Source organism: Gorilla gorilla, chromosome 1 (genome assembly GCF_029281585.2).
Source record: "Gorilla gorilla gorilla isolate KB3781 chromosome 1, NHGRI_mGorGor1-v2.1_pri, whole genome shotgun sequence".
Classification (NCBI taxonomy): Eukaryota; Metazoa; Chordata; class Mammalia; order Primates; family Hominidae; genus Gorilla; species Gorilla gorilla.
In genome coordinates this window covers 57,709,543-57,781,631 of record NC_073224.2, presented here as the reverse complement: position 1 = coordinate 57,781,631, position 72,089 = coordinate 57,709,543, and the positions used below count along the sequence as shown (strand labels likewise).

Below are 72,089 nucleotides of genomic sequence, written 5' to 3'. Positions count from 1 at the left end.
ATTTGCTGAAAAGTTGTAAACCCTGCTAAAATCTGTGGTCTGGAGAAGAAAAAATATACTAATTATTTTCACTTTAATATAAATTTTGTTTAAAATCACAAATCATCATGACTTTTGCACATGCCAAGATAGGTCTGATATATAACAGGGACCTAGACAACATTAAATAATGAAAAAGAGTCATATCATGTTAAAATTCTAACAGTAATCCAAGTAGCCCTCATTGTACACAGTTTTATATGTACTGATTTTCGTTACCACACTTTAAGTCTATAATATCAGTACTTAAACAACATTGTTCAAATTTTAGTTACCACGGCATATTAACCATGAATAATCACACAAGATATAAAATTTGCTGCTAGCTCTTCAGGCCACAGATTACTATGTAAATAACAGATGCAACTCATGTTCAACGGCCAATCACGTCATTTCTTTCAGAAAGGTGGGTGTTTTGTCACAATGCATCTGTTGCTCCGTTCACACAGAGATAGCTAAGCAAGTCATTGTGTTGTCTTCTTGTCTTCTAGTCACAAATTCATGCAACATTTTATAAAACAAATAATCAAAAGGAGGAACTGGATAAGGAAGATGAAATTTCAGCAAAGAAATGAAAAGTGATGATACGGGAAGTGAAATTTGAATAGATGGGGGTATAGAAGGCATGGTTGACTAAGAGAAGGAATGTTGACTACTGCATGTATGTAGTCAAGAGGAACTTAATGACGGTGAGCTTATCAATATAATGAAAAGGATAAGGATAAAATGATGATGATGTCCCAGAGGAAATGATGCCAGCCAAAAAAAAAATTATATTAAGGGGATTCTCAACAATACTTCATGCCTTCAAAAATTCAAAAGATGAAATGTTAAAAGCTCATCTAACCTTGGGAAGAGTATGTTGGTTTGTTAAGGCATAGGAAAGACACTTACTCTTTGAAATTATATGACAAGAAGGAGGCAAACACCGTTCAAACCACTCTCAACGAGATTTTTACAGTGAAATAAAACACAAATTCTCAATGTTTCTAAATGATTTAAATTACAGTGTTCTAAGAATATAAATTGTATTATTTGTTTTCATTTCCCCTACATTTATAACAGATAATATCAGGAGAGGCCTTAATGTTCCGAAAAATAAAAACTTTAAAAATCATAGAACAATTGTAATTTTCTCATTGATAAGGAGATCACTTTGTACTGCCAGCTTTCACATCTTTTATAAGTCCTACACTATCGTGAAAAGCAAGGACTGCTTGTACTAACTTCTTTACTTTATCTGAGTGAACAACAATCAAGTTCAATACATTTTACCAGGAAACAGGTACTACGTGGTTTCTAAATTACCTCTAATCATGTTTATGTAATAAAAAAGCCTACAGTTTTGATATGCCTTGGAACTCTTTAATAGACTAAAATTAAAGACAATCACTGCTACAAGATTTTCAATATGACCATTAATTGACCCTGCTACTGATCAACATTGTGGGAATAATAAAGCATATGGAGTTTTCACTGGTCACATATAATATATCGTAATTCACCACTGAAAAAAGTAATCTATGATGCATAATTTAAGCTTGGAAGATATATGCTGAAGTTATAATTTATTATTTTGAAGAAAAAAGACTCATCTATATTTTCACCCATCCCAAGAAAGACGTCATAATTTTTTGGAAAAGCTATAAATTATTATCATATCTCTGCAGATCATAAATAAATTAACTGCATTAAAATTTGCTCCCATAATAGCAGCAAGAAGATAAATTAATAATACATTTTAGTGTTAAAGAGGTACACATAAAGGCGTATATTAGCCTAAGATGAACCACAAACCAGAAAGCAGACCAGAAACATTCTATATAATCAGGGACTATGCTGGAAACAGAACACACTAAGATGGTTCAAGAGACTCTAATGAAGGGTTTGAAGACAGTTAAAAAAAAAATAGTGTGTTGAAGCAGCCAGAGATTAGCAAACATGAGAAGCCTTTATCACCTCTTGGCCTAAAGGGTTAAGGAGACGATGTGTTAATGAAGCCCAGGGAACTCTAGTGTGGAAAATAACTAACAGACAGGAGTTACAGTCCTGGAGGATTCAGCTATTGCTGGAAATGTGGCTTAGAGCGGAAGAAAGAGGTCAGGAGATGCTCTGATCTGATCTCTTCCTTCTTTCCTCTGCAGTCTTTCACCAGTGGACCCCAAATCCACCACCAGTGAATCCCATTAGCCAAATCCCACTAGAATAAGCCAACAAGGGAAGTCAATGCAATCCATGAAGATTGACTTCCTGAGGCCCTGAAGGGGACAGATAAGGAAGGAGTTTGATTCTGGAGATATGGCAAACAGAATAAGCAGAATAACATAATAATAAGACCTTAGTAATGTACCTGTGTGTCACTGAATTATACCCCAGAAGCAAGACTGAAACACATCTCAAGATTTGAAAGTAAGCAGAAGTTTTAGTAAACTCAACTTGAATTCTGGAAAAGAAACATTTTATTATAATAATGTTACAATATCAAGGAATTTAAGCTTCATTTTTCTATTTAATTGTACTTAATCCTTATTTTCCCACCTCATTTAAGCCATTACCTACCTGTATTTTGAGAAACTCTTAACCACTAACCTGGGAGTGGACAAAGATACAAACAAAGTTATTCAAACATAGCATGGCATTACACAGAGGAGTGAGTGCTTAATGCTGCCTGCCCAGTCAATGGATCTCATGAAGTGAGGCCATTAAAAGTGGACAAGTGTCCACTGTCCCCAGAAGGTTGAAGCAGCATGGGTAAAGGTGAGAGAGGAAGCAGGAAGTGGCATGATCCTTTTTTGAAACAGCAGGCATCTCTATATATGGGAGTACAGAGTAAGAAAGTGAGGTGATACTGGTTTGGAGAAGGGCAACCTTCTCTGAATAACTAGCCTCATGTGTCTTGAAAACAATCTTGGACTTTATAATTTAAGAAAAGAAATGGAGAAACACTAAAAACTGAGAATCAGGGGAGAACTAATTACTTTGAAAGCTTGCTCTGGCCGGGCACTGTGGCTCATGCCTGTATTCCCAGAATTTGGGGAGGCCAAGGCAGGCAGATCACCTGAGGTCAGGAGTTCGAGACCAGCTTGGCCAACATGGTGAAACCCCATATCTACTAAAAATACAAAAATTAGCCGGGCATGGTGGCACATGCCTGTAATCCAGCTACTTTGGAGGCTGATGCAGGAGAATCGCTTGAACCTGGGAGGCTGAGGTTGCGGTGAGCTGAGATCGTACTACTGCACTTCAGCCTGGGCAACAAGAGCGAAACTCCGTCTTAAAAAAATCAAGAAAATGTTGGAAAAATTTAATTCAGTATTAACTTGTTTCTTACTCTTAGGGAAACAAGAACAGGAAAAAAATACAAACGGTGATTATATTGTTTACATAATTATAAATAATGCTTCCTACAAATGCTTTACAATGATATTTAATTAATAATTATAAAGATGAAGCTATAAACATTGCACCGGACCAGCTATTTGGCAATGATTACAGCATGGTTCCTTGGGTATCCAGATAAAGCAGGTAAAACTGTGAAAAGAACATGGTTGCCATTTACAGCGACGTATTTGTATAAATCTGAGTGTTTTGACACATTGTGACTTTAAGACAAAGAAGAGAAATTGTGTGGTTACTAAACCTAATAGTAAGTGTCAGATCTGCAGCTCTTACTAGAAAAGAAATGCAAGAAATTCGCTGATTTATATAGACAAATCTCTGGAGAATACATGTGAGAATTAATTCTGAGGTGATAGAACAAAGAAGGAGAAATAATTTTAAATCAAGCTGAATTTATCAGCTCTGATGCACTTACCGGGGAATCTGGCCACAAACAGTTATGAGTAGTTTGAATTATTTGCTAGTTTGGTTTGACTCAAAAGTGACCCACACTCAATACAGTTTAGATAGCAGATAGTTATTGTTATAATGTAGAGAAGGAATCCAAAGACTTTAGAGGTTGTGCACTGTTAAAAACATAAATATCTTTCCCTTCATCCAAGCCTTAAGAAAAAGTAATTGGTGAGGGATATATTGCCTTTTTTGAAGAGTAATTTTGTGGAAACATTTTATAGACTAAGCATGCTGGCAGTGGACTCCACAGTTGATTTTAAGAATGAGAGATGTTGGTCATGCCAAGTAGTGATAAAATGTTAATTCCAGGTGAGACAAGTAATTATGATAGGCTGCAGTATAAGCCTACTCCATAGATTGGCCTGATTAACATACAAAAATTGGTTACAGAGTCTGCAGAGTCAAAAGAGATGGGCAATCTACAAAAATCTTCTTTGTTTTATTAAGAGAAAATTCACCTGGTAAAAAGAGGCCTGAGATGATGCATCAAAGTAGAGAATTGTTCCCCCCCTCTCAATTTGCAGCTAGCCAATACGCAGGGCAGAGCTACTTGAATCAAACACCTTGAAGAAAGGCCCTGCAATCATATTCAAAGAGCATATTGTAGATTTTCCAACAAACGCCCCCCCTGACTGGTCCTAATTTACCAGGGAATTCTCCATTGAGAGAAACAAAACGCCTCAATTTTTCAGATATTATTGGGCCTTGGATTGAGGTAGTATTAATTCCTAAGAATCCAGAATGCCTCCACAGGCTCTCAGTCAGAGGGCAGTACTTCTTTTCTTTTTTTTTGAGACAGAGTCTCGCTCTGTCGCCCAGGCTGGAGTGCCATGGCGGGATCTGGGCTCACTGCAAGCTCCGCCTCCCGGGTTCACTCCATTCTCCCGCCTCAGCCTCCCGAGTAGCTGGGACTACAGGCACCCACCACCGCGCCTGGCTAATTTTTTTTTTTTTTTTTTTTTGTATTTTTAGTAGAGACGAGGTTTCACTGTGGTCTCGATCTCCTGACCTCGTGATCCGCCCGCCTTGGCCTCCCGAAGTGCTGGGATTATAGGCGTGACCCACTGCGCCGGCCAGAGGGCAGTACTTCTGAGCATTATTTAATGATGGGCTTTTGATTTGAGCTCACATCATAGTAAGCTCATTGAGTTCTAAGACTCATTTCATGACTTCATACTGAATTCCTGAGTGTGTAGTTGAAATACATAATTTTCAGCAACTGGCAGAATCCTCATATTGGTTCTCTGGCTGATAGATTAAAGGCTATTATGTCAGACAAGACTAAGGGGAAGCACCTGAAACTCCTAGTCATTACCAAAACATTAAACCAAGTTCAATTCTATGTACCTAGGGATAACACAGAGATTAATGCCATCATCGAAGACTTAAAAAACTCTCTGGTGGGGATTCCTATTACATCGCCATTAAACATTGCAGTTTAACCAGTGCAAGAGACAGATGAGTTTCAGAGAATGGCAGCAGATTATGGATTATTTTCAGTTTAATCAGATAGCGACTGCAATTGCAGTTGCTATTCCAAATGTTGGTCTTAAATGAATTAAAACAGGAATCGAGTAAGGATTATCAAACGAGCCAGAGGTGAGGACCTAGGTCATAAGAAACAAATGAAAAAGGGAAAGAGAGAAGCAATCTACTCCATTGTCTGATTCCTTTTTAACCCAAAATAACTAGAAAGAAAGCTTTTTGCTAGAGGGAAGGAGTGATTACATTCTGGGAGGGAATGGATACAAAAGAGAAGCTGGCAAGTGACTTTTATTGCAACTTCTATTCCAAATGTAGCATATTTCAAATATTTTCTCCCCCACTTTCTCTTTCTTCTCATTTATATATGTGTTATACTGCTTGTCATTGTCCCACGGGTTATTGAGGGTCTACTCATTATTTTAGCTCCTTTTTCTCACTGAGTTTCAATTTGAATAATTACCACTGTGCTACACAATCACTATTGTGATCTCTTCTTCTGCACTGTCAATCTCCTGTTAGGCATACCTAGTGAAGTTTTTATTTCACTTATTGTATTTTTTGTTCTAGAATCTGCATTTGGTTCATTTTAATAGTCTTCATGACTAGATTTAGATTCCTCATCTTTTCACTTAAGTTCATCTTTTTCGTTATATTTTAAACAAATTTTAACAAATGTTTTAATGCCTTTGCCTGCTAGAGGCTCAAATTTTACTATTTCTTCTCATGCCTAATAATTTTTAACTGTTTTCTGGTATCATGGATATATTGTAAGGAGTCTATTATTGTCTTCATTTCAAGATAACAGGAATGTTTAATTTAGTTCTGAAAGGCAGTTTTGTACTGGCAGATGAGTTGGATCTTTTGGAGGTTTGTTTTCAGTTGTTTTCTAGAGTGGACTTTTAGTTTTAAGACTACCTTGTTTCTAACATGTGACCATTCTGAGGACTCACTTAAATATCTGGGTTGTTCAGTGTGTTCTCTCTACTCTGGGTCTTTGGGAATCTTACATCGCCCAACACCAGGATCTTTGTTCAGCTCGTAGACCCCTTACTAGTTATCTTTTGCCAGATCTCATCTTAACTCCTCCTGTTCATGCACAGTTAATATCTGAACAAAAAAAAGTAGGGGACCCCTAGGCAGACTTCTGGATCACTTTCTGTGAACCACTGTCTTCCATTTGGTATCTTGCCCTGCAGTCTCCATCCATTTTAACAACCTCATTCTTCTTTTTCTGTTGATATATTACCTCAATACTCTGCAAAATACAGATAGAAGAATAAAGGCGATTACTGCCAGTACAATTATAAAGTTTTGAGCAGAAAAGGTTAAGAAAGGAACAGAAAATTCAAATATGCAAATATAGACATCATACAGTAAAAAAAGGAAATATGGATAGATGAGGTTTCTGGTATGTTTGTTACAAAGTAGGCAAAGAGCCAGAGACCTGAAGGAATGATGAGGCATAGCAGTTGTATTGTTAGTTCTGTCATATAAAAGGATTCAGCTATCTGCAATTTTCCCCTGTAATTGCCATAACTATAGATCAATATAGTTACAATGATATTAATTATAACTATTTTATTAATTTTGGCAATAAAGTATTCTATGCTATTAAAACAAGAACATATAGACTTTTTTTTTTTTTTTTTTTTTTTTTTTGAGACAGGATCTCACCGTGTTGCCCAGGCTGAAGTGTAGTGGTGCAATGGTGCGATCTTGGCCCACTGTAACCTTCGCTTCCCGGGCACAAGCTATCCTCCCACCTCAGCACCCTGAGTAGCTAGTACTACAGGCACATGCCGCTGTGCCTGGCTAATTTTTGTATTTTTTTTGTAGAGAAAGGGTGTTGCCATGTTGGCCAGGCTGGTCTCAAATTCCTGGGCTCAAGTGATTCACCTGCCTCACCCTCTCAAAGTGATGGATTACAGGTTTATTTTTATGTACTTAAAATATTTTAGAATGTTTACCCTATTAGTGTAATAGGTCAGACTCGGGGCACCAATTTTTAAAGTATTCTTGAATATTAATTTAGACTCATGATTTTAAGTTTAAATTGTATTAAGTAGATATTTAAAATTCAAACATTTAAGAAAACATAAGGTTCATTTGTTATAAGTGCTCTGTCTTATTCTTAAATATTATTAAAATGCTTATAGATTTTTCTTGTGGTTTTGTTTATTACATAACTGAAATATTCTAAAAGAAAGTAGAATATAATAAACTTATATATGGAGCTTAAAATATTTAGGTGAGTTTAATTAATTAAATTTATAGGTGAAGCCAAACATTAATCTGGGCTATATTTAAAGTTACTCTCAAAATTAGCTAGACTTATAAATAAAATAAAATTGGAAAACTGATCTTAAAAATACAAGGAATAACATCAAATTATATATTTTAAAAAATAGTATCAAGTAGTTCATTTTTGTGCACATAATCTCTCATCAAGGACATTAAAAATTTGATCTACAATGCTTTACCTTCATGTACTTAAGAAAGCTTTAATTTTACATTTGTATGGTTAATTAATTTTGATGTCCTCTATTGAACACAAGATTCATGAAGGCAAAAACCCAGTTGGTTTCTGTTTTTTATTTAAGCCCAGTCAAGTGCTCTGAGTAGGCCCTCAAAATATATTTTTAGATATGGTGAATACATTCAAACAGCATTTTTTCATCATCCAAAAAGACAGATATGAGTCATCTTTATATCTAGGTAAATATAGATATAATATGTGCATATGTGTGAGGAAAATATTCCATTTATTTCTCAGGTAAAATATATACCATAAAAACCTTCAGTCTTACAGCAAGATAGCTCCAGGTACTCTCTTCCAATCCAAGAGTATCTGACCCTTCACGTCTTCCTTTATATACTTCTATGAGAAAGGGGGAGGGCCCTGGATTGGGAAATAATTGCTGGCATTAGTAAGTCTGTTGCAGAGGAGTGCAAGGCAAGAGGCCAGACTGAAGGTGATGGAGAGGACCAGCTGTAAAGGGAATATAATGAGAAAGATGTGTAGACAGAATTGAGATTTCCTTTTCGTGTGTGTGTGTGTGTGTGTGTGTGAATAACAGTTTAGTCATATTAATATTCATTTAAAGAGAATGGCCTGTGCAAAGAGAAAGTATTAATGATGCATTGTTCACATGGAGTTGCTAGTATGGCATGAACACAAGAGGGATTAACCTTGCATATAGGAAGAGAAAATGCTGCCACTAAGACAAGAAAAGAAAAAAAAGGAAAGGAGAGAAGGATGAGAGTGGATGCAGATACATGCTGATGACATAGGGCACACTTGGGCAATGCAATTTCAGGCTTTCTTATTGCCCTTTCCTCTTTTCCAAATCCCCACTAGCCAAGTTCAAGTTTGCCTAAAATTCTGATTTTTAGATATAATACTGTGATTTCATCTCTCCAACTTTGAAAGGTAATTTTTTTTTAGTCACTTTACTTTCATTTGAACATTTATTACAAATATTCCTACTAAATTTTTTGAAAATGACTAGTTTAACTAATGACTATCAGAATCAAATGTAGTTTTAATAATATTTATATATATGTAAGTAATATATACACAAATATATTGATTAGTTAACAATTAACATATATATAAATTTCATCATAGGGAAAATTGTAAAGCAGCACAGAGACAAATAAAGCACATCAAATCAGAGTATGAGGGGAGCAGTGTCTATTACGGCTGACCTGTGTTTTCTGTTTGTCTAGCTGTTATTGATGATCCAAAAATATTTGCTCCATTCCTGAGATAGGAAGCAGCGTCTTCTCCCAAGATAGGAAACAATGTCTTGACAGCTTTTTAAGCTAGACAAGAAGACGGTGCAAAGTAATATATGCAAAAAGTGTGGAGTCAAGTGTATTGTAAAATGAAGTGCATAAATGTGAAGAGTAAGTATGTGGTACAAAGAAACAGCAAAAATGATAGAAACACACAAATGCAATTTTTGTTTTATCTCTAATCCTTAGAATAATATTTAGGAACTTTTAACAAAGGCTCCATGCAATTTAAAGATTAATCTTACCTCACAATTTAAAGATTTCACAATGAAGCTAGTGACCCTGAGGCACCTTAGTGACAAGCCAATGATTAGTACCTGAGTTTCTACTTTGCTTTTGTCATTGATTCAGGCTGCCTCCCCCAGGACACCAAGATATTTCTAGGAAAACCACAGCTCACATTTGACTACTTTATTGATCATTAATCTTCCATTTTAAGTGTAAGGATCTGAAAGTAAATACTAATCACCTTTTCCTGGAAATATTAAAACTTTAAAGGTTCACACAGAAGGGGCTAGAATGACAGGGGAAAAACTATACATTAAAAAAAAAAATGATTTGCAGGATGAGGCCCCAAGGATCCCAGAACATGATCCTCTTTTTATATTCTCTATTCTGCTCTTACCCTATTTTATCATTCTCTATGATGAAATGGCATATAACTTTTCTAGTCATTTTCATTTGTAAATAGACTTATGTTAACATAAATTCATAAGGATATTTTAAGTCATGAGAAAAAAAGTGATCAAATCCTGTATTTAAAAAATGGAGTATTCCCCACTTCATGTAAATTCAATAAAAGCAGAGTGTTTCTGTCTTATTCATAGATTTATCCGCAGCATCTAGTGTAGTACCTGACTCAAGATAAATGGTCAATAAATATTTGATGAATAAATGAATGAATGAACTATATTTCATCAAATCGAATCAATCAATACCATAAGCAATCAACTGTGTTACACATTAAAGAAACGCAAAAATGAGTATCCTACCTACTCTGTGGTGGTAACAGAAAGAGGATTCTTCGCTTGATCTGGGCCAAACGTCAGAGAAGTAATGAAAGAACATTCTTATGGAGATGGGAGATATGAAGTAGGAGACTGATGTTTAGCAGGCCACTTAACATACTTGAGACTCAGTTCCATGATTCGTTAAGTAGGAACCAATAAGCTGAGTATCACTGGCTCCCCATGAATATAAAAGGATGTATGTTATACTACTATTTCCAAGAACTTTCCTACAAAGTGTCTGTGACGGATTGAATTATTTTTCTCAACTTGTTACTCCCTTCTTTCCATACGAGGATTACATATCCCATTCCCATCGGCATTGGTGACTTATTTTGGCCGATGAAATGGGAGTGTATGTGACACACTCCTCATACATAGGTACCTAATGGCAGAACTTGTAAAACGTAGGAAGTCTGTGCCCGTGTTCTTCTTCATGTCCCCTCTACCGTGTCCCAGCCAATGGCTATTCCTGCAGCCTAATTCTCAGAATAAAAAGTGAGGGGAAGCAAATCCTAACCTGACACACAACCAGAAGCAAAGACAGCAGCTGACCTGTAGCTGATGGTATCTGTAAACAATTTATTTATGTGAATAATAAATAGTTGTTGTAAACACTCAGTATTTTTAGCTTATTTGTAATGTAGCATGACCTCAAGAAAATCTGACTCATACAATCCCTTAACCACAAAAGCAAGTAATGTGTAAATGTGTATCCCTCTCCAAAAGGTCATAACTTAAACTGGATCATCAGAAGTCTGTAAGTTCATTTTTTTTTTTTTTTTTTTTTCGAGACGGAGTTTCGCTCTTGTTGCCCAAGCTGGACTGCAGTGGCGCGAGCCTGGCTCACTGCAAACTCTGCCTTCCTGTTTCAAGCGATTCTCCTGCCTCAGCCTCCGGAGTAGCTGGGACTACAGGCACACACCACACCCAGGTAATTTTTTGTATTTTTAGTAGAGACGGGGTTTCACCATGTTGGCCAGGATAGGATGGTCTTGATCTCTTGACCTCATGATCCGCCCACCTCGGCCTCCCAAAGTGCTGGGATTACAGGCGCGAGCCACCGCGCCCGGCCGAAGCCTGTAAGTTCTTAAAAATCTTTTAGTATCTAATTTTGCACTCCAGTTCATAGTATTTGTGTTTGTTTTATAAGCAGTGTTTCAAAATACTTACAACGAGGTAATGTTACTCTCTAGGAAGGTTTCAAACCACATGTACATGTGGCACATCACAGCACTTATGAGAAGCACAACGCTGTGAAACTTCAAATAAAATAAGGTTTTTGCTTTTGTTTCCTGTAGTAGAATAAGTCTATACTGACGCGTTTAAAAAAAACTTTTTAAAATGTAAAACTTAAACGTTTAATAATGTAAAACTTATGAGGTAGCTCGAGTTTTAAATATATGTATACTGAAAAAAATGTAGTTTACATACATAAACAGAGCTCAGCAGAGCTGATGTGTGTACATGTCAACATATGCATGGTTTAAGTGTGCATATTAATGTTAGTTATTTGGTTTTTATTTGGCTAATTATTTTGTTTTTTTATTTGGTTAATTATGATTTTTTAATCCCCAGAGAAAAACAGATCTTCAACAGTTTTTTGATGGAAATAAACAATTTCAGGTTGAGAGAACACATCAACTTCATGCATTCCTTCAGCTTGAAGTCAACTGGGCCTGGGTTGAATCTGGTTCTGTTTTGTTGTTGTTTCATTTTGTTTTTTAGCATTTGACTATGAACAGTCTCTATTTCTAAGTCTTGATTTCCTCATTTATAAAACAAAGCAACTAAATGATATCAAATACACTTGTTTTGAAAATCAAAGAATAAGCACGGCACCCAAGACAATTTTTTGTATCACAGGCACACATGAATGCTTTTTTCCTTTTCCTTTCCTTATCATAAAAACCTATATTTTATGACTTCTACATTTATTCCTAGATGCTCTCATATGCATTATCTCATTTTTACAATAACATTATAAATATAAACACTGTTATGCTATTTTACAGATGAGAGACTTAAAGCACAGAAGGCTAAAACTACCTTTAACTTCTAAAGAAATTTTGTGAGAAGCATCTGAGACTCTTGACAGTTAAAATCCCTATCATTTCAGAAAGTGCAACTGGGGATCACATGTATTTTAAATAATTCTAGTTGAGAATAGTAAAAAGTCGCATTTATGAAGGAAGATTGACATTTTTAAGCTTCCCAATGATTTCATCAAGCTCCTTTAGTACTCCTAGCCTCAGTTTGTTCACTTGCAAAATAAGAATAACCAAAAACAGGAGCTTCATGGATTAATTTTAAGAATTAAATGGGAAAATGTTTATCGACATTTTAGCACAAGCCTGCTTACAATAAACATTTAAAAAGTTATCTATCTTAATAAATATCGATTATTTAAAATGAATATATTTTATTTGTGATTTTGTTTTTCTTGCTTTTTTATTTTTGACAAATCTGCCAGGTGTTCATGAACATTTATTGATCAATTTGAAGTCATCCCATTTCAGTTAAACGGATTTAACTGTATGTATGAAGACGGTAATGATAAATATAAGTAATCTCTAGATGGCACGATTGCAGATGATTTTCAGTTATTCTATTTGTTTATCAATATTTTATACTTTCTGGTAAAATGCATTTATTTTATATGAAGAAACATTATTATATATTAAAACAGACTTTTAATCAAGAAGGCTTAAAGAACTGCATGCAATGTTATAAGGCTCAAAGGTGGGTAATGCATATTCAAAATGCTCAAACTCAGTTTTGTCATATTGTAAGAAAATTGTCTTCATGATCATTTCAAATGTTTGACCGGCCTCCTTTTAGAATTTACTAGAGTGTCATTACTTTTGCTTCTCAACGTGACCAATGAGTAGCTCTAAAGAGAAAAGGCGTTAGCTCTGCCACTTTCTCATTTATTTCACATCTATTTTGTAGTATCTTTAATCCATATTTGATTGCAAGATTTTTTTTGATCACTTGTCAATTTTTGGAGCATTTATGCTTTTAAAATTTGAAAGTATAACTCATAAATCCATACCACTAGGCACACAAAAATCATGTCACAATGTGCTTAAATGAACTAATACATGAGAAAACCATTGTGGTTATCTTCCATTGTGAAATGCTCACTCATTTTGCCTTGAAGTATGTCACTGACCACAGAAGGCATGGAGTTATCTGTCAGAGTGTGATAAATAAACTCAACACAAATATTTAGAATGCTTAATGCCCATCTAACTTTTTAAATTAATATGTGTATATATAAAATATTAATCCACAAATACGTTGTATATATATATGAAAATCAGCAGATATCCTACTTACACTTTGAGATGTTATCATTTCACTTTCAAAAAATGCTGTAATAAATAATTAATCATTTAGTAATTAATAATCATTCATCATTTACATAGTAAATGAGGATACATACTGAAACAATAATATTACACAGCTTCCCATATGCACTCATAAAGTCAAATGAGGAAGACAGATGGTAAACAGTTCAGAAGAAGGAGAAAAGCAGAAGGAAATAAAAGAGTTTAACGAGGAAGCTCATTTAGACACGATGGGCAAAAATCTCTCAAATAACTGGTGTTATGGCTCTTCTAAAAGATTAGAAGCCATGAATCAGGGAACAGTAGGAATGAAGGCTTTGAGTTAGAAAAGAGGAAATTTTATTGTAAAGGACTGTCTAAATCCAATATGACTGTGGTGTAGTGAAAGAGGGGAACAGTTGAATGAGAAGAGGTGTGAGAGGTAGGCAGGAATTAATTATAACAGGCTTTTCAGCCATTGAACGGGTTTTGCATTTAATCTTCATGCAGTAGCAAGGGTTTTATATTGGCTGCATGGATAATAGATTAGATGAGCGAAAAGTAGAAGGCAGAAAACAAATTTGGAGTCCATCTCTGTAAAGCAGGGAGGAGATGATGATTGTTTGAATGAAGGAATAGCATTGAGGATGCAGAAGAGCAGGTGAATTCAAAGTATGTTCTGAGGACTGAACATTCAGGACTTGCTGATAGATTAGATGTATGGTATAAGGAAAAGGGAAGCATCAGGAGAGACTCCAAAACTTTTAGCCTGAGCAACTGGTAGATGGTAAAGGCATCTATATCTATTGGGATGAGGAAAATTGGGGAAGAAGTGTGCTTGAGAGAGTAAATCAAGGGTATCCTTTCAACCAGATTGGGCTAGTGCCTTGGTGATGTAATGTAGTGTTCAAAAGGGAAATTCAAGTTTCTATCTTTTGTAATTGGATGAGTGGTGGCATGATTTACTGAGATGGGAAATAAGAAAGAAACAGATTCGTTCTTACTCTAAATTGGTGAAATTATCAGATCTCTATTTCCGAGGCATATTCAAGAGGCATTTAAGATGAGAGGCTGAATATGAATTTGGGACTGCAAGTTTGGCATGCAAAGGAGAGATCTGGGATCTGGATATATTCATTTTAGAGTTAAAATACTGTTATTTAAAGCAAGGGGTATGGAACCTGGGGAAAGAAATGTAGAGACAGAAGAAAACCTGGTAGCAAGATAGTAGCAAACTCCGTGTTTCCAAAGAAAAATTTTTAAAGTTCCATTCTAGTATTCATGTCTCATAGAAAAAAATCTTAAAATAAACTATAATGGTTTTAAATAAACTCCAGCTTGCTGGTATAGCTTAATGATGTATGAAAGTATGCATTCTCCAAATCACATACAGATGCCCCTCGGCCTAGATTGGGGTTACATCCTGATTAACTCATAATAAATTGAAAATATTGTAACAGAAAAACGCATTTAATTCACCTACCAAACATCATAGCTTAGACCAGCCTACCTTAAACATGCTGAGAACATTTACATAGCTACATTGTCTATAGCTGGACAAAAACATTTTAGCAGAAAGCCTATTTTATAACAAGGGGTTGAACATCTCACATAATTTATTGAATACTGTACTGAAAGTGAAAAATAGAAGTGTAGTTTTTACTGAATGCACACTGTTTTCAAACCATTCCTAAAGTCAAAAAATCAAAAGTCAAACCACTATGAAAAGTGGGAGACTGTCTATATACAGTTTGAAAACTTTTGGCTACTTTTCAGAGTCTAGGTCACTCAGTTGCCTGATACTTTGTAACACTATGTCTCTGTTTCTTACTGTATTCTAATTATTGTTTTTGAAAAATGATTTTATTCATTACAAAACCTCTGCTAGCTGTGGTTAATTACTACTCTACCTTTTTGTGTACCTGTCTCTTCTGCAGGGTATGGAAAATTAAAAACTATACTTCTCAATTTCCCTTGTAACCATGATAGGCAATGCAAATTCAGTTCTTTCAATTAGATGCACCAAAAGACTGAAAACAACTTACCATTATTGGCTATTTTCTGTTGTCAAGTCATGGAGATGCCAGAGTTAGCCTTGTGGAAGTTGAGAGACCTTGATGATGGTCACAAGTCCTGGCATACCAGAGTCTAGTCTGTACTCTCTTGGATGTTAATTGCATTTTAGCTGTGACCAGACTCTGTTTCCAGGGTATAAGCTTCTCTTGGGGAGGGAGCCTGATTCTGGCTTCCTGATCCCTGCATCACAGCCAAGTTAATATATTCTCGCATTCAATAGTTGCAGTTTCAACTCCTGATTCTCCATCTTCCTGCCTGTGTTAGAAAGTAGTAGTTCACCTGGCAAATGAGTGCCATAGTGTTCTGTCAATATTCTAGAAAGGCCATCATAGAGCCCATTGTTCCAGTATTTGCTGCAGTTTTGCAAGAAGTTTTATAAAAACCGATAGTTTCCTAAATCCTTGTCTGCATAAAAATACTGAGAGATATTTTTACTTCCTTTATTAAAACAAGACCCATAGCGTGATTTAACTCTGGGGATAAGCAGAGTATCAGCTGGAATTAAATACTATAAAATTGTTGATAGAGAGGATCCTTCGAATCATGAATTTTTCATTATTTAATTTAGTATAATACATCGATTTATTATGGGTTTACATTGAGAAATACAGACAAACTTAGTAACCAGTACCCAATTTCAAAATTTATGAGATAATTCCTGGGTAAAAAAAAGTGACTGGCAGTTATGATTAACAGTTCACACTCTTATGCTTAATGTCCCTATCCATTACACACAAATTGAAGTAATTTATTTCTAAAAGCACTTTATTAATAGAAAAAGGAAAAGAAGATTCATTTATGTAACTGCACTCATAATAAAATTGTCAGAATCATTCTATTAGAAGAAACAATATACCTTCTTAAAGACACAAATATATCCCTTTTTATGGCTAAAGTATTTGATGTAATTTGATTTATGGCGTAACAATTGAACAACCTAGAAATGCAAAATGTACTCTTTTCAGATTTTGCGATATTCAGAGAGTTCTGAGCTCATATCTATATTTTATTGCTCTATATCAAAAAAATAATGAAAGAACAGGAGTTTGTCGCCCTCAAAAGTTAAGTTTAGTATTCTCTAGTATTAGTCCATTCTCACACTGTTAATAAAAACATACTTGAGACTGGGTAATTTATAGAGGAAAGAGGTTTAATTGACTGAGAGTTCAACATGGCTGAGGAGGCCTCAGGAAACTTAGAATCATGGTGGAAGGGGAAGAAAACATGGCCTGCTTCACATGGCGGCAGCGAGGAGAAATGCCAAGCCAAAGGGGGAAAAGCCTGTTATAAAGTCATCATATCTCATGAGAACTCACTTACTATTATGAGAATAGCAGCATGGGAGAAACTGCCCCCATGATTCAATTACCTCCCACCAGGTCCTTCCCACAACACAACATGTGGGAATTGTGGGAACTATCATTCAAGATGAGATTTGGGTGGGGACACAGCCAAACCATATCATCACTTGTGTGATACTTAAATATGGAAGATATTTTTCAGGCCAGAAGAACAGGTCAAGCACAGTGGCTGGCATACACCAGGTGATCAATAATTATATGTCCAGTGAATAAATGAGTGACTTAAGAGATTCTAAACAACAACAACAAAAATAGGTGATTTGGAAAATCACCATGGATGAGGTTGGCCACACAAGTTTAAACAAAACAGTTATTAAACAGCCATTATGAAGAAAAGAATCAAACATTACTCTGAAATCAGTTAAGCTGGCTTTGGTTCCTAAATATGTGTTTTATTTAATATATTACATGTTCAAATGATGATAAAAAAAAAACTCCAACCTTGATATTTTCTCATCTGTAAAATAGGGATAACAAAGCTTCCCTTGCATAGTGGTGATAAGGGTTACATGATGGGTGCTCAAGAAATCGTGGTTATAGGAATTGCACAAGTATTTTAATTTTTATAGAAAAAAGTGTTTAAACCAAGAAAATTTAAATATCATCCCTTGCTTTTTAAGAAAGAGTAAAGCAAAGTGTTTCTAGAAGGCCTGCCGAGCACTTTAGGTGCCTCGTGACCTGCCATGATAATTCCTCCACTTCTATGAACATCCTTCACTCTCACTACACCTTTTGAGAAAAGATTAAATTCAGTATTGATATGAATCCTGTCTACAGTTTAATTCTCTGATATGTGGGTTCTTCCTCCCACTGATGGAAAAAGAAGTATTAATACAAGTGAAACCATGTCAGCTTTAAATTCAATTTTACAGAATTTTTTTTCACATTTGAAAACTGTGCTAATGAAGGTTAAATTACAAGTGTATGTCTTTATATGTACATAAATATTAATGCCAAATGTGTTCCTGCACATGTGTTATATTGCATGCTTTTCATGTAAGCTGCTGAACCCTCATACCGAACATGGGTACATCCATGTCCCTCAAGGACAATGAGAAAGAACCAAGTGTGCCAAGTCTGTGGTTACATGCAGAGCTGGAAAAGAGGAGGTGACAGAGTAGTTTGGCTAATTCTCAACGTAATTTTGAAACCAACACTCTAGAAGAGAGAGCTTAAAGCTATAGAAATACCTCTGAAATGCTATGCAAAAGTTAAAGACTCATCTTAATTTATTAATCCTATAAATTCACACAAAAATTCTACCAGCTTCTGAAAGAACGTGTCTATTTGCCATCACATCATCCAATAAATAGCATGGTAATAATAAAAGAAGCAAACATAGTTTAATGTTTGGAGTTCAATTCAAACGATCTCATTAAAGTAGAAATGTCTAGTGCATGAGAAGCACAGTAGACTAGTAAAAAGTTAATTAACTCATATTTATTTTCAAAATGCATTTATTAAAAATGAATTACACAGGTAAGTTACGTTTGCCAATTCTTACAGCTACACACTTCCAAGGACATCAGGGCTTTCCTGAATCTAAACTTTTAAAATATCACTACCCCTTTAATACTACCTTGAAGAAATTTTGCTTATGGCATAAGCACTTGTAACACAGGACACAGTAACAAGCGAAAGAAGAAATAAAATTCATCCTGCACCCATGGTGCTAAGTGGGCTTTTTAAGGAACAATTAAAAGGAATAAGTAACTATTTTTACACATTTTCTTGATACATAATAAATTTGGGAAACAGGGAAATCAGCAACTGAGTTGATAATTTCTTTGCACTATGGTGCCTTAGTTGTCTATATAGAGCTTTATTACTCTATAAATATATAATAAAATTTGGAATGATAGGCCCATTTGGCAGTGTAGTGAATAATTAGTAAACTCAAGAGTACAAAATGAATCACATTTTGGCAAATAATTGAAGAAAATACAAACGATGCAACAAAATTCATTGCTGAGGATGTTCAAAAGCTAATTCACATCAACAAATACACTTCACCCAAAGTGACATATTAAAACACATAGATGAAAGGAATACTGGTACTCAGGATAAACTCAACCTAAGCAAGAAAAAAAAAAAAAAACTAATGCGAATCATTATTTTCAAAGAGCAAAATTTATGACATCTAAAGTTTAATGCCCATTTGTGGGCTCAGCCAGCCCCAGTGAAATGTCAATTACCAGAAGACTAACAATCCTCATGTGTAATAGTAAGCCCTAGCCAATCAATAGAAAATTGAAAATACTATAGTACAATGTGGGAACTGTATGACCTGACACAAGATTATACACTGATACAGGGGGTTATAAGCAAGAACATGCTGAATGAATCTTCAGTGAAATGGCCCATACATTGTATCACTTTGATTATCAGATAAGACCTGACACCATAGGAAAAATGACTTATCTCTTGACTTCAGGGAAATACAATAGGATATTAATTAATATACTAGTTTTTTTGTTAAAAGTCTTAGATTTATTCATTATTTTAAAACTAGGTACCTCTTCTTTTTCTTTTATTGAGACAGCAAAGGAAGATCTGCCTGGCTCAGGTATAAAACGTGAGTAGCCAAGTAATGAAGATGCATAGGATGACATCAGAGAACAGGGCGTGGTTTTGCTTTTAATATTTTGCAGTCCCCTTCCAGTTGCCTTTCTACTTATATTCAAGTAGAAGAATTGGTAAAACGAGAGAGAGAGAGTGTGTGTATTTTTTTCCTCTTAGGACTAAATTATAGAAACACCATAAGCATTTTAAATCAAAGATCAGCTGTTTTAGGAATTCATCGTAATATCAATCCTGTCTTATGTATTAACATTAGCAATCTAACATTTTCTCTAGCATGGGGAAATAGAAAACAATCCACCAGTTAGAAAAAAAAATCTTATTCTAAGCTTAACATTTTTGTGATTAAAACATAAAATTATTGAGAGTGACATTTCTGTAATACTAATGGATGTGAGAATCATAAATTACAATAGAAAGACTTTCTAAAAAACAATATTGAATACATTTTCTTCTTTTACTCTGATGTAACATCACATAGATCCTAACTCTGTATGTAGGTTTTATAGCTGTATTGGGCTGTTATAAGCCATGGCCCTTGAAAATCCTGATCTTTATTCTTTTTCTCTGTAAGATAAAGAATGAATTTTAGCACACAAGAGATCATCTGGAAATAAATAGAAGATTTTCATATTAACAATTTTCCTCTTTTTTGTTACATTCAGTATCTAATATAAGGTTTTCACTTTCTCTTTTGTCTGTAAAGAAACTAGATGATGTTTATCTGCTTGAAAACTATCATAACATAATGTACAGTATTATAATAATCTACTACGATAGTACCTTCTGTGTTTCTATGATTTTATTTATATGTATTAACTTCCCCACAAGGATATATCATTAACTCTGCCCCAACACTTATTAGGAAAAATCATCTACGTTTTCTTGATCAGATTTAAAACTTTATCAATACTTCTACATGCTTTATGCTATTATATGCCAAAGTAGAATTACCAAACTACGAAGAATATATACTTTTAAATTAACATTACATATCATTAACATTAATATAGAGATTCATGTTATAAACATTTCATATATATATATATATATATATATAGTGAGAAAGCACTTACTTCCTCTCAAAATAACCCAGTTAATCTTTGAAACTCTTTTGATATGATGTGTTATTATACACAGTATATATAGGGATTAGGTTAAGAAAATAAATCTACTAGAAAAACAAATTGAAGAATTGCTCCCTTCCAGTTTTCCTTCCAGTTTAGCCATTACTGAGCCAAAGGTGAAAAGACTGAAAAAATTAAACTGCCTTTCTCTAATTCTACATCCCACCCAACTAGTAGGAGATTTAATTTTTATATACTTGTAAAAATGTGATTCATGTACGAAAATCTAGATTGTTTATGCTTTTCTTTGTTTAGTTCTAAAGAATTCACATTGTGGCCTATTTATTAAGAGCTCTGAGGTGCCTCATGGTGAGTTCAAGTGCAAAAGAGGGTCTCTATTTGCATTTGAATTACCGCTATCCTCAAATAACCAATCAAGTAATGTCTCATTTTGAAGGGCAAGTGGGTGGGAAGAAAGAGTAGTAAGTATAAAGTTTATATTTCACATGATGTGCCAGATTTTCCCCTACATATAATTTTTCAAATTGGGAGAGAATGGAGGAGTCGAGTGATTATTATACTCCTGGCATTTTGATGAAGACAAGGACGTAGCCATGCCAATCATCTTTCCTATTTCATTTCCTGAAAGGGAAAGATCAGTTAGTATGATTATCTTATTTGGTGTACAGTAATTTTACAGAAAGTATTGATTCTTTTCATTTATTTAAATGTGTACCACATATTATCCCATAAGATTCCACAGTACCATATCCCATAAAACTATTTCTCATTTAATAAAAATAAACAATAAGAAAATAAGATACTATATTTTGTCATCTAATCCTTTAATATTTCAAATGTTAACATTAACACTGAATCATAATCGGTGTGCTACAATTAAAGGCAAAAATAGGTATTTTTGTTTTACTCTATGTCAGAATAATTGTTGAAATGTTAAGCCTTTTTAAATGTAATGATTGGAGGAAAAAAATGAAGACCACACTTAATGGAAATGAAAAGAATTTGTAGAATTAGACAATTTTCATGATATAAATACTGCATACATTTTAGCATGTATTAAAATTATATTAATATGCAATATATAGTCAACATGCAGTAAAAGGTTTCTACTGATACTAATAAACATATCAGCATTTAGTTAACAGAATAACTGTATTCATCTTAGTTATATTGAAAGTGATAATTAATTGAATTCAATCACTGGCTTCATAAAAAAAGATTATATAGGTGGTAAAATTCAGAGGTAGATTTTCTGTAACTTAACTAAATTGACCCAAATATGGTTATATTTGCATTATTGTAATAGCTAATCAATGAGCAGTTAATAATTGCCATTTGGTCACCATATGGCCAAACTAATTTAGTTATTCCAAGTGACCAAAATAACATAAAGAGCTATTTGTTACTCTATTAAAACCTTAAATACAAATTGGAGTAACCATGTAACCAATATTCAAACTTGCAATAAAATATATTTCTTATAAATTAAATCTAAATCATATAAATATTCTGCTCATACGATCTGAGAGCATAATATGGCTACATTCCATACTTGAGTGCCAAATTTGTTGTCTGGTTGCTCTGGGATTAAGGTACATCCAAATAAAAGCATATGCCTGAAATATACAGAAGCCTACAAATACTCAAAATGCACTTTTCTGTAGCTTTGAAAATGAACATGGACTATCTATCAAGAGAACTACAAGGCAGCAGAAGAACTTGAGCATCTATATCTAGCTACCAAGTGAAGAGCTGTTTGTGTGTGTGTGTGTGTGTGTGTGTGTGTGTGTGTGTGTGTGTTTTCCGTTCTCTTCTTTTTAATCATGGTCATGTAAATCAGCATTGAAAGCCATGTGGGTGATTAAGCTGAGAATCACACCCAAAACTTTCACAATCAGTGCACATATATGGTATTTTGGCTTCTTATATTTCTGACCATCTGTCAAAATGGCAAAAAGCCCAATTCAAAGTTGCCAGATCCTAGCAAGTAGTTTTCAGATGGTTATGGGTTTCAAGGGATATTCTAAATAATAAATAACACTAGTCATTTAAGGATTTCTGGCATTCTAATAAAAAAGAAATCGTATTATACTTCTTTAATGCCAAAGTAAATAGTATATAGATAAACATCATACTTCCTAGCAAGTGAAGTAAGTAAATGGGAACATCTTGAAACAACAACTAAAAATATTACTTCTAGGTTGTTTGAATCATTGTCTTCTTTAAATAGAGATTTGAGTTTAAGTGTTTTCCCATTCAGTAATGGATCTATATGAATTGGTCTGATTTGTACTTATATTAACTGGCCTCAACTGGACCTAGGGGTAGGATTTGTGAAGGCAGGGCCACTGAACAGTGATAGAGTCCCTGTGTGAAATAGAAAGTCCGGTGACCTGAAAACCAAGGAAATCCTTGTACTTTATTTCTCTTTGCCTTTTATTTTTGGTGCCTTTCAACACCTTACTTAACAGCTCCAACTCTCATTTTATTCATGTTTAGTTTCAAGCAACTGAAATAAATAATTGCTCATCTTTTTAATAGTATTTTTTAAATTCTAGAATGCATAAAATATTCTCTATTCCTCAATGCCCCAATCACAGATCTTCTCTGTGTATCTTTAAAAATGGGCCCCCCTCTTTCCCAATCAGAATTATTTCCCCATTTGTGTTCCCATAGTACTTTGTACATAAATCTATTAGAATACCTACTACATGATAGTGTAAGTTTATGTATGTTTACGATGTCTCTGGTAAACATTTTGAGAGCTCCTCAAGAGCAGACACGTTTTGGCATTCCTAATATTTAACCCAGTGCCCAGCATACAGTATCTACTGAATAGTCATGTATTACAGTAAGTATGTGCAACACTAAAACAATAGTAACTTTAGAAAAATAAAACCACATGCACACACATTATATATATATATTTGCAAATAAATATATATCTTACATATTATATATTACTTGTATAATATGTATGTACATATATATAACATATATATGTACACATATAAAATACATGTATATATTACATATATGTATGTACACATATGTAATATATGTATATATTATATATATGTTTATTTGCAAATTTTGGCACTCTGAAGTGAGCATGACTTGCCCTAATGCACAGGAAAAAAATGTGTTCTATAATCCACTTTTAAATGTATGCATCAATGATCGCTTATAAGATTTATCCCTGCCAACATTTAATTTAATTAGGTGAGAATTCTTACATTATTTTAGAAACTAGAACTAATTATTGCTATCTTTTAGATGCTTTCTTCGCAAAGACGTTTATATCCATCTGTCTTCTTTGTAGACTTTGTCAGAACTTGATGGGTTTCTATTTCAAGACAAGCTTTCGCTACATTCTCATTAGCTGCCATTTACCTCATTCTCTGGACTCTGTCATTTGGTTAGGATCAGTGCATTCACTTCTCATCTTCTGCATGGCATCCAGACCAAAGTGCTCCTAAGCCCTGTGGTCAGACCCAGGTGGCCTCACTCGGCCTTACCTTCTCACACGTAGACATTATAGATTGACTCTTTGTTCAGCTTTTTAAAAAAAGTTTCACTCTAGTACACAGACCTAAAATGACAATAATTCTTAATACTCTGTAACATGGGTAAGGGCAATAAGTGGTAGGGCTGGAATTGGAACCTAGATCTTGCCTTTTTGACTTCACAGCCTTCCATTAGTTGTTTTTCCAACTGACCCATTTGATCGTTCTACAGTTTTCTGGAGTATTGATGAGCTCCTATGTGTGGTATTGCCTGAGCTTACTCACTTGATGTCTGGCAACATTAGGTTCCAAAGTGAGAAACGGAAATCTGGTGTCTCTAAGGTCCATGCAGAGCATACTTTGAGAATGAGCCTTGTGAGACTGTAGTATCCAAAGCATTCTGTATTTCATGTAGGCAGAATTTAAGATGTGAGATCAAAGAACAACACTACTTGTTGGATAAAATAATAATATTTGGATGTTTCCAAATGATTTTCTTAAAAAATGTAATTAATAAATGGAACTGGGCTTTCATTTCCTAAATAAATATTTCATAAAGTGATTGCACAAGCCTTTCTTTGCATTTTGCACTACTGAAGGTTGGTCAAACATGTTGAATATGCAGCAATAATGAGATCTGTCATCCAAAATGGTAATTTTGCTTGAAGTCATGTTTTCTTTAGAGTCCTTGTTATTTAAATAAATTCACTTATCCTCATGCTAGGCTTGATGCATTTTATTTTTACTTTACTTTTTAAAAATGGCAACAATTTAAAGAGAATTTTGTAGGATAAATTATGAGGTTCTTATTGTACAGCACATCTTTTTAGTCTCACTAAATCTTTCTGAACATACATAATCCATATCTGTATAGAAATTGCAGAATTTTTTTTCAAAAAAGCACAGAAAACATGAATCTAATTTGAAGTTGGCTAAGTATCTGAAATAAAATATGAGAAAAACAAAAGTATGCAGTTAAAACTAGAACCTAAACTTTAGCTGAAAACTTTGGGGTTTTCTGAAAAGGAAATGTCAAAGTTGCAAGTAAGCAAAAAATTATTTAATCTATACAATGTCACTTTAAACAAATAGTTATTTAAAAAAATAAAGATGATGAAGAAGAAAACAAATTAAAAAAGACAACTGAGTATCTTTCCAGAGATTTTATTTATCCTAGAAGAGAGATGCCCCTTATCTTTATACCCATGAAGCTAACTTCATAACATTGCACAAAATTTTTTTAAGAAAAAAAATTAGCCTCATGGACTGTGGTATATAATTTTCCAATGTGTTATTTCTCAAAATAGTAACATCTTAAAATCTATACAATAAACTTCAGATTATTTCCAAACAAGGGCCATGGTCAGAATAAGTTAGTAGAGAATCTTCTTTGATTCTTTTATAAGAAATTATGTTGGGAATATTAAATGCTTGGCATACAAATATTTAAAGTAGACAAATGCATATCTAAATTGACCTTTAAGTGGATATTAATATTTTTGTTATACAAATATAAAAAGAAACTCACCTAGGGTTTCTTCTTTTAATAAAATTACAGAAAAAGCAATTTATATATAAATGTATTTGAGTGTCTCTAAAGTGGAAAAGAATTGTGTAGCTCAACAATGCATCCATTTTAAGCAAGTCCAAGACATTCCATGAGCTTGTGGAATGATATTTAGGATTTTGCTGAAATGGATTTCTACAAAGCCCTTGTTCACTTTTCCCTGTGTGTGTGTGTATGTGTGTGTGTGTGCGCGCGCGCACAATTTTGAAGAGATTTAATCACAGTGAGTCTGATTAATTTACTTTCCTCTCATCAAAATGCTATTTAGCAAGAGTTGGATATTTGATAGCGAGTTATCTATGCTGGACCTTTTTCTTTGTATGGGGAAATGCGCATTTTGCCAAAATTAAATGGAAATCAAATATCAAGAATATGTCAGTAAGTGAGTTCCAAAGCTATAAATAAATTATGGTTGTAGTCTGAAATTCATTCCTACTGCTTATTCTCTATACATTATGCCAGAAGTTTCGCTCTAGATACTTATTGAGGGCAGGGCCGGATTAGACTCCATAAAAATCAGGGACAGCGGGTGGTCTGATTCAAATGAGCAGCTCCAGGTCATTTTTCATACATTAATTTTAAAAAATCAACTTAAAGAGACTTTGTCATGGCCTAGATATTGCTCTAAATACTTTACACATGTGAACTTGTTTAAGTTTCCTACCAAGTAGATGATGAAGGTCACATTATATAACCCATTTTACAGAGGAGGAAGTGTTAAGTAACTTGCTCACGTCCATCTAGCTGTTCAGTGGCAGAGCTGAGTTTCAAACCCAGGCAACGAGGTTTTCCCAAAAGAAGTGCTTGAGAAAACTATTAATATCCATTTAAAGGTCCATTTTAGATATGCATTTGTTTAGTTTAAATAATATTTGTATGCTAAGCATTTAATATTCCTAACATGATTTCTTTTTTTAATCTCTTTTATTATTATTATTATTATTATTATTATTATTATTATTATACTTTAAATTTTAGGGTACATGTGCACAATGTGCAAGTTAGTTACATATGTATACATGTGTCATGCTGGTGCGCTGCTTTCTTATAGAAGAATCAAAGAAGTTTTTCTACTCAATTATTCTGACCATGGCCCTTGTTTGGAAATAATCTGAAGCTTATTGTAGAGATTTTAGGATGTTACTCTTTTGGGAAATAACACATTGAAAAACTATACACGACACACAGTAAATTAGGCTTATGTCTTTTTTTCTTAATAAATTGTTGTGCAATGTCATGAAGTTAACTGCCTGGGCACTTCTTTTGGGAAAGCCCCACTGCCTGGGTTTGAAACTCAGCTTTGTCACTTAACATCTATATGGCCATGAGCAAGTTACACTAATCTAATTCTTAGATTAGGTTAATGATGCCCAAATTTGCTTCTTTAGTGAAAGGATTACAATAGGAGCCTCATAGAGTCTACTCAGCAGCATGGAGGTGTTCATTTGACCTGAGGCATGCTGAAAAGTGGTTAGTAATTCCAAAGAAAACAAGTAGCAAGGATTTAATAAATTCAGGACTCACGAGCCTTTTCTGGAGCTGCCTTTTCCTTGCATCGACACCTTCTCCTGTGGATGCGTATAATCAGCACAATCTTTTACATTACTTCCCACAATTTCAAATGTGTAGCAGACATTCCAATGTACCCCAAATTGTGCCCATTTTAGGAATCTAGACAATTCTAGGCCTAGAATATGGAATCTGCATGACTTGAGACCATGCACAACTACTTACTACCTGGTGCTTTTGGACAAGTCATTCAACTTTGATAAACTATAATTTACCATCTGCAAAATGGGGATAATGGGAGCAACTACATCATCACCTTTTTTTGTGGATCAAAGGAGAGACAATAGGTAAAGAACCTCAAAATGATAAGCATGCAATACTATTTACATGAGGACATTTCCATGAAGTAAAAATGTTTGCATGGAGCCACCAGGCGAGAAAGAAACATGGAGAAAATAGCTTGTGGTCTATTTTCTCTGAGCTGCAGAATGAACTCATGTCTAGATCCTAAAGGAAAACACCAGTTCCAGGAGGCAGTCTGTGAAAACACAGGGCTCACTCAGTTTTATGTAGGGCAATACATAGCATGACTTGGAGGACAGAAGAATCTCCTCATTGCTTTAAAACAGGGAGGGCAATAAGAAGCCCAGAAACTTTTGGGAATCTCAAGGCTGGGCAGAGGGTAATCATGCCCTTGGTGTGGACATTGGCTTTTCTTACGGAGACAGAGGCTGTTGTTGATCATAGGAAGATTGCACCTTCCAGGGACTTTAAGTACCAAAAGGGAAATGTGGAGGAAGAAGGGAAGGAATGAAAATACATTAGTGTGAAGTACACAGAAGACTCTCCTCTGGGTTTTCTAGAAATAGTAAGTTGAAACCTTGAGGGAAGCAAGCTGAAATCCTTTTTGTAAATGCACATACATGTGTACACATTCGATAGTGACCCTATTAATACCTACTTTGAGGCTTGTAAAAGAAACTTGGGTTATATTGGGTATTAATTTTGTCATTCTAACTACATTATAATGTCTTCAAATGGAAACCTATTTTATGAGAAGCCTCTAGTACATAACCCAACATGTAGATAATCGATCATTATTTTCCCCCTCTGTGCTTTGCATAATTAGTTATCCTAGAACCACCTCTGGACTTAGGTGAATCTCCCAGTGATATGTTATCATCTTTGGCTTTCTTAAGCTTGATTTTTTATTGTGTATTTTGTACACCTCTGATCAATTGTTGAGGAATAAATGTTTCAGGTTCTTCCTCAACCTCTCACCCTCAGCTTTCTAACCTGTTTCTTTATCATTTTGGTAGAGTTTCTTTTTGCTTTTATATAATCAAATAATTTTTTTCTGTATCATATAATATGTGGTCTAACATAAGTGTCTCTAATGTTGTGTAAAAAAATTCTTGAACACAGAAATTTCCAAAACAAACAAATGATTGTGTAAGGTTTGTATGGATAAATTCTATTTTATTTTTTATTAGGCTGAAATAATTAAAATAAAAATTTTGAACTGAATGTATATAAAAATGCTCACATAAGTAATATTTTTGTTTTTTTTTCTATGTGAAAAATTATGATGGAACTTTTCAAATGCCTTGGCAAACATTCACTGGGGTGGAGGGGGAATATGACACAATTAGAAATAATTGTCTTCTAAGACTTTTTCTCTAAACACTGGGAAAAATTATAATATTATGAATTTTAGGTATAATGAAATCCATAAGAGTAAAATTTTAAAAGAGAAGAACAAAGAAAAAGAGGAGGAGGAAAAGGCAGAGAAGGAATTAGAGGATTTCATATACAAAAGCTGTTTAAGATATATATATTACAAATTTCTGTAATGTTATGAGAATTGTTTTATAAGATCACATATTGTCAAGAGAACTCAAAACCTGCTTTTTCTTTGTTTGATTGTACATTTAAAAACTCAATATTTTTGCTGGGATTTTTCAGACCGTAAAAAAATGCAAAAACTCTTTCCCTACTGGAATGCCTCTGCTTAACCCATTTTTCTACATCCTTTCTTCTTGCATTTATAACTGGATCACACCAAACCAGAATATGCCCCACAATACATCCAAGAAATATAGTGATAACATAGGTTCACCCATATCTTTGTTACTTCGTTGGCCTTAGTTTTCGGTTGTGCCTGCTCCCCCTCCCCTTTGTTGGCAAATAGATCAATTTGAGGTGTCTGCTTTATTTCTCACAAGCATATGTAAGCATTTATTTATGGGTTTTCTCTTAATGCATTCCATATTAGAAAAGGCCAAGAGTACAACATTTCTTTAAAAATTCAAATTTCTTGAGAAACAAGGAGGAGGTGAGGGGGAGGGAGTGTTAACTTGGCAGACTGTGTTTAAAATATTTTGCAAGAGGAGCCCCCTGAGGAGCTGTCCATTAAACTCCCACCATTTTGCTGTGAGTAGTGAATGTTTTTCCTGGCTCTGAATTTATGTGATTCTTAAATGTTCTCACAGGTTGAAACAAAAAAGAAATAACTGAATGTATACTTGACTATTCATGACTAAATTATCTCTATTTATTACAAAGAGAATTTGTTTCTTGCTTGAACTTCATACTTCCTTTTATTTTTCTTAGAGAAAGCATAATATGTGGATAAGTTTTAACACTAGTCCTCTAAGAGTATCAGAAGGAACATTACATTTATGCCACGATTTTTTTCTCTTGTCTGAATTTGCCTGATTTTGGAGTGCTATTCACAGTCGCAGGAAAGCAGTTACGTCTTTGAAAAGCACAAAATAAATTCTGTTCACTGAGTGGGTAATTGTTCAAGGTCATCCATTTATTGTCTTTGTCTTGATTGTTTGAATTAGTAGCTAATAATGGTGCTGAAATGTGAATGAATTATTAGCAATGGGGCATATTTTGGGGAGTGTCAGGAAATATTACAGGGCAATTAAGGTTATCCAATAGCAAAGCTGTGTTCCCAGCAGATGTCTTGTAATTACTGTGTTTAAGGAGTGTAAGGCTTAAACTAAGATTACAGCTTTTATATTGCCTGCCTTTAGAAGTCATATTTGGAATTTATTCAGTTTATTCTCCTGCCCTTTCCCTTTTGTTCTGATTCTGTCACTTACGTTTTCATTTAAACATAGTCTTTTTATGAATTGAAAAAAGCATCAGCAGATGCTATGCAGTATAGATGCTTATAAAACAGGAAAATGATTGCAGAGACATTTAAAATGACTATTGATAAATAATTTATATTGATATTATTTGTTACTCACTTTTTAATTTCTGGAATTCAAATATTTTTAAATCTCAAATAGTTTCACAACCTGGCATTTATGAAAGTGTTGCCCCAATTTATTCATACTTACCAGGGTGGTAAAAATCGTTCAAGAAATGTTGAGTTACATATAATCTGGAAGCTTCTAAGTTTTAAGGGCAACACTCATTGCACACTTAATTTCTTCTTTCAACATTGACCTGTCACAATTGTTGTTGTTTCATTAAGTTTATAAAACATATTAAAATACATGGAGTAAAAATTGTTATGTCTCTAATAATAAGTATTTTTGATTTGCAGATAGAGCTTTAGGAAACAGCGCTGCATGCATTGTTCACATCTGCTGTGAGTATACTTGACACAGCTGCGGTGGAGAGATGCTTGAAAAACATACTGTAAAATACACTCGGTTTCCTCTTATTGACATATTTAGCAGAACAAGGCTAATTGAACTATTCCAAAAAAGTACTCATGATCAAATCTGAAAGTTGATGTATTCGACCAACTCATAAATTATTAGAGGAGAAAGAGAATGGGTGGAAGGGGGGGATACCTAGCAAAGTCTCCTTATTTGTAGATTGCTATCTCTCGTGAACTATATAGAAATTTTAAAAGAACTAAAAAGAAAATAAATAAAGAATGAGCATTAAGGTAAAAAAAGTCAAGCGTTAAAATCTATAGGTCTCTAGCTTACAATTATTAAGACTTTCTCAGTTTTGTATTCTCCATAGAACTGAATAGATTATCTTGCTAATAAAAATGCCACTATTAATAACACCTATGAGACCTTGGATTTTCATACTGTATTTAATTTCAACATGTTTGGGAGATACTAGTTAGGGCTTTGCTAAGAATTTTTGAATAAATAATTTCAAACATAAGTTTTCTATAACTTTTGGAATAATTTTATGAGTCATTGGAAGCCTTAAAACAATTGGTTGCCGAGTCTTGAATTTCTCCTTATAAATGGCAAATCATGAAAACATTTTATAGTTAGAACATTTTGGTCACTATCTTTGATAGACTCATTATGAATATTAACAGTAAATAGGCATACATATTTATGCAATTTTAAAATATTTTGTTTAAAATTCAACAAGCAATTCTTGCATACTTACTCTTTGTATGCATTGTGATAAACATTCACAGAAGTATGCCTCTGAGTAAGACACAGATTCTCCTCTCAAGGAAAAAGGGAATTTTGTTTTGTGGACCAGATAGGTGTAAGGTACATACTGTGACCCAAAACAAAATGTTGCTAGTGTTATAATAAAAACACAGTGCACAGTGGCAACACAAGAGGAAAAATGATATGTCAATGCAGGTGATTGGAGAAGTTTTCCTGGGCCTTTAACGTTTTGTGTATGAAAAAAATAGGAAATAAGTTAGGTCAAAGAGGGAAGAGCAAATGATAGGAATTCTGGGCCAAGAAATGGACTTTGGGGACTTGGGGGAAAGGGTGGGAGGGGGTTGAGGGATAAAAGACTACCCATTGGAGGCTGGGTGCAGTGGCTCACGCCTGTAATCCTAGCACTTTGGGAGGCTGAGGCAGGTGGATCATGAGGTCAGGAGTTCGAGACCAGCCTGGCCAAAATGGTGAAACCCTGTCTCTACTAAAAAATACAAAAATTAGCCGGGCGTGGTGGCGGACACCTGTAATCCCAGCTACTCTACTCGGGAGGCTGAGGCAGGAGAATCGCTTGAACCCGGGAGGCAGAGGTTGCAGTGAGCCAAGATCAAGTCACTGCACTCTAGCCTGGGCGACAGAGCAAGACTCCATCTCAAAAGACAAACAAACAAACAAAAAAAGACTACACATTGGGTAGAGTGTACCCTGCTTGGGTGACGGGTATACCAAAGTCTCAGAAATCACCACTAAATAACTTATCCATTTAACCACACACCACCTGTTCCCCAAAACCCTATTGAAATTAAAAAAAGAGAAACAGATGGAAGTGTAAAGGGATTGTCTTATTTAGAGATGAGAAAATAATCTTTAATTGCCAGGATGTAGATTTATAACATTGATTAATAATGAAATAAATTCTAGTTAGGTTGGAGTTAGACTAGACAGGGCCTTAAATGTCACACAGAGGAGTTTAACGTGATCAATCAGTAGTTGTTTTGGGCTTTTGAACAAGAAAGTGAATGACCAGATCTGTTATTAGGAGATAATTTTGGAAGCTCTGTGAAAGATGGAATTAAAGGGAGAGATTGGTGATAGAAAAATCAGCAGGAACCTTATTGCAATAGCTCAGTTTAGTGACAAAAGAGTCCTGGAAACCAGTAATTGTGTACTTTACCATTTTTTTGTATTTGCTCATTTTATCTTCTCTCTCCTCCTCCACCCCTTTGCTGTCAATAACCCAAGAACAACAAGAAAAAAATCTCAAAAACTAATATGTGTTAGTTTTTAAAAATTCAATAACTCAAAATAATAATAAAAACTCTGGCCCCCAGGGACAAAAGAGGGATAGGGGACACTGAACTGTAATTTAAAAACAAATTTTGATATAATTTTACTGAAAGGAGGGAGATAATAGAAATAAAAATTTTTACCAAAATAAAATAGAAAAAGATTCCTTTCTCTTTCTTCAGTCTTCATATTACAAAATAATATGTATCACTGATACCAATGACTTATTTTTATGCAACATTAAAATTAGCACTTTTTTACCATGATACCAAATTCTCTCCACTCCTCTCTCCCTCCTCTCAATAAAATTGTATCAGAATTTTGTATTTAAATTACCACTTCAGTCTTCACCCCTCAACTTTTTAAAAGTTGTGTTATATTGTTTACTTCTGAACCAAGTCATTTAGTAAGATTTGCACCCTTACCCAAATAACTCTTTGTTTGTCCTGGAGTTAATACTCGTCTCTTCTTTTTCATAAATTGCTACATTCCAAACAATAAAATACCTATGGAAATTGTTTTGTTTATGTTTGCTTATGGTCAGTCTCACCAGGTAATGTGTCATGAATTCATTGGTTCCTTTTTTGTTTCCTGGAGACATTCATTCCTTAGTCTTCATGCTCTCAATAGCCTTGGGGTTTCTAGACTTGAAAAATAGCTGATGTCTTAGGATTTCCCTAAGACATGCTCTCTCCCTTGGGCAATAGCAGAGTGCCTGTGGTCATGGCGTGCTCACTTGGCCCCTTGGCCCATCTCTAGCTCAACCCTAGGGATAGTGGCTAGTCCATATATCTGTATTCCCATATTTCTTAACATTATTTTACTGCTGCTTGCAAATCCCTCATTACTTCAAACCTCTGTTACAGTTAAAAAAATTCTCATAAACTTCTTTGTTCAAATTACCATGTGTTTTTACTCTCTTGATTGGATCCTAACTGATTCACTGGATAAATATAAATCAAATTATAAACATGTATAAAATTATTATACCCCCCAGATTATATTAATGTTAGTTATCTTTGGATATATTGTCATTATATTGCTTATCTGCATATTCTAAGTCCTTACAATAAAAATATATTTTGTGATAAGAAAACCATCAACATACTTTTATTTCTTAATCCCCAAATAAATTGTTTTTATCCACCTGTAGACAGTAAAGAATGACCTGCAATTACCTGCAATTACTCAGTATGATTTAATTTGGCTCTTTGTGCCTTGTTCAAATACTGTGTAATGAACTTAGAGATAAATAACCAACAGAAAACCCAGAGTTTTGGTATCATTTCCAGTACAAATTCATGATCCAAAGTAATTTACTGATGCATTAATGTTCATGGAACATTGCAAGAAATTATTTTCAGAAGTAAGGCAGGTACACAATAGAAGTGTTAGGGTTTCAGCTTTCCCGTTACATGGAATAATCTTCCTTGTCTAAAACTTTATTGGTTCCCACATCTAATGTATACTTACAGAGATCGGAGGGAGGGTTATTTAAACCTTTTTGACATCTGAATTTGAATTTTAGTTGACATCTTATAAAAATCAGACATTGTATTGATCAGAAGTAATCTAATTAGAAAAGGTCCATCATTTTAAAATTTAACTTCTCTTGATATTTTTCTGTGTGTACCGGATCACAGGAATTCTGAAATGAAAATGCTCTTACTTCAATAGAGAACCTTAGGTAAGCTAGGTAGTTACACTAAAGGCCAGTAGAAGGGCTAGGGAACACACAGTGAAACTGAAGTAGTTCTCTTAAAGTTTGATTTAGACTGTAAATTGGTTTCTAAAAATTGCAATTTTATTTTTCTCGAAAAATACATAATTTTCACCTTTAACTTGACTCAAAGTTAACTTGCAGTTATAGCTTTCACATTAGTAAAATCCTGCACTACTATTATTTTTAAAGCACTATTGCAAAAACTTAATAAATACCATGTTCTATATTTTATTTTGCAATGAAATAGAAAATTTCATCATATGCATTTAATTGTTTCACTATTTCTTAAAATAATAGTTTCACATAATGTTAAAGTATAACTGTAGTATGTTAGCAGTTAATCTTGCCTTTCCTGGTTCAACCTAAAATTTCTGCCCTGGAAAAACAATTTAGCAGGTTTTTATCAGTGTACTAGATGGTAGGCTCAGAATGAAGCAAATGTGTGTACTAGGAATAAAACACAATACTTTAAGAATTAGAAATGTTACACACAATTAAAATTATAAGACACAGAAAAAGGACTAAATCAACTTTGTTTAACATATCATTGTGTAATATTATGTATGAAATATATAGGCTTGGTATGGAAAACCAGGTAGACAACTCAAGTTTATTTTATGAAGTATTGTCAAACATGAGCTGCTCTTGAGAATATTGAAACTCAGATTGGAAGCATTGCCATAGAGACCACGTACTTGATAGGAACAGTTTTCTTTTCTTCTTTTAAATTTGATTAGTAATTTTGATATTTTCAACTTCGTAACATCAGAAACATCATTCAAAATATTCATGAAGATATTAGAATTCCTTCTTCTGGAATAGGAACACATTTGTTTTATTTTCAGCCTTAAGTAGCTCATTTTTAGTTATTGGTCTGATTTTCCTAAATTTAGCATAATAATATCTTGTCCAATCCGTTGTCATAATAGAAAAGATCATTTTATGTGCGATTTTGGTTAGCTTCTGGTTTGCTTTGACGAATTTAGAACCACTTGAACATCGTGGTTTCTAAATTTAGTCAAACCCTTTGAGCTTTAAGTTCCGTTTGGCGCTGGCTGAACATGAACTGCTGCTTTGAAAAAAAAATTCTCTTGGCACTATCAGAATCTAGATGTGTGCACTGCACAGATCTCCTCTTATTTAAAAGAAATACATTCACTTTTATTTGAAAGTTGAGAGCTCCAAGAGGATAAATAATAAAATGAGAAACTTGAAAGAAATAGGTCATATTTTAAAACAGCTCTCAAGCAGAATTAGGCCTTTGGGTTTAGGGCCTAAACCCAAATATTATTTAAAAGAGAGAGAGAGATCCATTTTAGTTATTTTAAAATGTAGTGATTTAATTTATCTCAGGAAGTTAAAGCAAACTCTGTCCATTATGTTGCCATTAGTTTGGTGTTACTAAGAAGGATCTTGTTGAAGTATTTTATTTTTCATTAAAGACAAGTTATTTTCCACACCGTAAGGGATAATCAGAATATACATCCCTCAAAGTCAGTGGATTAATTTTATTTTTCACACTTGTACAACAAATTTAATATAGAATGATAATTAAAATTAACATTTATGGCTGGGCACGGTGGCTCACGCCTGTAATCCCAGCAGTTTGGGAGGCCAAGGTGGGTGGATCACCTGAGGTCAGGAGTCTAAGACCAGCCTGGCCAACATGGTAAAACCCCATCTCCACTAAAAATACAAAAATTAGCTGGGTATGATGGCACCCTCCTGTAGTCCCAGCTACTCAAGAGGGTGAGACAGAAGAATCACTTGAACCCAGGAGGCAGATGTTGCAGTGAGCCAAGATTGCCTCATTGCACTCCAGCCTGGGCGACAGAGTGAGAAAAAAAAAAAAAAAAAGAAAAGATAAAGAAAGAAAAAGAACATTTACAAGGAGACACGTCAGGCAATGTCTTAAGTTTTTTACATGTATTAATTCATTGACTACAACCACCCTTTAAGATAGGTACTACTATTATTCCCAACTTACAGATGACGAGGCTGAGGCTCCAATGGTGAACTAACTTTCTAAGTGTCACACAGATAATAACACAGGAAGTTGCACAGGAAAAGCCAGGGTCAGAACCAGAGCCATCTGTTAACTCCTACTATGCAGTAACTCAGTAGGCTGGATGAAAACTAAAGGCAACGATGTTCAGGGATCCAAGTTTCCCCACATTCTGTCCACATCAAGCAAGTTAGCCTGTGTTTATGTAGCAAAGATTTTTTTTTCTCAACTTGTGCACTCACTCTTTAGACACATGTACAGAGAGCTTATGTAAAACCTGCCACACATAGTGTTCAAATTGTGACATAACACAAGGTTGTAAGCTCCTAGACGTTTTCTAAAGGAATCTCACTTGTCTCTTAAACTGAACATTCTGTCAACTTGCTTGAAACTTTCTGGGAAAACACACACACACACACACACACACACACACACACACACATCACATCACATGATCCTTTGTACTTCCAGTCTCAGCATGCTTTTCCTTCCTTGGTGGCTCAAGTCTAGGCTGAGCATTCCTAGTTTATGTGTTCATCCTCTTAATATTCTCTATACTATTTCCCTGTATACTTTGATGGCTTCTCCTGCAGGCCTCATGCACAGTTAGTAAGCGCTGGTTGTAACTAAATGAATAAATAAAGGAATTGCTGTAACATAGAGAGCTGCTGTTCCTGACAGATGACTCTTTAAACACAAATAGGAGAGAATATTTTGTAGACAGACTTCTGAAGGCGGATACATTTTTCCTTTTGTCTGAGAATAACCAAAAATCTGGTTAGAGAAAGGCCAAGAGAAGTAATCTTTTCTCTATGCTTACTGCCACCTTGTAAGATAAATTCAGAGTGGTCCCCTAAAGAATTGGGAGGATTAAACTGAAATGCCACCGAGATCCTATCTGAAAACACTTTAGGATAACATCTCCAACTCTAATGAGCCTCTTTACTGGCAGCAAACAAAACAAAACATTTAGATATATTTACTGTTTTACAGCAGGTCGGACCTTATGGGTAAAATTTCCTAAATCATACTTTCCTTTGTTATTTTAGTTTTAGTTTATTGCTCTTAGGTTTCCTTCCTAAGGATGCTAGAGAGCCAAGACACTTGTGAGCCCTGTGGAAAGAAATTGTTCAATACCAACCAGCTCTTCCCCATAAAGAGGTAGTCATTTTCCTTTTTTTTTTTTTTTTGTATTTAAGACCTCACTTATAGCATGTACTGTACCTTCTTATAGTGCAGCCATAATATTGGGTATTCAATAAATGTTGTATTGAATTGGATTGAATATTTTAGCTCTTACCTTAAAACATCTTTCTTATAGTAACAAACTGAGTGAAAAGTGCACAAATGGTCTCCATTTTATGTTGGATTATACATGACATTTCTAGGAAGTGAAAAATGTAGGGAATTGCAGGGGCAATAATTTGTTGAGTGTTGGAGATAGAAATATCAACAAAATGATATACTCCAAGCTCATCGACTATTTAATGGTGGGTAGTTGGGTTCTATTCTGTGTCTTTAAGTTATTGTCACTGCCCTGTCATAAATTATAGTGACATACACTATAGCTATTTCTTACATTATTCTGCAGCAGAGTGAGCAGAATTACCAATTTCACATTTTCTGTGCAGTTCCCTGTAGATGGGATGTTTTTTAAAAAATGGGAGTTTGAATGAGAATAAAGGGTAGAAGGGCTATAACAACCCAAAATAAATAAATTTGTAAAATTCTATCATCATGCATGCATTTTCCCATGTGCTCTGGTGTGTAAATTCTTTTTTCCCTACATAGATAGCTGACAGAGAATATAAATGCTTATGTATCTTTAAAACAGCCACTATTCCAATACAAGAGAAGAATAAAACTAAAATGTTGGTATATGACTACAGCCAGAAAAATCAAGAAATCTGCCTCTCCATACTCCAGATTAGCTTGAAATTGTCTGTCTTCCTTTTCCCTTTTTGAATTCTAATTTTCTTTTTTTAAACTGGAGCATACGAATTTTGCAAAAGTACTTATTATTAGCTCTTCTCCACAGGTTTTGTTTGTTTCCGAAAAATTAGGTTTTCTTGGAAATTTGCTTTTGTGAGTAAACCATATTTAGAATATTATCTTGCTCAAAGTAGACACTCAAAATGTATTAAATAAATTAATTAATGTGTTTTACTTCATGTAAATGCACCTATTTGATTATACAGCTTTGAATAAGAAGATTTCAAAGAGAGATTGTAAAGAGAGGGATCACGTTTGAAATCCCTTTCAGCTCTAAGCTCCTTCTTTGTCATCCTTTTTGGGTCATCTTGTCTAAAACTTCAAAATTAGTATCTGAATGTAGCATGAAGCTACCCTAATCTCTACACAGCAAAAAGGAAAAGATATAACTCATAGAATGTGATGAAAACTATTTGAAGTATATTAAATATAAAAAATATTTGGCAGAATATACACAAAACGAAATAGTGTTTACCTGGAGAGGGTGTGATGGGAGAGTCTGGGCAGAATTTAGTTTCTTCCACTAGGTTATAAGTTTTATACAGCAAGGTCATGTCAGTTTTGTTTTCTATTGCGTGTCTAACTGCTAATATGAGGTTCAACCCATGGTACATGTTCAAGAAATACTGATTAAATGATATTCTATTCATTTTTCTTCTGTATAGGTTTTTACAAAGAAAAAATATTCCTTTTCTAGTCAGAAAAATAAACAATAAAGTTTTTTAAACACTTTGCAATATAGCATATTATTGAACCTCTGTAAACATTTGTTGAGTGACTGAACCCAAGCAAAGAGCATGAAGTTAGTTGGGCAGACTGTGAAACATGAGCCACTGTTCTTCAGCAGCATGAAAACCGCACCTTTTTCATCACGATAAAACTGAACACCTAACACAGGCATGCCCAGGTCACCTGTGTCATGGCTCTTCCCAGTGTTTCCCGTCATTAGGCTGATGTTAAAGAGGCCAGAACTTTCCAGTGGGAGCTTATCTGATATATCTCTACTCCACTTCAAATGTATCTCTAACTCCAGGTATTCACTTTCCTTCTTCTACAGACTTAGAGAAAGAAGTGTCATTTTCTATCTCAAAAGCTCACAACTCCACCTATGCCTGGGATCCAGTCCCCATGGTCCTGCTCCAGGGCCTGATTCCACCAAGCTGCCCTCTTGTTTCTGGCATACAACTTCTTACCATGGCTGTCCCCATCCATTCCACAACTGTGCAGGACTCATGTCTTCTAAGAATAAAAAATCAAACCTGCAGCACCCAAGGAGCTGATCAAGCCACTGCCCCTTTAATAACTTCTCATCGCCTTCCCAAGATAAATTATTCACTGAAAATCTGGGTGGCATTTGAAATCTGTGGGGAAGCTGGTGAGGTGGAATGGATAGCGATTTTGAAGTAGCCTACACACCAGCAAGATACCATCTAATAGGTTTGGCTGGACTTCTGCTCCTTGGCTACTGCTGCTGATTCCCACTCCCAGCTCTGACTGTTGCATTCGCCTCATGAAGCTCTTTGTTGTCTCCAATGGGGACACAGTATTTAGCCTCGTCATTCCCCTGTTGTCTGTGACCAGCCATAACCTTCTCATGGCTGTTTTCACGACTACATGACAGAGTTTTTTCAAGTTTCACATTACTATAAAATCAGACAAGGTTTTTGTTTCCTGATCACTCACTTTCTCCTTAAATCTTACGCTTCAGCTTCTGCTTCCACCATTTAATAAAACATCTCTCAGGAAGAGATGATTAAGAAACTCTTACTTGTGAAACAATGGTTTTCTTCAATTTCATTCTACTTCTCTTCTCTGGATTATACGTTACTATAGACTAGAGATCACCATCAGGCATCCTGTGGACCAAATCAAGATAGCAATGTATTTTCTGTAAGGACATTGTTTTTAAAAAATATATTTCTCTTGAACTCAGTTACTTTATATGAGTCACATGCATTTCACTTTGCCTTTGTCCCATGGCTTCTTATTACTTTAGACTTGGCTTGCTGCAATATTTGCTTGACCACTCTAAAGATTCAACTTTGCATCTCTTAGTTAGATGATTCTCTCCTTTGAGCTACTACTCTACTCTCTTTGTTGTTTTTAACTACCTTTAGGATCACTCTTTCTTTTTCTTCTCTCTCAAGTTCTTCCAACTCTGCTTCCTCATCCCATCTTTGAGATATAGATACTTTATAAAGATTTGCTCATAGTCTTTGTTTTTTCTCTAACCACACTCACTTCCTTGGTAATTTTGCTCAATCTTATACTCTTAATTGTCACCTTTACCTAGTGACTTCCAAGAATCCACCTGTCTCCTCCTGACTGCCTGTGGGTTCTAGTGTGCATTGTACATCTTCAGCAACAGTTCTGAAAACCATTTAAATTTAGTATATATAAGCCAATACTTTTCTTGTAGCCCTAAAACCTACTCTTTTTCCAACATATCCTTCTGGTTATTACTAACCTCCTAATTGCCTACATTAAAAATGTCAATTATTACTATTATCTCTCTCTGATGTTTCTTTATTGTCAAGTTCTATTTATTTCCACCTATCCTATTTCTTTATCCTGATTTCCACTTCCCTTATATAATGCTCATGAAAAATCAGCTTTTCTTTAATTTGATGGTGCTTCCAATAGAGTGAAATTTTTTTAATTACACAAAATAATGCACATCCAATATCCAGTATTTTCCTAGACATACTACTGTTACTCTTTTTTAATATATGGTCTTTTAAAGATGGTATCTTATGTTTACAAGGCTCACTTTTCTTCCCCTTGATGAGTATCATGAGGTCTCATTTTCCACACCTAAGTGTCTCACAGACCTACCTCTCCTTCTTATAGAGACATTCCCAAAGAACATTTTACATTACATGCGTGTATAAAGGGAAGCCTGTAATTTTGACCTGGTAAGGAACGGGTGAGTTGCTGATCACCCTTCCTTTTTGTAATTCAGTTTAAGAAACAAGCTTCATTTTAAATTCCAATTCTATAGTCATATTTTCTACAATATTCATTATTTCATTCTTTCAACAAGTTAATATATTAACTTTTATTCCTAAACCAATTATTTTTTCCTTATTCATTTTATAACTCATTTCCAGATTAAACTTTCTGAAGCCTAGTTCCATTAAGTTTCCCCTACTATTCAAAAATGTAACAATGGTTTCCTCTTGTATATAAAATATAACGTTCAACTCCAGCGTAGGGCATTCAATTCTTTCCACAACCTGAACCCAAACTTCTTTTCCAACCTGATTGTCCCACGTACATGTGTCACACCCTTCAGCTAAACCAAAACTTTCACTTTCCACCCTGTGGTGGATAGGCTCTGTGGTGGCCCCCCATCATCCCCATCTCCTGACATTTATGGCCTTGAATAGTACTTTCCCCTGAGTATGACCATGACCTGTGACTTGCTTCTAACCAATAGGATACAGCAAACAAGACAGGGGGAATGTGATTACATATTTATGATTACGTAGAGAAGATGGTGTGATCATCTTGTTAAAGTTTATTTTTTCCTGGCTGGATTTAAAGAACTATACTGCCATGTTGTAGGCTGCATGTTGGGTGACCATTGTGACAAGGAACTTAGGGTGGCCCCTAGGAGCTGAGGATGGTCTCCAGTTGAACATCAACAAGACACTGAAATTCTCTGTCCATTAACTGCAAGGAACTAAATTTTGCCAACGAAAATGAATCTTTCTCCAGTTGACTTTTAGATGAGACTGTACTTCCAGGCAAATCCTTTTTGCAATCTTGTTCACCCCAAACAGAGGACTCAGCTAAGCCCTTCCCAGATTCCACATCCACAGAAATTTTAAGGCAATAAATGTGTGTTATATTAAACTGCAAATTAGTGATAATTTCTTATTCTGCAATAGAAAACTACTACTCACCTTTTGCTTTTGCAAAGGTGCTTCTGTCTGAAAAGTCTTTCTCTATATGATCATATATTTTAACTCTACCATATATTATAACTCAATGCCAATTACTCCAAGAAGTATCCTCATGTCTTGGGAATCAATCTATCCCATCTCTCAACTCCAACATCACCTTACTAGATCTGCTTCTATGAACATACTTCTTTTACATTTTTTATTATGGGTGCTTATCTTCTCTTTTAGACCATAACCTTCTAAAACACAGAATTTTATTTGATTCATCTTTAAAAACAAGGGATCCAACACGTTGCTTTGAATATGTTAATAGCTCAATAAATACTTTAACTAAATAAAATTTTACAAAATATTTGAGCCTAAATATTTCGGTGCTAGGAAGATTAAAATATATGCTAACTTTCTGTTTTATACAATGACAAGCTTAGTGAGCAATGTATCACACTAGTAAATACTGCAGAGAAATAGACTCATACTTCTAATTATTTATTTTTTCAAAACCTGCTAAAACTCCTTTGCATTGTGAAATATAAGAAGTTTTTTCTAAAGGAATGATATAAATACACAGTATTAGAAAAAATTAGAAATTAATTTTTATGTAAAAAATAATAGTTTTCTAAAGGTTTTACAAGGGCCTTACTATTAAAATAAAAGGAAAGCAGTTTAACTTTATTTCTCCATTGTCTACAATATTTGTCTTCTATTGATAATTAACATTCTATCTGCTACACTCATAACTGTTGTCTGCATTGGGAGAATGATTTTGATTAACTTACATAAGGGCATAAAATAAAAATTTCACCTTTTTTAGTTCTTCAAAAAAGTCTATAAAAATAGTAAGTGAAATGAAAGCAATCTTCTATTAACAGGAAGATAGTCTAGGGCTGGGTTTATGCTTTGTGGAGCATCCATGTTGTATGTGAAAGGTAGCTGTACTTTTATAAGAATTGCTGAATAGTAAAGAGAATTGGAATAATGTTTAATATTACATATGGTAATACCATTAAAATATAAGAAGATTTATACATGTTTTCTCCTAGGAACGTGTCTTCATGTACTAGTTTTCTGTCTATATTGAGAAGTCATGATTATTATATCCTTATTCTATACTAATTAGCTCATTTCCTAATAGCAGTAAGTGCCAGTGTATCAAAGATATAAGATTGTTCTGAAAACTGCTTAGATGTAATGGAGACTCAGGACACTTTTCTAAATTTTCATTTATTCAAATATTATTTATCTATAGAACTATGGTTTTTAAAAATAACGTTTTTAGATCTGTACTATATAACCCTGGTAGAACCAGTATCACACCAAATGTGTTTGATAAACACCTCTAAATTGCTAAGAGTAAGATGAAAATGATCTTTTGTGATAAGAGATTTAAAAATGGTAGTCTATTTCAAAAATATCAAAAATAAAAAGAAGGAATAAAAGCTTCACAATAAATTAATGCTTTACTCTCTAATATGCTTCCTTTAAGTATAAACCATTCCATTTAGCATTCAGAAACTGCTATTGAATCAGTCTACATCCAAAACATATTCACTCACTACAATTTGTGTTGTCATTTTGGAATATTACTTTAAAGCATGAGTCATAAAGCCTGTGAAGTGCTATTGTCAAAAAAGTCATAACATACGTTATTTAAAGGAACACATTAAATTCTGCATTATTGTAAATATACTTTCCATAATGCTGTTTGCTAAAATACTTTAAAAAATCTACAAATTTACTTTCAATAGCTTTTCATTGATTGGGAGATTTTTAAAGCATATACTCTGATTTTGTGCTTCTCTGCAAGGTGATAATTTCAACATTATCATTATAATGAGTACATTCTTTAAAATTTAAATGTCTTAAATTCAATATGCCTATAATTTTCTGTGAATCTGCACATATAAGTATCCACATGTAATTCTTATGAATATAGATTTCATCTCCTTTCCCCACCTATATCCACTTTCCTGCAGAACAGCTAGAGTAATCCATTTAAAATGAAACCCAGATTATGCCATTCTGCTACTTAAAACACTCCAATATCTCTCCATAACACTTAGGATAAACCAAATTACTTGGCTGCTCAACACCCTACTTGATTGGTCCCTGCCCCAGCCTCTCTAATGTCAATGCCTATCATTCTTCCTTAGTTCCTATCATATCACACCCTGAACTTCCTTAGTTCAGGGTGTGATAGCTATACTGGTAACATTCTGGCCCTTGAATGTCCTTGAATATCTGAAGATTTACCTCCGCATTATGGTCACAGCTGCTCCCCCTTTATCTTCCTATGCTTATTTCCTTCTTGACACGCAAATCTTAGCTTAAATGTCACCATCTCAGAGAAGTCTTTGTAGGTCACCAACCCAAAAGTAGCTGCCATCTTCCAAGCATTGCCCATAATGTCACCCCTGCTTAATTTCCATCTGAGCTGTCATCCTTTGTGTATGTAGGTGTATATATATTTATTTTGGTTTGATGTCAGCCACACCCAACCAAAAGTAAGCGGCATAAACCTAGTGCCTGGCCCTTAGTAGATGTTTTGAAGGGATGAGTGGACAGTAAGATACAGAGGGCTTGCTGTAGCTTACCTCCTAACTCTTAAATTTTGGCTTTTTCTCTCATTTGCTATGTGACTTTAGGCAATTACTCAAACTCTCTAAGCCTATTTCCTCATCGGTAGAAATAAAATTGTCATACCTATTTCATGAGGATTTTTGAATAATAATGAGATACTGTGTATTCAATATTTAACTTGTTGATTGATACACAGAAGTCAAAAATTGTTAGCTATTTAAATATTGTATATATGTGTGTGTATACATATGTACACATATATGTATATATATATGGAGAGAAAGAGTCTCATCTTCAATACAATACATTATATTTCTGAGGCTGTTTTATGTCATTTATGAATAATTTAAAACATAAAATAACATGAGAAAAAATAGTTTTGAATGATAAAAGAAACATTAAAGGTTACATTTGAATTTAAATGTAATTTTCTCAACATAATTGTTAGTAATTTTTCTCCATAAAATGTGTCCGTATTTTATTGCAAATGTAAAACAATACATAAGAGTATAAAGCTTCAAAAGTACTTACTTCATAATCACCTTAATTTTACTATTATAGATTTCATCTTACATTGTCTGTTTTTTATGAAAGCATGTGATTCAAATGCTCCATTACTTCTATTACTCTATAGACTACTGAAAATCAACATATTTTTAAAAAGTAAATGACTAGTGGGCTGATGATAAATGTTATTTAATGAAAGACAAATATTACTTTTTAAATGTTTTAAAATATAACTAATATGTGAGAATTGATATTTTTATAAATATGGAGTTTTTATCCTCCAGAAAATTTAATTATCTCACCTTTTTAAATTTATGCTGCTATAAGGGCCTTCTGTTTTGCAACATTATTGGAAATATAGTCTCTAAATCTTCGTTTTAAAACTTGGCTTTTAAATTGAAAAATCTAAAAATATGGGCTTTTAGAAAAACTTCTGGAGTTAAGGGAAGAAAATTTATAAGAATGAATGAAGTTACAATATTCTAAGACAGAAAATGACAGGTTGCTGTCACTGATGTACAAGCTAGACCAAACTGTTTGGGTCAATGTGCGAATGTTGACTTAGGATAAGAGATATAGCAGGAAAGCAAAAGTTTTGTACACTAGAAAGCCACATGGCAGTCTGAACTTTTCAGAGGAGATGGGTGGGGCTTATGGATTCTTTAAAAAAGCAAAGTCATCACACTTTTAATATAGCATATAGGGCTTTCTTTAGTAAAAAACGTATCTTTCTCCTAAATCAACATTTAGACTTATAGTCAACTATAAAAAGAAAGGCTGACTACCAATTAACTGACTCTTTTATACCACCCAGGCAAGCTTCTCAGTTACATTTGTTATTTTAGAAAAGTACATGTTAGACTTAAGAGGGAACCCACATGAGTTTTGGCATTCTTCTTTTCTCCTCAAATAAATCATGAAAAGCTGTATTGAAAAGAAGATCAAATGATGAACAAACTGAATTTGTTATAATTGTTGTTAACAATATCTAATAATTTTGTTTCTTCTCACAAAGTTTAAAAAACAGTGTTAATTCAGTTCATACCATTTGAATTACAGTGAGATGCTTCAAAAGTGTCAAGTTAAACGAGTATACAAAACTGAGTTCTAAAATATAGATTTATTCAGATTAAAACTTTCATTCCAATGCTATGTTAAAATATTAATTTATAGAATAAATACACAGAGATTACTCACCATATGCCAGGTAGTCTTCTAGGTGCTGAGACCCAAAACTGAACAAAAGAAAACCCAGCCATGGACAGGTTCTATACGTGTTATGTAAAACCTTCCATGAACATCTCTGTGCTTGGAATTGGAACTTTAAGGAGCTTGCCACCAGAATTTTGTTCAGAACTTACCAGTAAGGATCTATATAATTCAAATGAACTCCATTTAAGTTTTTTATGTCTTTATTTCCATGTGTGCTATAGGGTGGAAAGGAAGTATCCTGTGGTGGCTAAGCATGCATGCTCCGAAGCCAGGTGGCCTGCCACACTGCTTCCTCTCCGTGCAACACTGGGCCCTCTCTGACCTTTGGTTTCCTCATCTACAAATGGAAGGTTATAATGATATCTACCTTCTAGATTGTTATAAGGAGTAAATTAAATAACACTTGTGTGGTACTTAGGCTAGAACTTACATTATAAGCACTCAACAAATGTTCATTATTATTATTGCTTAAGCTGAGGGAATAGCTAGACAGCACCAGATTCTTACGTGTACTGCAGAAGAGAAGGACCGGGGGAAAAAAATCCATACTGTTTGCATTCTCTTCTTAGAAAACAAGAAAGTGAAACATGAATGGAAGGATTTGTGCTTGTCGTTCTAACATCTGGCATTATTTTAATCAAAGAGGAAGACTACATGTCTCATTAAGTTTCTACTAGTATTTTTCACCAAATTAAAATAAAAACACTGTCAGACTTCAATTTTCAGAAGAAGCTCAAACTATATATGTATAATTTCCACTTCTAAGCATTTTATGATCCAATTCTTATGGTAATATTTGGGAAGAATCTTCCCTTTGGGGATCTCTTTTTCATTCTGCATCACCTTTATTACTATTCTTTAAAGAAAATGTATAGTTTGTTAGCAATAAAATTATGGAAAATGGCTTTTGGTCCACTTTGGAAATAAACTTGAATAGCAAGCATAAGAAATATTTTGGAGAGTTTTTCTTTTAAGTGGCAAGCTATTGTTCTATTATGGATATAGCCAAGGTTAAAGAAGTTCCATATGGCTTGAGCAGTAGTAACACCACCAATAATTAAAGGCTGCCCCAATGTCTCTACTTAGCTATGACACCATAACCATAATTATTTTAGGACTGAAATGAACTATAGTTTTTCTGTAGTCTAACCTATCATTTAACAGTTGAAGAAACTGAGGCTTAGTTATATAAATTTGCTGACCCAAGACCACTAGGCAAGTTGGCAATGGAAAAGGGAATGCAATTCATATCTCCTGCCACTCATAACAACACCCTTGCCCTTGAACATTGTTGGCATCTTGCAATAATGGAAAAGGTATACATCTTGAGCATTTTGTTCAACTACTTTTCCTTTATTTTCTCTAGAAAATATAACTATGAAGAATTATAATGTAAGTGAAGATAATGGGAATCTGGATTAATTTTTACTTTCAGTTCGCGTATATTCTGAGCCATATAAGAATTCATCTTTTTCCTCCCCCTTGAAAATCTGTTATATTTTTCTCTTCCACTTAAAAGTTTTAACAAATAATAAATGAGTAGCTCAGAAACATACATAATGACATGCATTGTTTTCATGTTGTTTTTTTATATCACTTCAAAATTTTTAAGTAAAATTTATAATTAAGTTTATAATTTATAATTTGTAAATTTAAGTAAAATTTATAATTTATGGTTAATATAGCAAGTAATATTTTCTTCCCATTATTCCCCTTAGGCACATGGAAATTGGGGATAGACTTTAAGTATGATTTTAAAAGTTAACATGAAGGTAAATAAGTTTATTTGACATAAACACACTGTCTCATAGATTAGCTATAATAGAAGCTGTTTAATCTATCTCTGTATATATATGTTTATCCCTTAGTCAATTGTGTGTTCCAAATAAATCATTTTGGTTTTCTTCCCCATTTTTAATCTTCAGAGTTTTCTTCCCTAAGAACAAAAGTCAATAAGCATATTACATGTTATACATTAAACAATTAACTGAATGGATTAAGATAGTTTTATTTTAGCCTAACTCTTAAGCAGGAAAAGAGATTCAATGTTTCCTCTTCAGTTTGAGTTGGTTAGCTTTATGTGTAGGCAAAAAGGCAATTGCAATTATATTATCTGATTATTTGTAAGAATTAAGATAAATTAGTGCTCTAAACGGAGTCAGTCAACCCTCTTCCATTTCCCTTTCTAGTAAATAGAATGAAAACAAGACTATTTTCAGAAAAACATTCAGAAAGCTTCAGGCTGGCTCTTTGAGTAGGTAGGTGGTTTACTGGGCATCTGGGTGGAGCATAGAAGCACTGAAGTAGAGGAGGGAGAAGTGACAAAAAAGTATACATTTGCGAGATCTATTATTTGTCTGGCCTTTAACATAAATGAATGGTCTTTCTTCTTAGGTTTTCATGACACATTCTCTTTGGGCATGCTTCAACTAGACATGTGTAAATAAGATTTGTTTTAACATATTTTCACTCCATGTTTGTATGTAGACACTGAGTACACTAGTTAAAATAACTGACTTTGCTGCCTTAAACATTTCATCAAGTAAGTTGGAGCTTCCACTCCATCAAGACAGGGAGTTTGCCCATGCTTGAGACCTGCTCTGTAATATTTCTTTATAATTTCAGCTATGACTTTGTTCATGCTGGTACAGAATTTAATGCTCACTATTTCATTACTGTTGAAACTTTGCAATTTATAGTAGCTTTTACCATTATATCATGGCCATTCATGTTTCTTATATTTCTTTTAGCCTTAAATGCCACCTTTTTTGGTATTAACATTGAGTCTTCTACTTTCTTTGTTTGCATTTTTTCTTATCTTTTTGTTCACTCCTTGACTCTCTAATTCTCCTTACCAATTGTTTTAAGCATGACTGTGTAAACATTGAGTACATTGGTGTTATGTTTACTCAATGTGAGAGTCTACCTTTAATGGCAAAATTCATTCCATTCTCAGAGTAGAGATCAGTATATCTCATGTTTACTACTGGCTTAAATTTCTTATTATTTTTTTCTCTTATTGTTTTATTTGAACAAATTACTATTTATGTTATCTTTTGTTTTTGTTTCAGTTATAGTTTTCCATTCTGTTAATGCTTTCCCTTTTTCTTGCTCTTCTTATTAGATATCTATGACTCTACTATTATTTTAAGAAGATAAACTATGCTCTCAGTTCAGATAGACTGTCTTACTCAGCCAACACTCAGTTTTCTTTGATATCTTTCTCATTCCTCAAAACAATAACAAAGGAAGATGAAAACCTAGAAAAAATTACATTAGGTCTCTCCACTATTTGCAAGATGCCATTTCAATTTTAAGATTTTTTTTTTTTAAGACAGAGTCTTGTTCTATCACCCAGGCTGGAATGCAGTGGCACGATCACAGCTCACTGCATCCTTGAACTGCTAGGCTCAGGTAATTCTTCCACCTTGGCCTCCCACAGTATTGGCATTACAGACATGAGTCACTACATCTGGCTGCCTCAAGATTTTTTTTTTTTTAATTTTTTGAAACAGAGTCTCACTCTGTCACCAGGCTGGAGTGCAGTGGTGATGATCTTGGTTCACTGCAACCTCCACCTCCCAGGTTCAGGTGATTCTCCTGCCTCAGCCTCCCGAGTAGCGGGGACTATAGGCATGCACCACCACACCTGGCTAATTTTTGTATTTTTAGTAGAGATGGGGTTTCACCGTGTTGGCCGAGATGGTCTCGATCTCTTGACCTTGTGATCCACCTGCCTCAGCCTCCCAAAGTGTTGGGATTATAGGCATGAGCCACTGCACCCGGCCGGCCTCAAGATTTTTTAATTTAGCATTAAATAACCTACTAGATTTTATTTATTAAGATAGAAAAAATAGATTGAAAAAAGATAATGAGTAAATAAATAGGTGAACGAATGAATGGATAGGTGGATAGGTAAATAGATCACCACATTCCTTCTTCCTCTTATTTCTTAAATTCCCTTTTGATCGGTGTCAGTCTTTTCAAGTAATTTTTTTCATGCAAAGTATTTGTGTGGTACATATTCTAAATTCTTGTGTTTTTTAAAGTAAATAATATCTCAGGTTGCTACAGAATTCTCGAGTTATAAATCCTTTCCCCCTTTTTAGTGTCAACTATTACTAATAAGAAATACCACGCCAAACATACTTTCTCCACAAACCTTGCAGACAACTTTTTATTTCTATTTGGAGGTGTCTATATTTAAAAAACTTTTGACTTTAGGAATTTCACAGGATAAAATGTTAGATTTGTTTCTTTATTCATCAATTTAGTTTAGAACTCTTAAAGTCCTTTTGCTGCACAGACTTTAGTTTTTTCTTCATGTCAGGGAAATTTTCTTAAATAATTTATTCAATTACTGTCTCTCCTATTTCTGTTTTTTTCTTCTGAAAATTCTATCATTTATGTTGTCTGTCATGAATCTAGTCTTCAGTCCTTTTATCTTTTCCCTCATGATAGCCATCTCTCTATAGTTTTGCTTTGTCATTAGAAATGTTACTTGTACTTGACCTCTTAAGTTACTTAATGTGATTTTTATATTGACCATTCTCTTTCAGTTCAACTATTATATTGCTTACCCTAAAATAATGATTTTTTGTTTTATTTTGCTTTGCTATTGTTTTAGCACAAGACAGACTTTTGAAACTCAAGTGTACTGAATGTTATATTTTGTATTTTTCTCTCTCCCCACAAGCAGTTTTGCTTCACTGCAAATATGCCCTGATTATTCTGCCTGATCATCCTTTCCGACTGGTGGGAAATTTTAGATAGGTTGTTATTTCTGACTTCTTGTCTCATGCAGCTCAGATCTAGAGGTTGGAGATTCCTAAGAGTTTAGAATCCCATTGCTAAGAAAAGCAGAATAGTTCTGACACCCACAGTTTAGAGGGTTGCCTGTTTCTTGCCAAAGCACCTGGAGGAATTCTCTTCACTCTCTAGCTCCCTTGAACTCTTTCAGCCTCTAGGGACAGGAGAACTCATTCATCACTGCCCCTCTCAATCTTCTAGGGGCCAGAGGCACCTTATATATTCATTCAGAAGAATGCCACCCTTCTTCTTATGGTTTCCCAAAATATAAGAGAGCAATTATGAAAAAAATGAAAGAATCATAGGATAGGTCCAGAAGATATAAAGCTTCTTCCTTCCTTCCACAAATCTGTGAAAACTAGAGTCTTCCTATAATCTACTTTTTTATTCTCCTTTTTCCCAGGCAATAATGCTTTACTCTAGTAGCTTGCCCTGCCACAGTTCTTTCTGCTGTGATTTTAACAGACATCGTATCCCAATTATACCAGTTTTCCATGGGTTCCAAAGTCTCCTGCATTAATAGAGTCAAATAGCTTGGAATAGGAGTTGATAAAAAAGAGAAGGTGGCCCAGCTGCTGCCAGAATCTCTGCTCGTGATATCTATTTTCTGTAACACTCCTATAGTGAGCTGATCAAATCCTACTAGTGAATGAGTTCTTGTGAGATCTGGTCATTTGAAAGTGTGCAGTACTTCCTCATTCCCCTGCTCTTGCTTACATGTGACAGGCCTTCTCTCCCTTTGCCTTCCGCCATGATTGGAAGCTTCCTGCGGCCTCTCCAGAAGCAGATGTCACTATGCTTCCTGTAGAGCCTGCAGAACTGTGAACCAGTTAAACTTCTTTTCTCATAAATTACCCAGTGTCAGGTATTTCTTTAAAGCAATGCAAGAAGGAACTAATCCACTGCTCCAGAAAAGATATCATATATGACACAGCATCTACAATTAAGGCATAAATTTACTTGAGTTACGGTAGCTCACTTTCATGCTCAAAGATCCATCTGACTTTTTTATGTTGGTGAATAAATGGTGATATCATCGGGACTACCTCCCATGGATCCTTAGGTCTTTAATAATGGCACTAACTGTGGCTATTTTTCCAGAATAAGGTATTATTTTGGATTTACTCTCTTGACTGTAGAGTACAAGGGTAATTTCAGAGGCTTCCATTTGGCATTTCTTTTTACAATATCCCCTACCTCACAGGCCAAGGAACCAGAGTGGGATTGTTTCCAATAATAAGGTGTGCTTACTTTAATTATATACTGAGGACCAAGAAAATGATCATCCATGGCCCTAGTAGACCCACGGTGAGCTGGACCTGTTCCAGAACCTGCATTTATTATTCAGCCCTCATTCACACCTAATCTAATATAGCAGCCATGGTGTTTCTTTCTGCTCCTGTTTATCTAGGTCAACTTGAGTCCTACATGAAACAGTCCTTGAACTATTTCAGTGTTCCCTTTCCCCAGTGAACAGTTACCTAAGCAAATGGCCACAGACCTTTTGGGGAAGGACTGGAGAATTGTTACCTAAATACTTTTCATGGTAATGTTGGGTCCTTCCCCTGAGGAGTTGGCATCTCCTCCCATCAGTGGGTTCCTGGACTGAAAACAGCTACAAGTTCTGCAGTAGGAAAGAAATTGTGACTCTTTATTCAGGCAACTGCCCTTAAATTCCTGTTCATCCCTCTGTGGTTTTCGTGGCTTGTACAGATTGAGCTAGACCGTGTAGCAGGAGAATATCACAGGTATGATGAACACATTTGGAAATATGTGATCTCATTTGTGTCTTCATCTCTTGAGTAGTTAACATTATCCAGCTCCTCTGGACCTCAGCTGCAAAAATGCATCTTGCCCATCTGGAAAAAACTTCAGAGTGCCTACACTATTCTAGCCACTGCAGCCTCTTCTTACCTACTGAGGAGAGCTGATCTGGCATTGTCCTTCGGAGTTTCTCTACTCTTAGATTTCTTACTAACATGATGTGTTCTAGTAGAAACAAACAAACACATGGTGTGTTGTTTGAGTGTGACCAGTCTCAGATTCCACTGTGTATGACACAGTTTCACTGGCTCTCAGTCGCTTCATCTCCTCAACAACTGACTCACTGATAGTGTTCTGCCTGTAACTACATCAGGAGTAAGAATAAACAGAAGTGTGTGTGTGTGTGTGTGTGTGTGTGTGTGTGTGTGTGTATGTGTGTGTGTATGTCTGTGAAGAAGGGGAGGATCGTGGTGGGAAAAGATCTGTATCTCAAATATATTTTTTCCTTCTATAGAGCACCTTCTGACTCACCCATTTACTATAATCTAACACTGAGATAAAGTGTAACTTTCTCAGCTTCCTTCAAGGTTAATTTTCAGAGATCTGAACATACACACTGACATGAGCTGTCAGGATATATCTTGATTTCTAAAAGGCATTTAGTCAGTTTTCCAAGATATTCCTGCAGATAAAATGAGTGAATGTTGAAAGAATAATAATAAAGTTATTATTCCAGTTATGAATAACCACACCCAAAGAATACCAAGCTTTGAATCGCTGTCAGCCTTGAGTTAGGTTTCTTGTGACATGCATTGGATACTGTCTTATTCAACATTTTAATCAATGGCTTGGATAAAAATAAAGGTACACTTATAAGCAAAGTCAGATGAAAAATGCTAAGATTTAAAAATAGAGTAAAGTTGTATTAGTCCATTTTCACACTGCGGATAAAGACATACCCAAGACTTGGAAGAAAAAGAGGTTTAATTGGACTTACAGTTTCACATGGCTGAGGAGGCCTCAGAATCATGGCAGGAGGTGAAATGCACCTCTTACATGGTGCAGCAAGAGAAAATGAGGAAGATGCAAGAGTGGAAACCCCTGATAAAACCATCAGGTCTCATGAGACTTATTTACTACCACAAGAACAGCATGGGGAAAACTGCCCCCATGATTCAAATTATCTCCCACTGGGTCCCTCCCACAACACATGGGAACTATGGGAGTACAATTTAAGATGAAATTTGGGTGGGGACACAGAGCTAAACCATATCATTCCACCCTTGGCCCCTTCAAATCTCATGTCCTCACATTTCAAAACCAATCATGCCTTCCCAACAGTCCCCCAAAGTCTTCATTCATTTCAGCATTAACCCAGAAGTCCACAGTCCAAAGTCTCATCTGAGACAAGGCAAGTCCCTTCCACCTATGAGCCTGTAAAATCAAAAGCAAGCTAATTTCTTCCTAGATACAATGGGGGTATAGGTATTTGCTAAATACGGCCATTCCAAATGGAAGAAACTGGCCAAAACAAAGGGGTTACAGGGTCCATGCAAGTCCAAAAATCCAGTGGGGCAGTCAAATTTTAAAGCTCCAAAATGATATCCTTTGACTTCAGATCTCACACCCACGTCACACTGATGCAAGAGGTGGGTTACTATGGTCTTGGGCAGTTCTGCCCCTGTGGCTTTGTGGGTTACAGCCCCCCTCCCAGCTTCTTTCATGGGCTGGTGTTGAGTGTCTGTGGCTTTTCCAGGTGCACATTGTAAACTGCCAGTGGATCTACCATTCTGGGGTCTGGAGGATGGTGGTCCTCTTCTCACAGCTTCATTAGGTGGTGCCCCAGTAGGGACTCTGTTTGGGGGCTTCAACCCCACATTTCCCTTCTGCACTGTCCTAGCAGAGGTTCTCCATAAGTGCCCTGCCCCTGCAGCAAACTTCTACCTGGGCATCCAGGCATTTCCATACATCTTCTGAAATCTAGGCAGAAGTTCCCAAACCCCAATTCTTGACCTCTGTGTACCTGCAGGCTCAACACCATATGGAAGCTGCTAAGGCTTGGGGCTTGCACCCTCAAGCCATGGCCCAAACTCTGTGTTTAGCCCCTTTCAGTCATGGAAGGAGTGGCTGGTATTCAGGGCACCAAGTCCCTAAACTGCACACAGCATGGGGACCCTAGGCCCTTCCCATGAAACCACTTTCCTCCTCGGCCTCCAGGTCTGTGATGGGAGAGGCTGCCACAATGGTCTCTGACATACTCTGGAGACATTTTCCCCATTGCCTTGGGGATTAACATTTGACTCCTTGTTACTTATGCAAATTCCTGCAGCCAGCTTGAATTTCTCCTCAGAAAATGGGATTTTCTTTTCTATCGCATTGTCAGGCTGTAAATTTTCTGAACTTTTATGCTCTGCTTCCCTTTTAAAACTGAACGCCTTTAGCAGCACCCAAGTCACCTCTGGAATGCTTTGCTGCTTAGAAATTTCTTCTGCCAGATACCCTAAATCATCTCTCTTAAGTTCAAATTTCCACAAATCCCTAGGGCAGGGGCAAAATGCTGCCAGTCTTTTTGCTAAAACATAACAAAAGTCACCTTTGCTCCAGTTCCCAACAAGTTCCTCATCTCCATCTGAGACCACCTCAGCCTGGACCTGATTGTCCATATTGCTATCAGGCTTTTGGTCAAAGCCATTCAACAAGTCTCTAGGAAGTTCCAAACTTTCCCACATTTTTCTGTCTTCTTCTGAGCCCTCCAAACTGTTCCAACCTCTGCCTGTTACCCAGTTCCAAAGTTGCTTCCACATTTTGGGGTATCTTTTCAGCAACACCCCATGACTGGTACCAATTTACTGTATTAGTCTGTTTTCATGCTGCTGATAAATACACAGCCGAGACTGGTAAGGAAAAGAGGTTTAAATGGATTTACAGTCCCACATGACTGGGGAGGCCTCCGAATCATGGTGGGAGGTGAAAGGCATTTCTAACATGGTGGTAGCAAGAGGAAATGAGGATGATGCAAGAGAGGAAACCCCTGATAAAACCATCAGATCTCATAAGACTTATTCACTACAAAGAGAACAGTATGGGGGAAATCGCCTGCATGATTCAAATTATCTCTCACTGGGTCCCTCCCATAACATGTGGGAATTATGGGAGTACAATTCAAGATGAGATCTGGGTGGGGACATAGAGCCAAACCATATCATTAGTCATAGTACAAAATTAATAAGATGAAACTTAGAGAAGAACACAATCTTAGAATTATACTGCAGCTAAGATCATGCAGTTTCAAACTGCTGATGGTATAGATGAGGAAACTAATTCCCAGAGGTGAAATGATTGACTTAGGGCCACTCAGCTTGCTTGTAACAGTGCTACGATTGAATTCTGTCTCGTTTTTCCAGTGTTATGTGACTATGCCTTGGTTATTCTCACTCAATACTATCCTTAGATAGCCTCCATATTATGCCTTCAAATTGATTTTTACTTTGCTGAATTCTGAATAGATAATAAAAACTATGCTTATCAATGTGGAGTCCTATATCTAGTCCAAAACAAACAAACATAAATTGTTTGTATTAGTGCAGGATGGACAAGGCAGACATGTGAAAGAGACATTGGTTTTTTGGCAATAATATGTCTCTAAAATGTGATTTGACTTCATAAAATGCTAATTCAGTCTTAAACTGCATCAGTGAACAGGAGGCATTCAGATTGAGACAGGCTTTTGTTGCATTTTGTTCTGCAATGATCAGAGCACTTCTTTAATGGCCTATCCAGTGCTGGGCAGTACCTTAACAAACTAAAGAACATTAATCATAGGACCATCTGAGTGCAAATCTGGAAATCATGACAGAAATAGAATATGTGTTAAAACTGACATTGAGATTTTTTCACCTAGAGGGAGTAAGCATTTTATTTATGTGTGTGTTTGTTTATTTGTTTGATACAACACATTAGTAAACAGCCATGAAGAAAAAGAGTGATTTATTTGTAATCATGTTCAGTTCTGTCTGAAGTGGTCTGAATTTTCTGTAATAAACAGAGTCTGGTAAAGCTGAATTTTCTTTCTGATTAAAAACAGCATTAATCCTCTTTGCTTTTGTTAATCTAAAATGATCCAGTGCCTTTTTTTTCAAAAACCACAAAGAGTTGCATTTCTTTGTTTAGTACCTAAATATGTTACCCATTGAGCCAAAAGATATGACCCCCAGAAGCACTTTTATTCTTTCTACTGTTTGGCTGTATAAGCAATCTGTGGTGAATGTTTGAATGTTTCTCAGTTAACCCTGCCTGGGTGTCTATAGATTTAAGAGTTACCCCATTATAGTCACAGGCCTGTGTTAAATCTGTTAAATAATTTTATTTCAAAGCATAATTTATTTTATTAATAAGTAATATATTATTTATACATGATGTTAGTAAGTAGCTCAAAAAAGACACTAAAAATAAAGTGGGAATTTTATCTTATTTTCTTTAAGTGTCTTTTGTTCACAAGGAGAATCATTTTAGGTCTTTTATAAAAATATTAGTTGGAAATATTTTATTAGTTAAAACTTTCAAAGACTAATGAGTTGACATAAGAAAAGTTTTTATCCACCTTTCCTAAGTGAAGTATTGAAATTGAAATTGAAAGTATTATTATGAACCACGCAGGAAGCCAATATTTTTAATGTTATCATGTTGAAATAAGACTAATAACTCACACTGATTTTCATCAGTGAAATAAGAGGATAGTTGAGTTCATTTGAAAAGCAAAGTATAAATATTGATGAATGCCTTTTGACTCTGTCATCTAAACTTCAACTTTAATGATAATATTATATGCACTGTCCACTACTTTATATTTGTAACATGGACAATATATCTAATGGAGCATTTAGGTATAAAAATATAATTTTTAAATTTTTATATAATTCAACCAAATCTCTCTTTAAAGACCCTATGTGATTCATATCAGAAGATGTAATAGTCATCAATTTTGAGTAAGTTTAGGAAATAAAGGTTTAAACTCAGTCATTTCAGATTTTCCTTAAACCTCTTCTCCCTTGAATGCGTCTAATTTAGGGATAGTGAGTCCTAAAGCTGTTGAGAGATGGGTGAGAGAACACTGAGTCCTCGGTCACCAAATGTCTGTTGGTGTCCACAGGGTGTATCACTCTCTGCTGGCCCTTTCTGCCTCCACGGAGTTGTCCAAGTTGCCATCAGTCCACACATTCTCTGTTTTCTCAGCCTAATTTCTCTCTCCCTACTTTCTCACACCTTTAAAAGGCAGAAGTCATTTTGAGATGCTCTGCAAAATGCGCACTCTGCAAAATGAGAGACCAGGGAGCTGGATCAGGTTTCGTCTGGATTCAGTATGCTGATATTTCATGTCAACTATTACCATGGTTCAGGATTATCTAAAACTTTTCTCACATATCTCTTCCCTTTCAGAAAATGGCAAGGTCTTTTCTGCTTCGAATTCCTTAGCTCTCTCCTGGTATTCTACCATTCATCTCCTGGAGCTGATGCCTCAGCTCTTTCAAGATACCCTCACCTGAGTCTGACTTTCTTGCTTTCTTTTCCCATTCTCTTTCTCTCCGAGTTTTCAGGGGTGGTTTTTCCTTTATCCTTTTTAAAATTTTAATCTCATCTCCATTTAGAGCAGAGGAAAATGCTTTGCACTTTTCCAGCTCTTCTCTCTTAAACCTTGGACAGTCATATTTTCATAAAGCCAATAGCTTTCTGACATCATGATTTTCTGGCTCTGTCGTAATACCTCTCCTTTGAGGCAATGGGAGCCTCAAGCCCTGTAGTAGCAAAGGAGTGAGGAAGGGGAGCACCAATGGGTTGAAAGACAATGTGTGTGTGTTGCAGGGGTAGATAGGATGGGTGGGTAGCGAAACCTGCTTAGTATTTTGTAATATTGTTCTGTTACATGTGCTTCATCATGCTTATTGGTTTATTAGAGAAAATCAAATGCCTACGTGGAAAGAGAAACAGGTGTCTCTCACTGGAATGTAGCTTCCTGAGGTCAGGGACTTGCTTTGTTTTCTTCTATAACTTTAAAGCCATGCCTGGCACATAGCAGAAGCACTATAAATAAATCCAGGATTAATGGGTTGAAGGAATGCCCATTACATATCTAGATTGAAAGTGTTCTTAGGTTCAGCACTGTGCTTCAGAGTGGGCCTGAAAAGAAATTAAATGAATGAAAGCTCAATCTTAAAACAGGACTAAAGCTTTGATAATTTCAAAATGAGGAATAGGTCCATTTTTAGACTGCACCTTTGAAGTGTTAGATATCTCAAGTGGGTCATTTTATGGTTGAACTCTCTGACAAATGTCTAAAATGTGACTACTGTGTTGAAGAATAGAGATTAATGTACTGTAGGCCACATTCCCTGCTGGTTCACTGCAAATGGGTCTATGAGTGCCATGTATTGATCTTCTCAGCGCTGTAGGTGGCAAGAGCCCCTTGGCTACCACCTTTATCTGACAGAAGCCTCCTCCTTTTTCTCAATTTGTCATCTAAATGCATGGAGCAAGCAGGGTTGAGTCTAATGTAAAAAGTCTGACCTATATTCAAGCTAATTCCTTCTAGCCTCAGCTTTTCTCTAAATGATAAATTATCAAGTATATAAATTGACTGCCACATAGGTAACATTCACTAATATCGGTCGTTATTTTTACTTTATATGTGGAAAGGCTGATTCTGAGCAATGCTGCATGTTACTTGCATGTTAGGTATGAAGTATATGTCAACTTAAGCAGCAAAGACTTTCTCCTCATTTTAAAATATTAATTATTGCAACAAAAGCAGTAGCTTTGTTAAGCTACCTGCTAGAGCCTGAAAATGAATCTATGCTATCGGTGTATAGATGAATATTTCACTTTATGTTCTTTTAGTCCATTTCATCTAATACAATAGCTACATCGAATAAATTGGAATTAAAATAAGACCTAGGATAATATATTGTTTTACACTCTTTTAAATTGAAATTTATTTGTTCTTAACTGTTGTTATGCACTCTAATTTTGGTAGTATGTTGTGGCATATGCTTTAAGAAAATATTAATGACCTGGGATCTAAAATTAAATGGATGATTTGTATCAAAGGCAGTTCCAAACTATGAACTAATACATTTAGTGAGAGATTACTAAGGACTTAAAAAATTCCTTGCTTATTCCTTTTCTCCATTAGGTTTCAATAGTTTATATATGCATAAAATTCTCCCTCTCTCTCTCTCTCTCTCTCTCTCTCTCTCTCTCTCTCTCTCTGTCTCTTTAAGATAGAGATGGGATCTCACTCTGTTGCCCAGGTTGGAGTGTAGTGGTGTGATCACAGCTCACTGCAACCTTGAACTCCTGGACTCAAGCAATCATTCTGCTTCAGCCTCCTTAGTAACTGGGACTACAGGTGCATACCACCATATGCAATTAATTTTTTAAGCTTTTTGTAGAGACAGGAATCTGACTATGTTGCCCAGGCTGGTCTCGAACTTTGGGCTCAAGTGATTTTCCTACCTCTGCCTCCCAATCTACCTGAATTACAACTGTGATCCACCATTCCCGGCCCCATTTATCTCATAGTTTGGTAGAGTGAGAATCCTGGGTAACAATTTGTTTGAAAGCTGATAGCTGTATTTGAGAAATTGCAAAAGAAGGCTATAATTTGGATTTCTATTTTGAAAGATGGCATAAACAATACTAGGAGTTCATTCTGGGAGAATATTATCTAAAGATATAATTAAGAAAATAATTTTGCATGAAAAAAGGTCATTAAATAATAATATTTAAATAATTTGTAAAGTTAGAGATCTTTTCTTGGTGTTATCTTTACCTTTAAGCAAGAAATGTGTTATATAATAGGGTAGTATAACTGGATCTGAATTTTTTTTAAAAATTCACAATTTGGATAAATTTTTGTAGGACCCCAGTGGAATAAATTGTTTAGTAATCGGTAGATTTCTGCTTAATGATTATCCTTGCAGAAGTCTAATGATATTTACAATTTCTACATTTATAGTTGCTCTTGCTGGCTGAATAAAATGTCATTTGTTGAGACTCACTGTTATCTTCCCCCTAAATTATTTGGACTTTCTAAATTTTAAAATTAATGTTTATTCATTATTTAAAATCAAAATTCCATCAGAATTTTAACTCACTTATTTTTTGCACTATTCTTTTTCTTCTTGGCTATCTTTAGAAAACAGAGATTAAGTGACATTTAATTGTCCAAAAATGAAATAGTCAAGCCTGTTTGATACCTTTCTATAATTGATTAGGGCTAAATAAACAAAGAGGCAATATTTTCCCGCACTCTATTTGGTCAGCATAGTATAAAATTTTTTTTAGACATCAAAGGATTATTTTTATTAAATTAGAAGCCTGTCTAAACCATATAATTCCTTGGTTTTACCTCCAAATCATTTATATTGTACAAATCACTCAGGGCAGCAATACTGAGTGACAAATAGTATAAATTTAAAAAGAAATGACTTCCAATCCGTTCTAAAATATTTGCCTAGAGAATAGGTATAAGTAAGATAAGGGACTAATTTTAAATAATAATGCTGGTCCCTTCATTAGAGAAATAAATTAAATTGTCTTTAGATTTCCCACAGGCTGCCATTTACCATTATCCAGTTTTGATAATGAGTTTGAGCAGGTATTTTTCTCTTTGATTCAAACTGCTCTTCTAGTGAAAGAGCCCAAAGGGAAGTAATCTTCTTCAATTCAAATTTCCTATGCCAGGACCACTGACAACCCTGGCAACTGCAACCACTAAAATCATTAAGTCGGATAATGGCTATTTATGTAAAGTTCACACAATTGTTAAATTGATTCCAGATGTCTAAATAATCTGCATGCACATTAGCAGGAAGTATATCAAATATATACGTGTGTGTTCTATATACATTAACCTACCACCTGTCAGTTACACGACAGTAGATAGCCCAGAAGTAATAAAGCCTTACCACATGCAAATTGTAGCTCTGAAGTCTACCTTCACTTATATGAGCTCAAATCCATATAGCTAACTCATCTTTACTTTTATCAAAATTGCTTTGAATTAAGGATGGGAGAAGAACCTTGGATACGGACACATTAGTTACATTAAAATCAAGTCTGTTGTGAACCTAAGGTAAAAGCTGAGAGGAAGGTTTAAAAGCGGGTCTTTTCTTTCCATTATGCATTCCAAGAAAGGATTCTAGTTGTCGGGAATCTATCGTAATGCTCTTGCTGAAGGTTCCTCAAGTATAACTCGGGGTCTGTGTCCCTACTGCTCTTTGGAAGAGAACAGAATTCTTTTAAAGATGTGGTCTACAGCATGAAGTATTATGTATTAGAAATATTGATTCATGTTTGTGAGTTCCCCTCCACAACTCTAATGAGCAGATTATCCTAGATGTAAGATGATCTTTCAGTCCTGGTAGGGCTCCACAGTTGCCCTGAAATTACAGCTGTCTTAGGGAGAAATTTTCTTAATTGCTTTAATGTAAAATTATTTATATGTATTTATTTATTTGCTACTTAGAATATTTTAGTTTATTTTTGTCTTAGGGAAATTTTAAAATCACAATAATGTCTAATGTTCATAAATAGAGATTTTTAGATGTGATGCACTCAAGAATTTCCTAGGCGCTGTCTTTAAGGTTAACATACCTATCTGGGACTAGCATGGTTTAGGGTCTTGAAGGACTGCAATAGCACTAGTAAAAGGAGGAAAAGAAGATGTACTCTTTTGGACAGAGGAATTTTTTTTTCTATCTTCTGTTCAAAGAATAAAAGCAAATATGAAGGTATATAAAATATTTGGAAAACACACTCTAAATTTGGTGTATTCAATAAAGTATAAAAAGGATAAAATAATAAAAGCTGTTTTGCCAAAGGTAATATGAGTATCTTATAGCTCTTCTCTTAAAGAAGTGATTCTGAAATGTTTTAGCATTTACTTTATCAGAATAATAAACTCATCAGATGAATGCCCCTGCACCCACTTCATATATAACTGACCACTGCCTAAAGCTTTGCACTTCCTAGCAGAAATCTCTCCCCGATGTTCTATCTCCTATCCCAAACCATTTCACAGTTTAGACGGGCAATTGAGGCAACTACACACAGATGTGATATATACCTCAAAAGTTTTGTAAGAAATTTTTATGGAGTTTCAGATGAGGGGAAGGCTTTGTCCTGTTTGAAGAATCTGAGAGTTCCATGCTGGAAATTTCATTTCAATTTGAACCAAGGAATGGACTACACTGGATCTCAATAGGAACAAGCTGGTTGAGCATATTCCAGACAAAGGACTAATGTGATCAAAAGATCAGAGAAAATAAATCTCTGACATGACTGGTGACCAGGTCAATTCATCAAACAGGTGGGTCAAGAAATAATGCCCTTTGAAAAAAAAAAAAAAGTTAGAAAGTTGGTTGGGATTGCATTATAGATACCCCTGCATATCAGGTTACATTTTGAAAGATTTTTGCTCTTCATAAAGGAAACTGTGGCAAATATTCAAAGAAATTTGTGATCTTATTAGAGCTGCATTAAGAAGATTAATATGATGAAATTCATAGGATGGAACAAGAAGAGAAACTAGAGGTGGGCAGAGAGAGGCAAAAGCCCAAACTAGGGTGGGGACATTGAGAATGGAAAGGAAGTGACATATTGTGAAAGAAAAAACACAATTTGTGGTTACTTAAATGTACAGAAAAACAGCATAAGCAGATTCTTAATCAACAATTTGCCAATATTTGTTTTACGTATTAATAGAGCCGAAGGGTGTTTTCATAGTTTTAGGAGGTGCTTCAAGAGATCTGTGCCATATCCTCCTCTGGAATGTTCACAGTGTTAACATGAACTATGAGAACACCTGTGTAAAGATACCAACTTAACTTTATTTCAGCAAGAAATTATCCAATTTATTCCAGTAGATATTGGCATGTCTGTAGTTGTATGTGGAACACCTATTCACAGTCTAAAAACCTAGTATTCTTTAGTACACACTTTCTGGTGCTTAGAGCAGTAATAAACATTAGCTGTCAGTTCTGCCTTTTGTTGTGACACAGCCATACTTTCTTGTCATTTTTATTCCACACATGTCATTGCTTATCAGTTTGTGCTTATTGAGGGGAGGGGTAATTTTGAGCCATAACATAATTTATGTTGTTGAATCATCAAATATTTTGAACTAGAAAATGTTCTAATCTAGCATCACTCAGTTAAAACTCTATTTGAAAATATCTTGGAAACATATAATAGAATGAAAACCATAAGAACAAAGACCATAAATCCAGAAAATAAAAATGAATGAAAAGATCAAGATATAATATACAAATGACAGTTAAACTTTTATAATTCCTTAATTTATGAAAAATAATTCAAATACATTTAGTATTTTACAAATGAGCAGGTAAAATAATTATGATTTTTAAAGGCTATATTAAGATATTATTTCTTTATAAGAAATGTAGACATAATACTTATAATTTGTTTCTGCAGTTAATAATTAACATGGGTCTTTTTTTAGATGAAAAATCTTGAACATGTAAAGAAAAGTCTTGACATTATTTATTGTATTAAAGTACTAGAATTCTCTCATTCCTTATTAAAAAATTAAGCCTATGTTACCATGTTTGTCAATCTCATTTGATTTTCTATTCTTAGGTCTAAAGTTTCTAATAACAATTTAATGCATTTATCAGTAAAACATATGCTTAGAATCCAAATGTATTAAAATTTTTGCTAAAGTAAGCAAAATAGACAAATAATGAAATGTTTTTACTTTGATTTTTAGAAAAAAGGTAAAGAATTTTATTCTCTAAGAGAGCAAAACAAATTATCTTATGGTGACACTAAGACAGAAAAGAGTTTGTTTTCATTTCTGGTATTATTTGCCAATGTTTGACAGTTGAATTTTTTTTCCAGATGAGAATTGTGCATCAATGTTCAAGTCCCAAGAGATGTTATCAGTCTGAACAGCCCAGTGAACAAGTATTTATGACTCTCCTTCCAAATGAAATGTTCTATAGAAAGGTGGAAGTGGTAAGAAACCGTTGAAACAGTGGTTAAGAAGGTAGGTCTTTGTGGTACTGATGGGAAATAGTCGTTAGGGGAAAGCTGCTTCACCACACAGGAAACAGAAAAACTCTTGAATGCATCTTGTCCAGCTGTGGCAGAATAATTTACATAGATAACACTTTAAAACCAGAGAGTTTGTACTCAACTGGTGACCAAGAAACGGAGAGATGAAGGGCTGCAGGCAGAGAGTAGAAGGGAAATATTTTAAAGTTACAAGACTTACAAGCTGTGCATTTTGTAAATCACATAGCTACTTATCTTCTCAGAAAAGATGTTTAAAATAGAGACCTACACTTTATCATATTGAAAACCAGAGCAATCTCAATGAAGGTTTAAAAAAAATGTTTACCAAACCAAAAGAAACTCAAGGAAGCATTTTATAAGCTAACAGAGCTATTACTGAATGCCTTAAAATGGAAATATTTTTATTGTCTAATTATAGATATTGAAAAAGGTAGTAAGTATAAATATTCATAATAAATATTGAAATAGTAACAACAAAGTTTGCCACTTTTTCTCACCTAAGAGGAACTGATTTGGTTTTGTGATTTCACTTAATTACAATGAAAATTCTATAAGCTCAGAACTGCCATCCACATAATAGATGAGCAAACAGACTCACAAAGATTGAGGCTTTTGACCAAGCTCCTAGGGCTCAGGCTTTGAACTCAGATGTGATGGAGTCTGAAGCTTGTGCTTGTTAAACATTATTGTGCAACTCCCATCATAATAATTTGAACAGTAACAAAAATAAGTACATTCTGTGTTTGGTTCGTTCTCTCTTTTTTTAAGTTATTTTATTCTTCTTCCAGCATGTCATATATATTATTCTCCATATAAGGAAATATAAGAATATATTCATCCTTAAATAAAATGTTGGAAATGCTCTCTTGGAAAGGTTTCTTTGTGGCTTCTAGTTTTGTTCAAAACTTTGTTTTTAATGATCATTATTATTATTCTTTCACAATATTGTAACATACTACCAGAGTCATTTTATTGTAAACACTTTGAAAAACATACTTCAACAATAATATTGTGGCTATAACTCAAATTCTCACCCACACGGAAAAAATTGTGTGTTTTTGCTATAAAATATACGTGGAAAAAAGAAGTGTGAAGTAGAAAATGACAACAAAGTTGCAATAAATTCATTAAAAGCATAATTCATTGGTCTTTCATTCTACTCTATTCATCTAGTGAATTTATAAGATTTTAAGTGTGTTGGTAATTTCTTCAAGCAATCTAGATACTATTACTGGGGAAAAACATCTCAAAGGCAAACACTCTTAGTATATCAATCGCTAACTTGAGACCATGTCACATACAAATAGTTGATGTGCATATTCTTTACTTCTTTTTGCCTATTTCATGGGATCGCGTTTGCTAGGTACCCAGTCTAGCAAGAAAGTTAGCCCAGTTGACATTTCACCTTCTAATCAATACCTAAGCAAACATTTTGAACACTATCTTCTTTCTTCTCCTTCTTTCCCCTGGTCTAAGTACTTCAGGAAGGTGCTATCTGATTTGTACGTGTTTTAGCCATCATTATAGCTTTCATTTACATGAAGCCTAGTTCATTTCACATCTGAGGCCTCTTCCAGTTCACATAACTCTCCCAATTACTTCTTGAACATATGAAGAGTCAATCTCTCTTTCCTTTTTTAAAGTACTTAGAAAACTTCTTCATTTCCTAAATGTTTGGGTGTCATGTTCTAACTGAATTTTCATCAGGCTACAAGATAATTTAAAACGCTACTTTACTGATTTTCTATTTAGGTTAAAGACTACTTTCTAATAACATATTTCTGTGTGCTTTACAAGCATGCACAATTCATGCATGATGCTTGTTTGGTCTATCCCAGAGCTAAGGCAGGCCAAAGAATGATTTAGAAATATCCTCTGGGAGACAAACTTTTATGTAGCAGGATGGCTATATTGTAAACATTTAAGACTTGTCTGAAACTCTCTACAACGTCCATATTCACATTGTCACACTGTCTTTTAATACAGCTCTTTTGGATTTTTAAATATAGTAGATTCCTAGGATTAAAGCAATTAAAATGGGAGCAACCACTTGTAGAAATCTAGTCCAATCCTCTTATTTTATAGCTAAGGAAAGTAAGACTCAGCACCATAAATGTATTGAAGATTGGCTCAAGGACCAGGTTGTTTTCTGATTTCCAATATTGTGTACTTATTTTAGTATAATTACTAGCAATTGATTTTTACTCAGTAAGACATTGGGCCCAGGGTCTCAGACCAGATAAAAAAAATAAATGATCAAAATAGCTTGAACCATTTTGGCCTAAATATTTCTGGTTTAGAGAAAAAATATGGTATCAATGGATTTTATGAGGCCTGAGATGCAATATTTGAATATCCTCATGATCACTGATTCACTCACTTTTAGATTTTAAATGTCATTTTAATGGCTTTTAAAGATGATCATATTATTTTCGTCCAGTTGGATCATTAAGGCATTTTTTTCTAAAGTAAACCACATAAAATCACTAAAATGGAATAAATCTAAGTTACAAGGAGGACTAAGCAGACACAACCATGAATTAGTAAATCTAAATTCTATGATTAATGACTTTGAGGACCTTGTACTTGACTTCTGTAACAGCATTTAACAAATCCTTTCATCAGAATCATTTCTCATGCTGTACTTCAAGTGAAGTTCTTTGTCTGGTCTAGAGCAAGCTGGAGAAGACCTGGCAAAGAGCCTTTGGTCATATATTTCAAATTCGTTAAGCATCTTTAATCTTCCCCTTGTAGATAAAATCTCTTCAACCAAATCTCCTAACTTGGTTCAGATAGTTCATAGTTCATAGTTTCTGAATCCCCAGTGTTCTCTGCTTTCTAACCCTGCCTTGCAGTTTCTTCTATACCTTTCATTAAATCCATGATGAAATTTAAAACACACAAGCAGAATGATGTAGGCTATAAGCATTAAGGAAGTTAAGGAAGTTGATTTGCCATTTGTGTTTTCATACTGTTTCTTTGCATTCCTACATCTACATAGATAGACGTTTTATCTTTCATTATATTATTTACTTATCTCTATCTTGACACACTTTGAATAAATAACTAGCCTCCACCCACCAATTTTAGTTGATTTCTTGTTAAATTAAAATTAAAATGGCATACATGCACATTTATGTACACACACACACACACTCATACATAACACATACACACAAAATCTTCTGATCACTGATCACCTTCGATACTTACTCTATTCATACCTATACGTCACAATTTTTGTACTATACATTTTAAGACATACATTCTTGGTCCCGATGTGTGTTCTGGAAAGACGTTTTGAATTTGCTATTTTTCACTGGCTTTATAAACAACAGGTTGAGAATAGTGACATTGGAGTAGTTAAGCTCTAATATGGTGGAAATGAGTAGTTCTTACAGACTGAATAGGGGAAAATAGCAGAGGACAAAGAGAATTTTATTCAGATTTTTAAAAAAATAAGTTCTAGAATTTAAAAAAGAAATCAAATATGTTAAAAATAGAAGAGCAAATTGGAGAAAGACTAAAAAAGAATAAGAAGGAAATGCAAATTTAAAGAAGTGCAAGTCTGTTAGGCAAAATGTAAGAATATTGGGAAAAAATAAGTTAAGCAGACTGATTATTTTGGCAGCACAAAATAAAATATCAGTATCTATTTATATATCCATATATATAATAAAAGAGAGGAAAGAAACCACAAGTCTAAAATATTATTATACTAAGAAATAATAAAGTATCATCATTGCTGCTATTTCTCTTATCTTTGGTCATATTAAATACGACCAAAATAATTTTCTACAAATTGAACCTGATATTATTGTGTTACTCAAGTTAATGTATAATGCATTCTACACTTTTCTCCACTTTTACTTTTACAAAATACTTATATTGCATTATTGCTCAGTCAGTTTATTGGATAATGTTGATCATTGTAGGCATCTTTAAAAGTGCAGGACATGGGGAAGGGGGAACAAGATGGCTGATTAGATGCAGCCAGGAGGCACTGCTCCCACTCAGAGAGACCAAATTATCAAGTAAACCACCATAATTCGGGAATGTCTTCAGAAAGAAAATACCGAACTCAATGAAGAGGTGATGCTGAAGCTGAGACTGAACAGGGAGGAAGCTGGGAACCCCATGCAGGGTACCTGAATGCTAGGGCTAGCTCCTGATCCTGAATGGTTCCTGGGAAAGAAGTGAGTGAAGGATGACTCACACTTGTCACGAACCTCTGGGATCCTTGCTACAGGGGACCCCACATCCCCCATGGACTTATGAATTGTCTGGAGGATCTTCCTAGGGAGTAGGCAGAGACAAGCCTTCAGACAGCATGGAGCCTGGGAGCATTTGTTCACTGGGCAGCTCCAGCAGAGAGCAGCCATAGATGGCCACGCCCCAGGGATCTCTATGCACCTCCGGGAGGCACTGGCCTTAGCTGACCTCTGAGCTAAGAGAGAGCAGGGCTGGTTTCCCTGTGGGACTAGAGCACATGTATTCCATAAGCCCTCCTGCCCACTGGCCCCCATAGGGTCCATGCCTAACTGTTCTGCAGAAACAAGTGCACAGTGAGGCCTCTGCAGTCCAGTCTGAGTGCATTGTTCCACATGAATACTTTCCTGGTAACCCAAGAGCACATCAGATCCCTCAGCACAGCTAGAACCAAACCCTGAGCCATGGGATACCCCCAGGGATGCAGCACACAGCTGGGGAGAATGAGCCAAGCTCTGTAGCCTGCACCTGAGCAGGGAAGGAGCCCCCATCTTAAAGCGCTGCAACAGGTGAGATGCACAGGTTCTTGGGCCAGGGTGGAAGTGGGGTGAGCTTCCTTCTGAAGGACCATTCCAGAAAGGCTGTGACATATCGCCCTGCTGCAGCCTTTCCTTAAGGGAGCCCTACGGCCCAGAGCACCTAACAAAAGAAATGTGGACATGGTGCCAGTGATTGAAAGGGGCTCCCCAATGGGCCATGAGCAGACCTGGTGAGGGAGTAGTGTATCTCCCCTCAACCACAGAGCATGTCTGCAAACTGAGTGAAGTACATAAAGTGGTACAGTTTGGTATTAGCCTACCTATAAGCCATTACTCTTAAGCACCATCTACTGCATCACAGCCCAAACTACAACAACAAAAATTATCCTGCTAATAACATATATGCCTTTGAAAACAAGCACAACAATTCACCCATACATAAAGATCCTATGCAGAGCCCTGACCCTCAGAAAGCATCCAGAAATGAAGCCAAGTGACTATACTCAACTTATATCATAGTTAAATGAACACCAACCCTCCAAAATGAGAAAGAATCAGCACAAGAATTCTGCTAATTCATAAGGCCAGTATGTCCGCTTACCTCCAAACGAGTCCACTAGCTCCCCAACAATGGTTCTTAACCAGTCTGAAATGACTGAAATGACAGACATAGAATTCAGAATCTGGATGGCAAGGACATTCATCAAGATTCAGGAGAATATTGAAATCCAATCCAGTGAATTCAAGGAATCCAGTAAAATAATCCCAGAGCAACAGTCATTCTAAGAAAAAACAAAACAAAACTGAAATTCTAGAAAAATTCACTACAAGAATTTCATAATACAATTAGATGTATTAAGAACAGAAAAGACTAAGCTGAGGAAAGAATCTCAGACCTTGAAGGCTGGTTCTTTAAATCAACTCAGACCAAAAAAAAGATAAGAAAAAGAAGTTTTAAGGAATGAACAAAACCTCCAAGAAATATGGGATTATATAAAGAGACAAAATCTATGACTCCTTTCTATTCCTGAGAGAGAATAAGCAATTTTGGAAATATATTTGAGGATATAGTCCATTAAAAGTTTCCTAATCTCACTAGAGAGGTTGGCATGCAAATAAATACAGAAAACCCCAGCTAGATACAATGTAAGACTACCATCCCCAAGGAACATAGTCATTAGATTCATCAAGATCAACACAAATGAAAAAATCTTAAAGTCAACCAGAGAGAAGGTCAAGTCACATCCAGAGGGAACTTTATGAGGTTAGCAGCAAACTTCTCAGCAGAAACCTTATAAACCAGAAGAGATTGAGGGCCTATTTTCAGCATTGTTAGAAAAAAAAATTCCAATCAAAAATTTCATATCCTACCAAACCAAGCTTCATAAGTGAAGGAGAAATAAAATCCTTTTCAGATAAGCAAACACTGAGGGAATTTGTTTCAAAGAAACCAGCCTTACAACAGGTCCTTAGAGAGTGCTAAACATGGAATCAAAAAAACACCTGCTACCACAAAACACACCTAAGCAGATAGCCCACAGACACTTTAAAGCAACTGCACAACCAGCTAACAGGATCAAAAATCACACATATCAATGCTAACCTTGAATTAAGTGGGGTCAAACACTCCATTTAAAAGACATAAAGTGGCAAACTGAATGGAAAGACAAGACCCAACCATCTGTTGTCTTCAAGAGACCCATCTCATATATAATGACATTCATTGGCTCAAAGGGTTGAGAAAGATCTACCATGCAAACAGAAAAGAAAAAAGAGAAGAAGTCACTATTTTTATATAAGAAAAAATAGACTTTAAGCCAATAAAAATGTAGAAGGGCAATGAAGGACGTTATACAATGATAAAGGGTAT

General features: G+C 35.0%; 1 long non-coding RNA gene across 1 annotated transcript; it reads right to left on the bottom strand.

The window, feature by feature from the left end:
* Positions 1–19,687: 19,687 nt before the first annotated feature.
* Positions 19,688–44,942, bottom strand: LOC109029276 (uncharacterized). Its single transcript, XR_002008351.2, has 3 exons — positions 44,760–44,942; positions 34,355–34,529; positions 19,688–20,097 (listed from the first exon to the last, which is right to left on the bottom strand). It is a non-coding gene; the product is annotated as an uncharacterized lncRNA (long non-coding RNA).
* Between the last annotated feature and the right edge of the window lie 27,147 nt (positions 44,943–72,089).